General features: G+C 36.7%; 2 protein-coding genes and 1 non-coding gene across 3 annotated transcripts; 1 reads left to right on the top strand and 2 right to left on the bottom strand.

The window, feature by feature from the left end:
* Positions 1-18,959: 18,959 nt before the first annotated feature.
* Positions 18,960-19,715, bottom strand: LOC147792284 (uncharacterized). The gene has a single exon (XM_087124834.1). It carries the CDS (start codon positions 19,665-19,667, stop codon positions 18,960-18,962), a length of 708 nt encoding a protein of 235 aa, XP_086980960.1. The 5' UTR covers positions 19,668-19,715.
* A 1,060-nt stretch (positions 19,716-20,775) lies between these two features.
* Positions 20,776-20,881, top strand: LOC111799341 (small nucleolar RNA R71). The gene has a single exon (XR_002815810.2). It is a non-coding gene; the product is annotated as a small nucleolar RNA R71 (small nucleolar RNA).
* A 5,083-nt stretch (positions 20,882-25,964) lies between these two features.
* Positions 25,965-27,933, bottom strand: LOC147792283 (uncharacterized). Its single transcript, XM_087124599.1, has 3 exons — positions 27,844-27,933; positions 26,277-26,494; positions 25,965-26,181 (listed from the first exon to the last, which is right to left on the bottom strand). Exons 1-3 carry the CDS (start codon positions 27,931-27,933, stop codon positions 25,965-25,967), a joined length of 525 nt encoding a protein of 174 aa, XP_086980725.1.
* Positions 27,934-72,089: the final 44,156 nt, after the last annotated feature.

The following is a 72,089-nucleotide window of genomic DNA, read 5'->3' as shown; positions in this document are numbered from 1 at the left end:
AATTTCAACTCAAGATCATCCGAAACCTTACAAGCTCTTATGGCTCAATGATAGTGGAACAATGAAGGTAATTTCCCAAGCTTTAACATCTTTTACTTTGGGAAAATATAAAGATGAAGTTCTTTGTGATGTGTTGCCAATGCATGCTAGAGACATATTGCTTGGCCGACCATGGCAATTTGACAGGAGGGTTATGTATGATGGCTATTTGAATAGGTATTCTTTTGTAAAAGATGGTAGAAAAACCACTCTTGTACCTTTGAGTTCTGCAAATGTATTTGCTGATAAATTAAAGTTGGAGGAAAGAAAGAAAGAGTTTGAGGAAAAAGAGATAAAAGAAAAACAAGAATTGAATGAAAAAGTAGAGAAAAATCAAAGAGAAAAAAAGAAGAATGAAAAAAGAGATGAAATTGAAGAAAAAAGAAAGAGAGATATTATTTGGTTACAGTTGTAGAGGTGAGAAGATTTTCACAAAAATCAATCTTTGTACTTATGTACAATGGAGGATTTTTGGTCTTTAACTATAACAACTTGGCTTTGCCTAGTGTTTTTCAATCTCTTTTACAGAAATTTGAAGACATGTTTCAAGATAAAGAAATACCTCCAATGGTACTGAACATAAAATATACTTTATTCGAAGGACTGTCATTCCTTATAAGCCAACTTATCGAGTCAATCCAACTGAGACAAAAGGAATTCAAAGGCAAGTGGAGGAGCTCATGGAGAAAGGCTATGTATCAAATATCGATTTTATCAATCTCTTATATCCATAACACTTCGATACGTAACCTAACCTTAACGTTTCATGAACATACCTTACTTCTATTATTACATTATGTTCAGTGCATCCTTCTCGTATCCTATCTCAAACATATCATTGAATACATCGTATGTGAGCCCATGACATCAGTTTCAAGTTTGAATTTCTACACAATTATTTCTCTAATTTAAAAGTAATTCATATGTTTATTATCTTTTTATCTTATCAATAGACTTAAAATAGTAAATCTATCATATTTAATTTTGTTTCTATCCATAATTCTTTTCGTATTTAATTTAAAATGTCTATAATGATACAATATAAAAATTATATATTAGTTATATATGAATGTAAAATAAAAATTAGGTCCCAATACTTAAGAAATTGTAATTTATAGGCTCTGCAAATTAGTTGACCCATTAAATTTTTGTGGAATGACTCAAGTCTCACTAATTAACATGTATTACATCATTTGAAAATATTTAAAGTCGCATAAATTTTATAGAAACTTTCATATTTATGTCCATGATTGTTAAATTATATAATGTTAACCAATTATGTAGAAATAAAAATTATGTGTTCATGGGTAATAGAGCTTTTGAGTAAAAGGTAAAGAAATCTTATTATCAAAGTTTTAGATTAAAAAGATTCTAAGACTAAATTATTCTCTTTCACGCCGATTATTAGAGTCCGTTGTCAAAAAAGTGGATAATCTCATTGGATAGAAGATAGAAAATTAATGACCTCATTATAATACATCTTTAGAGATCCTATTTAAGCTTGCTACTATCACGAGGCCTCATAATAAATTTAATGGAGGACTTTCAGGAGATGTTATTGGATTAGGGCCAGTTTGTACACGCCTATTAATGCCTAAACCCAATGGAGGCGTTTCGGGAGATGTTGCTGGATTTGGGCCAGTTGGGACACGCCTCTTGGTCCCTAAACCAAATGGCGGTGTTTTGGGAGGTGTTGCTGGATTTGGTCCAGTTGGGACACTCCTCTTGGTGCCTAAACTTGAGAGAGGGCTTTCAGGAGATGTTGCTGGATTTGGGCTAGTTAGGACACACCTCTTGGTCCCTAAACCCAATGGAGGTGTTTCGGGAGGTGTTGCTGGATTTGGTCCAGTTGGGACACGACTCTTGGTGACTAAATTTAAGGGAGGGCTTCTAGGAGATGTTGCTAGATTTAGGCCAGTTGGGACACGTCTCTTAGCCCCTAGACCCAATGGAGGCGTTTCGGGAGATGTCGCTGGATTTGGTCCTGTTGGGACACTCCTCTTGGTCCCTAAACTTGACGGAGTGCTTTGAGGAGATGTTGCTGGATTTGGGCCAGTTGGGACACGCCTCTTAGTTCCCAAACCCAATTGAGGCGTTTCGAGAGATGTTGCTGGATTTGGTCCAGTTGGGACACGCCTCTTCGCGCCTAAATTTAAGGTACGGCTTTCTGGAGATGTTGCTGGAATTGGGCCAATTAGGACACGCCTCTTAGCCCCTAAACCCAACGGAGGTGTTTTGGGAGATGTTGCTGGATTTGGTTCTATTGGGACATGCCTCTTGGTGCCAAAATTTACGGGAGGGCTTTCAGGAGATGTTGGTGGATTTGGGCCAATTGGGACACGCCTCTTGGTCCCTAAACTCAATGGAGGCGTTTCGGGAGATGTTGCTGGATTTGGTCCAGTTGGGACAAGCCTTTTGAGACCCAAAGAAACCACATTGCCACTCTCATCCCATTTTGCCTCGAGAGCATTGAGATTGGACAAAATAGCAACAAAAGAGATCAACAAGAAGACATAAACCATATTGACATTTGTAAGCAAGCTCATTTTGTCTTCACACAAGTATTCTAACTATGAAATCACAACTTTATATAACGTGAACAACTAATTTAGAAATGTATTAATAAATGATATTTTTTTGGTTGAGTTTTCCTAATTTATTTGTAACAAATGACTTTTGGAAACTAATTATGCCCTATGAGAAATATATCTAACCATTTCAATCTAATTTATTTTAGAAAAACTTCATCCAACTTTAATTTTAATTCTGGAAGGAAAATATTCTAATTTAGAATTTAATTAAAAATATTTCCATCTAATTTTAATTCTAAACGTGCATGTTACCTTTTTGTTTTTGGTTTTATCGGTAAGTATTACATTTCTCACTCCATTAACCATATTTTTCTTTTTTGTAATATAGTTCTTAGAAACATATCTAAAAATTAAATCTCCCCAAAAGCATATGCTAAAAATATTTTCGATATGGTTATTTTCTTATTTCTAATATTATAAAAAGTTGATAGTTTCTTCCCCTAAAAATATATTGAAAAAGTATAAAATAGATCTAAAATATATTAAAAAATAATTATAGCATAAAACATATTCTTGGTATCCCATGAGTATAGTTTTAAAAATTTAATAGTACTCTTTGATTTGTAAGACAACATTTCAAAAATATAATCCTTTAAAATTTTAAATAAAAATTGGGATTTATCCTCGGTTTTTATCTAAAATTTGTGTATAAACTCGATTTTGATATAATTTAAATATACATACATATATACATATAAATAAATGTATGTATGTACCTATACTTTAAATATGTTGTTTTACTTTGCCAAAATTTTTAACTTGTTGTTTGGGTCACCTATTGTGCTTTAAGAATCCTCTCATATCAGGACAAATTTAGATAAAAATCCTCCCATTTAGATACGCAATTATGTAGGAGCCGGTTAATTAACACACTTTCCATACTTTTCAAATTGATTTAAAGGTGACTAATATTTAATAAGCTTTGAAGTTTGAATATGGTGGTTAAAATTCATGTATATCACATTGAAGGTGTAATAGTCCAAAAAAATAAACAAATAAACCAAGAAAAAAAAAGATTATAAAAACAAAGTCTCTTATATAGAGACTTGAACTTGAAATTGATGTCACGGGTCCACATAGGTTGACTTGGATACAAAGAACAAAAATTGAACTCTCGCTAAGGATAAATTGGTGACACTACTTAAGCTAATCACGTAACTGGCCTTACTATCGACATGGTTATATTTGATGTTGACACATTACTTTGGTTCTGCACATATCATATATATTGATACGTGTAAATTGTTTGTGGATCAATATGCTTATGATATGTTATGTATATGTTATAATATGTGAATTGTATGATAATACTTACGGTACGATGTTTTCAATGATATTGTTGAGATAGGATACGAGAAGGATGCACTGAATGTAAAGTAATGATAGGAGTAAGACAAGTTCATGAAACGTTAAGGTTAGGTTACGTATTGAAGTGCTATGTATATGAGAGATTGATAAAAACGATTTGGTCACGATCTATTGATAAAAGAATACGGTTAGGTTATGGGTAGAAAGGGATAGGATTATGATAGATTGTTAAAACAATAGCGTTAGAATACGTTCATATGACAATATGACTAAGGTACGTTCATGAAACGATATGACTATAAGATGTAAAGGAACGCTAAGGCTATGATAAGTTAGGGAACGATATGACCATGAAGTGTTTGCGATATGATATGATTATGATATGACATGTGAACGAGGGATATATACATACATATATATATATATATATATATATATATATATATATATATATATATATATATTGTGATTGGATATGAAAGTGATATGAAATATGTTATGGTAGGAGATGTGTGATAAATTAAAATGTTTATGATATGATATACTGTGATGCGATATGTTATGGTATGAGATGTATATGAGGAGATGTTATGTTAAAAGTTTGGAACTTTATGTTATGTCTTTTAAATTTTATGTATACAACATGATATGAATGACATGAAATCACGATAAATGGCATGAAATATAACCCTGTTAGAGTTATGTATGATACGAGAATTGAAAAGTGATATGATATTTACGGAACGCTAGCGGGGTTATATTAAATAATAATGACAATGGAAAAATATTGGTACCTCATGCATTATGTGTGCTCGTGCCTTGGGGGATACACCTATTCCATCACTAGGGTACGAACGCGGATACCACTATGCAGGTGAAGTAACATTATGTTTTACATAATGCTGCCGTGACGGTTACTAATTCTAATGGATGTCCGGCATGGGGAGCTACCAGAGCAAGCAGGCCGACAAGAAAAGGGGTCCAGCGGTGTGTGAAATGTCGGTGTGCCCATACTCACAAGTATGGGTTGTAGGTAGAGTATATGGTACACATCCAAGCTGCTCATTAGGATAGTGTCGTAGGAAAAGAGACGGATATGATAAGTCTCACCATTGCATTCGGATAGTCATGCATTTAACCTCGATAGTGGGGTCACTTACTGAGTATTTCTAAAAATACTCAAGTAACGTGCTACCTCTATTTCAGGTTAAGGCAAAACATTCCTGTACGGCTGACGACAACATCGCAACTCGAGACCATGACACATGCATAGGGTGGTCGTATTATTTTCTTAGACTTAGCTAGATTAGGATGCTTTTAATTTAAACATTTATTTATTTTATTTTGTCTTTTGTTGTGTCGTTTTTAAAAGTGTTTTCAAAACACGTACGTCCATGGCTGTGTTTTAAGCTGAAGGTTATGTTTTATGAAAGTTTAAATGAAGTATTTCCACATTCAATGTCTATGATATGTATACAGTAGCAACCTTAAATTAAGTAGAAAATTTCGGGTGGTTACAGAATGCTTAGAAAATGCATGATAAATAGATGTTGTCTATTAAAACTGTACCGACTGAAATTTTTCTAGTTAGTTTAAGGTCGCCACTATATACATATCATGACCATTAAATGCAACCATGGACTTACATGTTTTGGAATCACCTTTAAAAGACGACACAACAAAAGACTAAATAAACGTTTAAATTAAAAACATCATGTTCTAGCTAGCCAAAGTCTAAAAAAATAAATACGACTACCCAATGCATGTGTCATGGTCTCGAGTTGCGATGCCGTTGTCAGCCGTACCATAATGCCTTTCCTTAACCTGAAACAGAAGTTCCACGTGACTTGAGTATTTAAATAAATACTCAGTTATTGACCCCACTATGGGGGTTTAAATGCAAGAACATGCAAATGTAATGACAGGACCTATCCTTTCAGTCTATTTTCGTACGGTACTATCCTAATCGGTAACTTAGATATGTACCATATACTCTACACACAGTTGATACGTGCGAGTATGGACTAACCAGTCAGTTCGCACCCCACTGGGCCACTTTCCTTGTTGTGTGAGCATACTCTAGAGCTATTTAGGCCGGACACTCGTAAGAATTAGTAACTGTCACGACAGCATTAGGTTAAACATAATGTTCGTTTTCCTGCCTGACCGTCGCAACATTATGATAAACATAATGAACGTTTTTCTGCTTGGTCATCATAGCATTATGATAACCATAATGATTGTTTTCCTGCCTCGTAACGTACACGTCCGTATTATCATGAAGGGTAAAGGGTATCCCCCAATGCATGACCACCCAATAATGCATGAGGTCCCAATATTTTTCCATTTTCATTATCATTTAATACAACCCCGCTAGTGTTCTGTACAAATCATACCAATTTTCATATCATTTCACATACCGTTTATCATATCATTTATCATATCTTTCTGCATACGTCGAGGTTGTATTTCATGCTAGTTCGTCATTTTGCATGTCAATCTCATCTATCATTTAAATTACATAAATATATCATATCATAATGTTTTTTTTCAAAAGAAAGAGAAACGATGTCAAAAACGTCGAGGGAAGAAGAGAGAAAATCGTTGAAAATCGCATATGAAATCGGTCGAAAAAGAAAGGATTGTCGGACCAAAACTGGATACCCGCAAACCATTAAATTCGATGGCCCAACACGATATGTGTCACTCATTCAGACGACCCATATCCCTTCGGTCCATTAAATCTGACGGCCCAACATGACATGTGTCACTCATGCACATGGCCCATTAAATTCGATGACCCATGTGTCATTCATGCAGACACCACACGCATATAGATATACTCCTTCGGCCCATTAAATTCGACGACCCAACACACGTGTCCGTTTCGTAGTCCACGACGCATCGCCTCTCGAAGGCGAAACGTGTCGCGCAATAAATTGACGGCCCTTCGGCCCAGTAAACAGACAGCCCAACACGCGTTCCCTCGCGGCCCAGCCTCACGACCAGCACCCGAGGACACGACCTGGAGTCCGTGCCTTGACCTGGAACGCCAACCGACACGGGCATCCTCCCCTACAACGACACGCGTTGCGCATGCGGATGCGTCCTTCACCTTGGTATAGACATGTAATATATCGTTTCCTAGGTTTTCAACCATTTTGAACCCATTTTTGACCTTTTGGAAGGCAAATAAGGTAAGTATGTCACCCTATCTCTAAATTTATATTAATTTATGATAGATATGTTTGTTATTAACGTAAAGAAGATGAACGTTCTAATAGGAGTCAACTCTCAACAACCTTTGGAGCAACTCTCGAGGAACGGGAGCTTACGTTAATTAAATTAGGGTGTACTTCGGCTAAGGCCAACCAAGTAAGTGGTCTTACTATAGGATAGGCTAAAAATTGTTTGAGTTATAATGATGTAGGAGTTGTGTCGTACGATGTTGTATGTTAGTATATGATGATGTATGAGTTAAGATGATGTATGAGTTGTATCGTATGATGTCGTATACTAGTACATGATGATGTATGAGTGTATGATGATGTATGAGTTATGATGATGTGTGAGTTATGATATTTGATGATATGCGCAGTATATATATATTTCGATGAATGACGTACTTGATATGCTTGATGAACTTTATGGCAATATGATGAGTCTGACGATTGTGTTACGTTTACCTTAACATGATGATGTTTTCCATATTTTGCATGCTATATGATGATGAGTGTCATATTGCATCATGTGGTTAGATCTACATAGGACACAACCCTAACAGCATGAAAATGATATTAATATAAATATCTTTTGAATAAACTTAAATGAAAAAGGTAGTTCTAATTTTTTTTTTTTTTTTTTTTTTTTTTTGTTAATTTAGTGTGTTCTGAAATTGAGTCGTTTAAGGAAAAGGCCAAAAGGAAAATGAAAGGCCAATCACTTTGAGAAATAGTGGGTTAGAAAATGATAGCATAGCCAACCACGAGTTCGTGACACGTGCATAGGATAGTTTCGCATAATAATTTAATAGTATAGGTTAGTATATGTTGAGTAGTATTTTCATTTGACAATAGTATAGGTTCAATTGTATTTGCATTTGACAATAGTATAGATTAGTCTGGTCTGAGTTGTATTTGCAGCTAATAAACTGTAGGTTGATTTGTATTTGTATTTAATAAAGTTTAGGTTGAGTTGTATTTGCATTTAATAAAGCATAGGTTAGTATAGGTTCAGTTGTATTTATAATTATTAGGTCATTGGTTAGTGTAGGGCGTTTAATTCAATAATGTTTTTCATTTTTCTTTGTATTTGTTTATTCCCGAGGTAATAAATGAGGCACAAAGTTAATGTTGAATTTATAATAAGGGTTCATTAAAGTAATTCCGCATTAACTATCGGGTTAAATCTGAAGTAACGGTAATGGGTTAAATAGGAAAATTTAGGGTGGAAATCTCTCCTTAAAGATGCTTTTTAAACCCGTGAAGCAAACGATATTACATAACGTGCCAAAGTGGACAAAACGGACAATATTGACTAGCTTTGAATTTGGATGTTTAAACATTCGACCACACCTTTTAAATTTTGATTTTGTTGTGATTCTCTCCTTCTTATTAATCATATCTATTTTTCTTATGGTCCAAAGGGAATAAAAAATTGATAAACATCCTTAAAAAAACCCATTCATAACTTTGGCTTCAATCTATCCTTTACAAGGGTAATTAGGGAGAAAATATAGAAAATGCAACCGTCTAGTTTGTGTTTAAGCAACTTTGTTTTTTCATGTCCACCAAAAATAGCAAATGAAAAAGAATCGATATTTATAACTATGCAACAAATATGGATATCCAACCTCAAAACATTCATAGGAATTAATTTTTAGAGTGGATATCAACCTTAAATCAGCTTCTCAAACAGCTTTAACAGGATGTTCAAAACAGGTATTTATTTTTATTTTTATTTTTCTTTTTCTTTTGCTATATAATGAACCAAAATCCAAATGATTAAACATCAACAAAACAAATTTGAGCATTTTAATAAAATGAAGACTTTAACAAGCTTCGGTATTACCTTATTGTTTTCTTTGGAATCAAGCATTATTATCAACACATGTTTTGCAGGTTCCAACGGACAAGCTGTGGTGGAAGATTGGCATTTACCAGAAGGCAAATGGCAAGTGACTATTTACAATTATCAAACAAACTCAGTTTTAAATGCTCATTGCATGTCAAAAGACGACGACTTGAACGAACAGGTTTTGGACAAGCGAGCCCAATTCCACTGGAGATTTGAAATGAACTTTTGGCATACGACTTTGTATTGGTGCAATTTTAACAGTTCGAATGGACATGCTTCATTTCAGGTGTTTTGGCCAGAGAACTCGCATTGGCTTTCTGAACGATGTAATGTTAAAAACTGCATTTGGGCAGCATTTGATGATGGATTTTACTTAAAAAATCTTCATTTGGGGAAGTTTGAATTGATACACCCTTGGGAAAAATGAAGTAAAATCTCCCTCACTCGTTTTGGTCCAACAAAACCTACTTTTTTTTTCCTTTTATGTTTGCTTGCTCTCACATGTAATAATTCTAGAGAGAGTCGTGGGGTTTCTTTATAGGCTTAAATATGTTGCATATTTAAGTCTAATTAAATGGGAGGAATCTTTTGGGAATTTATAGTTATTTCGATGTTGATAATTTTGTTGGGTTTCAAGTTTCTACTTGTATCTACCCATGTGCAAGCTTTTAAACTCAGGATTTGGCCGTCAATGGCCCTAATATTCCCCTAACAATATTGTAAGGTTATTTACTTCTCGCTTCTAAGAGTGAAAACTATCTCCACAGAAAAACATGAGTCCTTCCCGCATGTCTTTTCCTCACTCACATGTTTGCTACAAAAATTCTCAAGAGGTCTTCCAACATAAAATTGCTCCAGCAAAGCACATTTAATCTCGAAGTTCTTATGATTAAGCCAACAAAAAGGAAAGTGCATCTCGTTGATATAGGTAGTAAGTTTCAATTCTTTGTAAGCATTTCTTAGTCATCTATACTCTGGGTCACTTTATCGGTTATAATCTTGGTCCATTCATGTACTCTCTTTTACTCGGGTATCACTCTACTCAAAACCCTTTCAGAATTAAGTAATATTTTAGGTTTTAACATTTTAAGGGTAACAAATTAGGACGAAAAGAAAATATGTATAATAATTGGAAATGCCAAGGTTAATATCATAAAATAAAACGGATAATGGAAAGAACTCAGGTCAATTATCCTAAAAAAAAAAAACAAAAAAAAAAAAAAGAAGGATGTCAATTGCAACTTGGTAATATGAAACCAACCAGCACAACATCTTTTAGTAAAAAAAATATCATAAAGATTATTTGTGACGCTCATAAAGAAAGAAAAAAATACACATGTAAAACCAAAATGATCTTTACAAGACTATGAAACGAAAGAAACTATGTGGAAACAGAGGGAAGAGATCAAGGAGAAGTACCCGAGTAATTTCAATATTAAGACACTTTCGAAGACGAAAGTTTCATCTTGACGTGTATGTTGTATGAACGAAAAATAAAAAAAATAAAAAAAAGAAGCGAAACTTTGTGCCACGTTGCTAAAGCTGAGAAGTGGCGGGTTGGCCTCCACTATAAAAAAGGGAGGTCCCCCACTTCATTTTATCATCCTAAAATGAATGGTTCGAGCAAGTCAGAGAGTACACTTTCTCACGGCTCAAGGCCAAAATTTTGGTTGATTTGCTCGGACTCTTTCCTCCTGGTTTCAATTTTTAGAAAGCGTTCAAAGTTAGTATGTATGACTACCTTCTGACTAGTTAAATTTTTTGAATCGAGTTTAAATTATTTATGCATGATGAGGTCTAGTTTGAATTATTAGGAGTCAGTTTCTTTGCCGTATTTGGCTTAGTTTAAATTACTGGGACTAAGTTTCTATGCCGTATTGGGCTTAGTTTAAATTAGTGGGAGTATGCTTTTATGCATAATTAGACTTAGTTTAAAGTATGAGGAGTAAGTTTTTATGCCTAATTAGACTTAAGTTAAATTATTGGAATCCAATTTAAATTATTTATGCGTAATTAGGCATAGATAGTTTAAATCATTAGGAGTAAATTTTTATGCATAATTAGATTTAGCTAGTTTGTGCGTTATGAAACGTTATGTTGAAAGCATGAAAATGTTACGTTATGTCTTGTGAATTGTATGTATAGAATGGTTTGAATTACATGTCGATCGCTTGTGGATGTATATAATAAAATGACGTAAAATTCACAAGAATAAGTGCAAGTATACACTATCACAAGTAGCAAGTAATAAGTACATTATTGATTCCACAGGGAACCTATCTTTTTGGTTAATTTTATCGCTGGAAATTTAAGTGAGTTTTTGGGTAACATTCAAATGGGCGTTGGAGATTTGAAGTATTTAAACAAAACTAAAACAGAGTGCCACGGCTGTCGAAAACAGAAAATGATGAGAAAATCAACTATAATGAGGAAGGTTCGGCTAAGAGAGATTAAATAGATAAGTTGTTGAGTTTGTGGTAGATTTTAGTTCCTTTTAATAGATTCTCAAGCCCACTTACAAGGGTCATGAATGGTGATTATTTCAATAATCGTTGTAATTTCTATTAACAAGGCTCTAGGAGAAGAATTATTCCTAACCCTTCTATTATCCTTCAAGTCTCCTTGCTATGGAACTAGAGTATTAAAGAGGATTTCATTGCTCCCTCTCTTCTCCCGAATAAGAGAACAACTATGTATGTAAAGTAGCTAATTAAACATACATGTAAATCATTAACAACAACTCTTTAATAAACTAAAATCATACCGTCAACATACTTAAACTATATAAAACTCTCTTGCCTCCCCTATTAAGTTTAGCTCTCCATACAAACTGAATTAAACAGAGGAATATGCATCTTCATCATATAAAATTGATGGAATAAGGAAAGAGAATAAGGAAATAGAGAGTTATCCCGGTTTATTGCCGTTCGTCAATGGAAGTTCCCTTCTCTTGAGCTCTCACGTCCACCTCTTTGCCCTAATCAATCCTTGTCGGTCTCCTTTTCCTTCTGCTGTCAACAGCTACTGGATTAGGGTTTTCTTCTTTTTCTCTGGTTTCACAGCAGTTCACTGCAGCAGAAACTGCTGTGGTGTAATTCGATTTTCTCCTAAAAAATGTGGCTCCTCCTCTTGGTCTTCCTTTTCCTTTTATATTGAGCATGAGTTCCTCTTTAGGGCTGAAAAGGAATAAGTTGTCCACATAAGATGTTACTCATTGGTAGTCAATTGTCCACTTGGACTGCTGACGTGGATTTAAAATTTCCATGTCCTCCCCCATTTGTTTCCAAATTTGCTACTCCCACATGGTTTAGCATAAATGTCTGAAATTTTACCACATAACTCAATTAAATATACAATTAAGATCTATTTATGCAAAATCATATTTTTTTTCATGTTGGACCGCAATAAACGATTTCATGCTCACTAAGTAGAATAAATGGGGAATAAATGAGAAAATGGTGAATAAGAGTGCAATATTAACTACAAAAAGACTTTGATATGACTCTACATTTAGACAGTTATCACACCCCCAAACTTAAAAGATTGCTCATCCTTGAGCAATCATTCTCTCCACTCTCCCGTTTTTTTCTCATTAACAAAATGTTCGTAGAGTATTCATCAAAGACATCATTCTCTCCACTCTCCCCTTTTTTTCTCATTAACAAAATGTTCGTAGAGTATTCATCAAAGACATGATTTAGATCACATTCTTTATATTCCTTCCTCAAATTAGTTATTTCCCACCTTTCACCCTACACTTATCACCACAACTAACTAGAAAAATAACACATTCCTCGCTTCCACCGTATTCCCCAAAACACTACTAAAATGATTACCATTCCTTCTACCTTTTCTTTTGTGACTTGGCTTCATAATTTATTTCATTAACTTTTTCTTATCATGACAAAATTCTTTTTTTTTTTTTTTTTTTCTTCAAGAATTCTTCAAGTCATCCCCCTATTCTCTGGGTGCCTCCACTTGTGGTGCAAATCACCTAAGTCTTCAAGGGATGACTATATAGGCTACCACTCGTTCTCCCTTAGCTCGACTCTTTTGCTAGCATCCTGTAGTTTTCAGTGTGGCCACATTTGTGATGCAACTCACCTGAACGATAAGGATAACTCCCAATTACCTTCGATTCAGACACCTCCATTGGCGATGCAGATTGCCTGACAACGAGCAATTAAGACTTATTGAGAGTTCAAGCTTTAGGTTGAAGAGGAGTGGTCTTGGTTTTTTTTTTTTTTTTTTTTTTTTTTTTTTTTTTTTTTAATGTTAATATATATATGGGCGATGGAATTTGATTTAATACCCCAAAACTTAAACTAGCCATTGTCCTCAATGAGCATTAGTGTGGGTGTGGAATCATTCTTGAAAGCAATTTGAGGTGTAGAAGCTCTTAGTTATTGTTGGTGTTGGGAAAATGGTTTAAAGGTTGGGTGAATTATGGGAATTCTTCCTAATTAAGGTGGATTATGATAGATTGGATCCTCACCTTAACTTTGATGAATACTCTTCAATGTGAGCTTCAATTTCCTTAACACCACTCACCTTTACTGTTTTATTTATCCATAAGGCATTTGACAATACATCCCTAGTTCTTGCACCAAACATCATGACTACATATGAAACAAAATATGCATGATCTATTACCCTTTCTAAAGCTTCATGCTTCTAGGTTGCATGCATGAGCATGATTCAAAATTATATGCAGTCAACACAACAAAGCAAACACAACAAAAACAAACACAACATAAGGATGCATGCTTCGAAATCAGGCAGCAAGGTAAATCAGACAGCAAGGTTATAAAAGGTGTGGTAAGAGAATTCCCTTGATTTTAGGCATCATTAGAGGAAGTGTTCTCTTCCTCCTCTACTGCATGCGATGATTCTTTGCCGCTCCACTCTTTAAAAATTTCGTCTGGAAAACTTGGGAATGCTTCATTTTTGGACTTGGTTCTTAAGCCTTTATGTATTTCCTCATCCCTCTTTTTGACATAAGACCAAAACGCCTTACAACTCCCTTCACTGTTTTCACACCAGCTAAGTAAAGCCTCTTGCAGTTTCAGCAGTTGATCCATATCGTCTGTTGCTCTGCTGTCCCTTCTTTTGCCACTGTTGGCGCCATCCCTATAGGTTTCTATGTAGTCCATCAAATTCCTTGCCTCAAGTCTTTCTTCTTCCTCATGAAAAGGGACTGCAGCCTCCAGGCACAGCATGATTATCAGCTGTGGAAAAAACAGCCTCCCCACTTTCTTACTTACACATTTGACAATCTCATCCGCTACAATCTTTCCCACATCGATGCTCAAATTCATTATGATTGCATACACAAGTAAAACTCTGTCAGCTAACAATGTAGTATCATGTGTAGTGGGTAGTAAGTTGGTTTTTATGAAGGCAGCCCAAACTTTCGCTTCGGGGTTGAGGTCTGCTGCTATTATCGTCCTTGCTCCTCCTCTCGAGAGTTGCCACCGTGTTTCTTCTATGGCTACCATCTTCAAGGCCATCTCAAGTTGATCATCCGATGGGGCTAGCACCATTTTGATGAAGGTGGCATACTCAAAAGATTGTAGGTGAAACAGTTGGTTGATGGCTTTAGGGCTCCACTCAACTATTTTACCTCTTACTAATGTTGTGTACCCTTCCACTTGATCAATATTTGCGTAAAACTTCTTCACTATCGGCACTATAGCTTGTTTCCTTTTGTGACAGAACATCTCCCACCCTAGATCGTTGATGGCGTTAAGAAAGGACTCCGGGAATGTAGGGTAAAATGCTGGGAACCTTCTTTCCACCAACACTACTCATGACTTGAAGAGTTCATACCTGTTTTCCGCCTCCTCGTTTGCGAATATTCCTTTTTGTGTTGGGAGGTTCTCCATTTTGTTTTTGCTCTTTTCTTTTCGTTTCGTACCGGTGCCCGTTAGGAAGAGATCTTGATTTATTTCTTGCACTTCATCTTGCTGCACTTCTTCCTTCCCTCGCACCATATTTTTTCCTCTTGTTCTCGGTGCCATGATTGTCGGTTGCAAGCTAAAAGTTTTTTCTTTTTTTTTTTTGTTCTTGGTTGCTTGTAAGTGTGAAGGTGAAGGTTATTTCTTGTGGAAGTAGTTTGTATAACACAAGGGATGACTTCTTGGGGAAGTATTTTTTCTTTTTTTTTTGTTTTTTTTTTTTAATAACATGGCAAACTGGTGTATTTATTGAATACAACAGATTGATGTCAATTTTTAAATAATTTTTTTTTTATTTTAAATAATCATGGCAGACTGCTGTATTCATTGCATATAGCAGATTGCTGTATACATTGAATACAGCAGATTTTTTTTTTTTTTTTTTTTTTTTTTTTTCTTTTTTACAAAAGAATATAGGCTGCTGTATGCAGCTACAACACAGTCTGCTGAGCAGGCTACTATAGTTTAGGTAGAACAATAGTTTGCTGTCAAGTTGACAGCAAGCTGCTAATTTTTTTTTCTTTTTTTTTTCTTCCAAAGTTTTCCTTTTTCTTGTTTGGTATCCCTTGATGTCATCTTTTTGTGTTAGTGCTTTGACTTGAGGTTTTGTGAGAAAGAGCACAAAAATTAGATCAAATTCATGCAAATGAGGAAGAACGCGGTACTTCATGGCAGCATACACCGAAAAAGAATAACTTTGACTTAGTATGTACCAAATATAATTAACCTCCTTACTACTTTGAAATTAGCTTTGTTAACCACATCAGAATCCACCTAATTAGCTACTTTCTTGGGGGCATGAGAGTCATTCGTGATAAAAATGTAAAATAACATTTAAAAAAAAACTATCATTGTGAGATAAGTGATGATAACTATCTAAAAATAATTAAAAGTGGATAAATAAAAGGAGAAGAAAAACTAACTTGGCTTCCCGGGAGTTTGTTACCTGTTACCGTTTCTTTTCAGCTCCCGTTTGCTCCAAAATGTTTTATTTTTCAGTTTTTTAAGCTTAAAGAGGCAATGCCTCTTTTTACTTCTCCGCCCAAATATGGCTTCAGTCTCTGTCCATTCACTGTGAAAGGTCTCCTTTCGTCTCCATGTTTTATCGTTATTGCCCCATAGGGAGTGACTTCTTCAACTATAAATGGACCAGACCATCTTGATTTTAATTTTCCAGGGAATAACTTCAGCCTTGAGTTTAATAGCAACACTCTTTGTCCTATGTAGAATTCTCTGGGCCAAATTTTGTTGTCATGCCACATTTTTGTTTTTTCTTTGTACATCTTAGCATTTTCGTAGGCTAGGTACCTGAATTCTTCCAGCTCATTCAGTTGCATACGCCTCAAGTCTCCATTTGTTGTATAGTCAAAATTTAACTTCTTTAATGCCCAAAATGCTTTATGTTCCAATTCCAGGGGGTAGATGACATGCCTTCCCAAAAACTAGCTTGTAAGGAGACATTCCTAAAGGGGTTTTGAAGGCTGTCCTGTATGCCCATAATGCATCATAAGGTTTCACCGACCAATCTTTCCTGTTGGGTTGTACCACCTTTTCCAAAATACTTTTAATTTCTCTATTGGAGACCTCTGCTTGCCCATTTGTTTGTGGGTGATAAGGTGTTGTCACTCTATGTTTTACATTGTATCTCTCTAAAAGACTATTCATCAATCTGTTCACAAAGTGCGTTCCCTCATCGCTGATTAATGCTCTTGGTACACCAAACCTAGTGAATATGTTTCTTTTTAAAAACTTGAGTACCGTCTTCCCATCGTTGGATGGACAAGCTATTGCTTCCACCCACTTGGACACATAGTCGACAGCCACTAGAATATACAAGTTCCCATAAGATGTCGGAAATGGTCCCATAAAGTCAATGCCCCATACATCAAAAAGTTTCACTTCTAAAATTGAATTCAGGGGTAGCTCGTTTTTTTTACTGATATTTCCCGTTCTTTGACATTCATCACAACCCTTGCAAAATTCTTTTGCATCTTTGAAAATTGTTGGCCAATAGAAACCCGATTGAAATACCTTGGCTGCTGTCCTTTGCCCTCCAAAATGACCTCCATATGGAGATGCATGACATTGTTCAAGAATTGTTGGTATTTCACTGTCTGGAATGCATCTTCTCATTATGCCGTCTCCACATTGTTTAAAGAGAAAAGATTCATCCCAAATGTAACTTTTGGATGCATGGAGAAACCTCTTCCTTTGTTGATAAATTTTCTCTTCGGGTATGATGGCACAAGCCAAAAAATTTGCTATGTCTGCATACCATGGAGTTGCTGTCATTCTGCTACTGCTGTTTATCTCAAGCAGCTGTTCATTCGGAAATGCATCATCAATTTCTTTGCTATTGACCTTTTCTTCCATGTTCTCCATTCTAGATAAGTGATCCGCTACATGGTTATTAGCTCCTTTCGTGTCCACGATTTCTATCTCGAACTCTTGTAACAGTAGAATCCATCTAATTAATCTTGGCTTGGCATTCGGTTTCATCATTAGGTGCTTGATTGCTGCATGGTCAGTGTACACTTTCACCTTCGCTCCAAATAAATAAGCTCTGAACTTTTCAACAGCGAATACTACGACCAACAATTCTTTTTCAGTGGTTGTATAATTCACTTGAGCCTCATTCAACGTTTTGCTGGCATAATAGATAGGATGAAGTACCTTCCCCTTTTTCTGTCCTAACATTGCCCCCACAGCATGGCCACTAGCTTCACACATCAACTCAAATGGTGAATTCCAATCGGGTGTTGACATTATAGGAGTTGTGGTCAGCGCTGTCTTTAATGCTTGGAAGGCAGTCATGCATTGTTTGTCAAAAACGAATTTTCTATTTGACTCCAACAAACTACACAATGGTTTTGCAATCTTGGAGAAATCTTTAATAAACCTCCTATAAAACCCTGCATGGCCCAAAAAGCTTCTTATACCTTTAACTGACGTAGGTGGATTCAATCTTTCAATAACTTCTATCTTGGCTCTATCAACTTCTATTCCTCTCCTTGAGATCTTGTGGCCTAACACTATTCCCTCATTGACCATAAAATGACATTTTTCCCAATTCAGTACAAGATTCTTCTCTTCACATCTTTGTAGAACCTTCCCTAAATTGCACAAACAAGTCCCAAAAGATTCTCCATAAACCGAAAAATCATCCATGAATATCTCCATAATTGTTTCCACCATATCTGTAAAAATGGCCATCATGCAACGTTGAAATGTCGCTGGAGCATTACATAGTCCGAAGGGCATTCGTCTAAAGGCAAAAATTCCATATGGGCATGTGAATGTAGTTTTCTCTTGATCTTCTGGACTGATTGTAATTTGATTGTATCCCGAATAACCATCCAAGAAGCAATAATGTGACTTTCCAGCAAGCTTATCAAGCATTTGATCAATGAATGGTAAGGGAAAATGATCCTTACGTGTCGCTTTGTTTAGCCTTCTATAATCCATGCAAATTCTCCATCCATTCACTATTCTAGTGGGGATCAACTCATTGTTCTCATTTGCCATTACTGTTATCCCTCCTTTCTTCGGAACACATTGAATAGGACTGACCCAGCTGCTGTTTGCAATTGGATAAATTATTCCAGCATCTAGCCATTTGAGAATCTCCTTTCTAACAACCTTCTTCATCATGGGATTTAATCGTCTTTGTTGCTCAATGAACTTAACTTTTCCTTCCTCCAATTGTATTTTGTGCATGCATAGTGAAGGACTAATTCCTTTTATATCTGCCAATGTCCAACCTATCGCCCCCTTGTGCTTCTTCAATGTTTCTAGGAGCATATCCTCTTGAGTCGAGGATAGTTTCGCTGAGATGATGATGGGTAGTGTCTTCTTATCACCTAAATAAGCATACTTAAGGTTAGGTGGTAGTGGTTTTAAGTCCAGCTGTGGCGCTTCCTCAATAGATGGTCTCATCGGTGAACTCTTTCTTCCCTCACATTCTAGTGACTCAAAAGTTCTGCTGAATTCACCTAAAACTACTATTCAAGCTCCTGTCTTCTTCCTGCTCGCTTTCCCCATCATCCCATTCCTCGGTCGCTAGTTGTTCTGTTAATTCATACACTACTGAGCATTCTTCTGTCACTGCTGGATATTTCATGCTGTCATTGATGTTAAATTCAACTTTTTGGTCACCCATTCTTAACGTGATGGTTCCTTTGTAGACATCTACTAATGTTCTTCCAGTCTTAAAAAATGGTCTCCCCAAAATAATTGGAACATCATGATCGACTTCATAATCTAAAATGATAAAATCTGCAGGAAATATGAATTTGTCAACTTGAATTAAGATGTCCTCAATCTTTCCTTCGGGATAAGTGATGGACCTATCGGCTAGTTGTAAGGTGACTGTAGTCGATTTAGCCTCTCCAATTCCCAACTTCTTGTAAATAGATAGAGGCATTAAGTTGATGCTTGCTCCCAAGTCGCATAATGCTCGTCCTAGTTCCTTTCCTCCAATTGATACAGGAATAGTGAACGATTCAGGATCTTTCTCCTTTAGTGGGATCTTGTTCTTCAATATTGCACTGCACTCTTCATTTAATGACACCACCTTAAATTCTTCAAACTTCCTTCTATTAGTAAGTACATCCTTCAAGAACTTCACATAATTTGACATTTGCTTCAAAGCTTCCACCAGTGGTATGTTTATATGAATTTCCTTCAGAATATCCATAAACTTCTCAAAATAGGCTTCCTCTTTCTTTCTCTTTATTCTTTGTGGAAAAGGAGGTGATGGTGTGTATGTTCTGCTCTCTTGTCCACTGCTGGCTGTTGTTTGCATTTTAGGCTGCTCCTTAATTTCTGCATAATCCTTGCTGTGTTCTTTTTGTACAGCAGCTTCCTCATTTTGCTGCTGTGTATCAGCAGTTTCTTGGGAATGGCTGTCACCTTGTTCTGCATTTTTTTCTCCCCCGCTGGGTATTTTTTTTCCACTTCTCAACTCTATTGCTTGACATTGCTCTTTGCCTTCTCTTTTTGGTGTTTCGGTGTCTGCTGGTAGCTTTCCAAGAGGCCTATTTCGTAACTCAGTTGCTAATTGCCCTACTTGAACTTCCAAATTTCGCAATAAGGCTTGTTGACTTTGTATCACGGCATCATTTTTAGCCATATATTCCTTTATTAGGCTCTCAATAGATGTTCCCGATGTGTATTGAGCTTGGGTAATTCCTTTCCCTTGGGTGTTGACTTGTTGAGAACTATAACCCAATTGATTTTGTAATCCAAAACCCGGAGGGTAATTTGCTTTAGGTGGCATTTGTTGGTTGTATGAGCCTTGTCCCTTCCATGAGAAATTTGGATGATTTCTCCACCCCGGATTATAAGTATTTGAGAAGGGGTTATTTTTCGGGTTGCCTTGACTAGCTTGATTCCCGACATAAAAAACTGAGGCCGGATTGCTTGGACATTGATCAAAGGTGTGTTCCTCTCCACAATATACACAAGATTCGGCTGCTGTCTGGTTAATTACAGCAGTTGTATGGACTGGTGCTTTGATCATGGAGTCTTGCCACAATGCTAGATTTTGTAAAATATTAGTCACCGAAGCTAGTTGAGCATTGATAGAAGACAAAGCATCAACTTCAAGTACTCCTCGAGTCTTCCTCCCTGGGTTGCTTCTCACATCGGCCCATTGACAATTGTTAGATGTTATTCTCTCTAAAATTTCATATGCTTCATTGTATGTCTTTGACAAAATGGCTCCATTGGCAGAAGCATCAACTACTTGTTTAGTAGCAATATTTAATCCATTGTAGAAAGTCTCCATTTGTATACAATGAGGTAGTCCATAGTGAGGACACTTTCTAAGCATCTCCTTAAATCTCTCTCAAGCTTCACTTAGTGTCTCATCTTCAAACTGTTGAAAAGCAACAATCTCATTTCTGAACCATGCATTTCTAGTGGGTGGGAAATATTTGATAAAAAATTTCTCTACTAGACTATTCCACGAATCAATTGTTCCCGGTGCTAAGGTATTCAACCATGATTTAGCACCATCCCTCAATGAATATGGGAATAAGCTAAGTCTAATCACGTCTTTATCAACTCCCTGAAATCGAAATGAGTCACTAACTCCCAAAAATGACTTTAGATGTAGGTGGGGATCTTCCGACGGTAGTCCATGAAATTGCCCAATGGCTTGCAACATTTGAAACATCACGGGCTTTAGCTCAAATGTGGTTGCTTGCATTTCGGGTCTAATAATGCACGGATTTAGCTCTTCCACAGCTGGGTGTGCATATGCTTGGATCACTCTTTCTCTGTCATCTGCTAAATGAATGGCATTGGCAGTAATTCTCTCTTGATTAGCCATCATCGCTGGATTTTCAAACTCCCGATTAAACTGGGCTCCAAGTTCTATTTGCTGTATATTCTGTTCTGTCATTTTCTTTTTCTCCTTCAACCTTCGTCTAAATGTTCTCTCTGTTCAGGATCCAAAATAAATTCCAAACCCGTAGGTGAGTTCATACACAGAATTCTGCATCAGTAAACTTAGTTCTTCAGCAGTAAATACAGCAGTAGAAAATTCAGCTTCCTATGACTTCTTTTTGGCTCCAACTCACGAAAATCTACAACAAGTAAAATAACCAAATTAGGTCCCCCAGCAACGGCGTCAAAAACTTGATCGCTTGTGGATGTATATAATAAAATGACGTAAAATTCACAAGAATAAGTGCAAGTATACACTATCACAAGTAGCAAGTAATAAGTACATTATCGATTCCACAGGGAACCTATCTTTTTGGTTAATTTTATCGCTGAAAATTTAAGTGAGTTTTTGGGTAACATTCAAATGGGCGTTGGAGATTTTAACTATTTAAACAAAACTAAAACAGAGTGCCACGGCTGTCGAAAACAGAAAATGATGAGAAAATCAACTATAATGAGAAAGGTTTGGCTCAGAGAGATTAAATAGATAAGTTGTTGAGTTTGTGGTAGTTTTTAGTTCCTTTTAATAGATTCTCAAGCCCACTTCCAAGGGTCATGAATGGTGATTATTTCCATAATCGTTGTAATTTCTATTAACAAGGTTCTAGGAGAAGAATTATTCCTAACCCTTCTATTACCCTTCAAGTCTCCTTGCTATGGAACTAGAGTATTAAAAAGGATTTCATTGCTCCCTCTCTTCTCCCGAATAAGAGAACAACTATGTATGTAAAGTAGCTAATTAAACATACATGTAAATCATTAACAACAACTCTTTAATAAACTAAAATCATACCGTCAACATACTTAAACTATATAAAACTCTCTTGCCTCCCCTATTAAGTTTAGCTCTCCATACAAACTGAATTAAACAGAGGAATATGCATCTTCATCATATAAAATTGATGGAATAAGGAAAGATAATAAGGAAATAAAGAGTTATCCCGGTTTGTTGCCATTCGTCAATGGAAGTTTCCTTCTCTTGAGCTCTCACGTCCACCTCTTTGCCCTAATCAATCCTTGTCGGTCTCCTTTTCCTTCTGCTATCAACAGCTGCTGGATTAGGGTTTTCTTCTTTTTCTCTGGTTTCACAGCAGTTCACTGCAGTAGAAACTGCTGCTGTGTAATTCGATTTTCTCCCCCAAAAATGTGGCTCCTCCTCTTGGTCTTCCTTTTCCTTTTATATTGAGCATGAGTTTCTCTTTAGGGCTGAAAAGGAATAAGTTGTCCACATAAGATGTTCCTCATTTGTAGTCAATGGCCCACTTGGACTGCTGACGTGGATTTAAAATTTCCATGTCCTCCCCCATTTGTTTCCAAATTTGCTACTCCCACGTGGTTTAGCATAAATGTCTTAAATTTTACCACATAACTCAATTAAATATACAATTAAGATCGATTTATGCAAAATCATATTTTTTTCATGTTGGACCGCAATAAACGATTTCATGCTCACTAAGTAGAATAAATGGGGAATAACTGAGAAAATGGTGAATAAGAGTGCAATATTAACTACAAAAAGACTTGATATGACTCTACATTTAGACAGTTATCACATGTATAACGATAAATAACATGAAATATAATCCCGATATAAGCATGAACGATGTGTTAACTGATATGAGAAATGGTATGATATCAATGAAATGATAGCGGGGGTTATATTTAATAATGTTGAAAATGAAAAAATATTGGGACCTCATGCATTAATGTGCGCTCATGCATTCGGGGATACCTGTATTCCTCCACGATGGTATGGGCGCGTACACCACAAGGTAGGATAACTTTCACTATTTTTTACGTAATGCTACCGTGACGGCTACCGTTTCTAACGGGTATCTGGCATAGAGAGCTACCAGAACATGCTCGCCCGACAAGGAAAGGGGCCAAGGGTGTGCAAACCGACTCGTGGGTCCATACTCGCACGTAAAACATAACTCTTTTTCTTTTATCTTTTGCAATTATTTAGATTTTAGATATCTTGCCTAAAATCAGAATCCATTGAAAATGGGAGTTAAATAGGAATCTAGGGTCGTTACTCATTGTAAACACATCAAAAAATGAATGATATGAATTGTCTTTATTTGATTTGTTGTTTACTTTTGCATCAACTTTTAAGGTCATCATTGGTTCATCTCTCGAATTTCCAGAGTCACCTTAGAAAGTGACCATTCTTAATTAAAGGGAAGGAGAACTTCTAACAATCTAGTGCAAGTCCAAGGCCAATGATTTAGGTAATAAGGTTGTTGCATGATGCAAAATTTTCAACGTCACCACCTTTATTTATATATATATATATATACATATTTATATAATTGATAGCTTTTAAAATATAATATACAACCGAAAAAAGTCATTATCGATATTCAACTTCTATGGCGATTTATAAAAATATAATTATAGTTTGAATGTTAAATTAGAAGTTTAAGACGTTTAAAAGCCCATAATTATTTAATGCTTAATGGTTTATACAACCTCATATAGTCTGGGTTATTATTCCATGATTTTGTACCTTAATTTGTACTCATCTGACATAAATTTCTAATACAAGGAGCATATCCTTCCGTTCAAACAAGAATACGGTAAGGACCCTAGATTTCTTCTTAACTAGAGTCACTATCATAAAATATAGATTTCATCTTAAAACACTGCAATAGAGTTACGTGTTCGAAAACATCTTTAAAACGACACAACAAAATATTAAATGAAATAACTTAACACTATAATTAAAAACACTCTATTATAATCTAACTCTAAGAAAATAAATACAACTACCCTTTGCATGTTTCATGGTCTCGAATGGCTATGTAGTCGTTAGTCGTACAGAGGTGCGTTGCCTTTACCTGAAATAGCAGTAGCACATGACTTGAGTACTAAAAGAAATACTCGATATGTGGCCCCCACTATTGCGGTTAGATGCAAACACATACAATCATGTGTAGGACCTATCGTATAATTCTATATTCCTTAGGTGTTCATACTAAACGAGTTACTGGGATGTGTATTTACTGTTGTACAAACGGTCTACACGTGCGAGTATGAACCCACCAGTCGGTTCGCACACCTGCGGGCCCCTTTCATGGTCAGGCGAGCATTCTCTAGAGCGGTTATGTCGAACACCAGCTAGGCATAGCGACCGTCGTAGCATTATGATAAACATGATGATCATTTTAATGCCTCGTAGTATATGTGTCTGTATCATCGTAAAATAGGGGTATTCCTGGATGCATGAGTGCACAATGATGCATGAGATCCCAACATTTTTATTCATTATCATGTGACAACCCCTTCCATTTTTCCTTCATGTCATAATCTTTATCATAGTTTCCTTACATAGATTGCGGTTGTGCATTATGTCCACACATTTTTGTCGTAAATCATTCATATCATGCATCGTGTCATATCATGTCATATCATACATACATCATATCGTCAGCATATCATGTACTATATCGCCAAACGTGTTATACAATAACATTTATCATATCATGAGTACGTCATCATATCACGTGTCATAACATTCACGTATCATCTCATAGTCACGTTGTATCACAAACATATCATGGACTTATCATCTCGTAAGCATATCATAGTCATATCGTTTTGTAAACACAGCACAGTCATATCGTTACATAAACATAACCTAGTCATATTCTTTCATAAACATATCATGGTCATATCATTTCATAAACGTATCATAGTCATGTCATTTCATAGACATAGTCTTATCATATCATTTCATAAATATATCATCGTCATCTCATTTCATAAACACATCTTAGTCATACCATTTCATACACATATCCTAGTCATATCGTTTCATAAACATATCATAGTCATGTCATTTTCTAAATGTATCCTAGTCTTATCGTTTCATAAACATATTCTAGCCATATTGTTTCATAAACATGTCCTAGTCGTGTCGTTTTCTAAACGTATCCTAGTCATATCGTTTCATAAACATATCCCAGTCATATCATTTCATAAAGATATCTTAGTCATATCTTTTCATGCAGACACCATAGTCACATTGTTCCGTCAACATTCACACGTATCAAGCATATATCACGTATAGAACCACGAGGCACATGTCATGGTACGAACACCAACTTTTAAACAAACCGTTAGTAAGGTCACTTACTTGGTTTGCATTAGCAGGTGTTCTCCTTACACTCGAGTACAATTGACTATGTGAATTTTATTTCCCGACCTTAAGGAAAGTGCTACATATTAATTTATGCCATATTACTCGGTTCAAAACTACCAAATAATCTCTTTTTTTACAACTATTGTAGGTTACCACTACTCTAAAAGAGTTGAGTTTGAGTTATGTCGAGGTTGAAAATGAAAAATGTTGTCATTTGTTAATCAAAAGTGAAAATAAAAACTCGTACAATTATGCTATAATTTTACTTATGAACATTCCTTGGAATACCATATTCACAATTGAGTCCTTACTTAATAGTGAATTATTATTATTCTCCCCGAAGAAAGAAATTCATGCGTTGTTCTTAAGAGCCTCAGCACTGTCTCCGTTTTCCTCTATTTAATCAAAGTAGTCCTCTCGAGCATTTCCAGCCAACATTAGGGCAACTAACAAGAAGAGGGATGAATCAAGGGATAGAAATGCACCCCCACCCCGAAGACCAGTCATAGCGATCGGGCAGGCTGTCTCAAGATTGGGATGGACGTTGCGAGTCAAGTGAATTTGCTCGGTGACCGTAGGCCATACGAGCAAAGTTATAGCCAATCCAATAGTGAACCTGCAAACACAGAGGTAGCTTGATTGATAACGTTTCCAAATCACTTTTTAGGTAACAGTTAAGAGTAAAGGATGTGATTTGTAAAGAGAAGTTACAGGGCAATGTTGAAGAAACTAGAGAAAATTGTGCTCTTAAAAAAGGCACCTCGAGGAACGAATTTTTTTCGTTGGTAAGGATAGAACAAAGAGAAGTATCCTGCAATTGAAGAAGCAAGAAAAAACACAATGGAAAGATATCTGAAGGCCACAGTTGGGTCCTCTGAATACTGACAGATAACAGTGCCTTTGCCTAGGATGAGAGTTCCAGATGCAGTCTGCCCATAAGCAATCACAACAAGAAAGGATAGTGACCATCAATGAGGGTGCTTGGAAAATTATATGATATTGCATTGGTTGGGAGGTTCTCATCTTGTTGTAATTGTTTCAAATGCACAAATATCTACACAATAAGAATCAAACAATTTGGGTTAGTGAAAAAAGTGAGTAATTGAAAGGTTGATAAGAAGATTGTATTATGAAGAGCAAGAATTCTCAATATACAGAGAGAATACAAAAAGATATTTAGAAAATCTACTTAAAAATCTGCTAAAAATCGGGTAACAAACATGTAAACAAATCAAAAACTAAATCAACTCCTAGCTACAAGGAGATTTAATAAGACACTAATTGATAGCAATCTAAACAAACCACGTGATCTTTAACCCTCCTTGTTTAGATGTTGTGAACTCCAAGCTTTTTCCTGAACACCACCTATCTTACTCCGATGATCGTTCTGTTTAGAGGTCGATCAACCAACTCCCTGGTTCTATTTTTCTCGATCATCGAAAGCTCCTCCTCTAATAGGTGCATCATCAACCAAAGCATCTTGTCGTTCATCTTCATACTATTATAGTCGTTCATCTTCAGACTCTTCCCGTTACACTAATGATGGTACGGACGCGTACATTCGATATTATTTTCGCTATGATATCATGCAGGCCCTCCTTATTTTCGTGGTGTCCGATATTGTATGTCATACGTATCCGACCAAGCTAGGCCAAGGGAGTTCGCTTGCGAGCTCGCCTGGTGGGCCCACAGTCACGCACGTTGGCCATGCGTGGGAAAGTACCATGCATCCACCCTGCCCCGGCAAAGCAAGGGCCTAAGGCCATGGGAAGGAATGGAAGACAGGCCCCTCTCTCGTTTTCTTTCTTTTGACACTTGTGCTTATGTATGTGTATTGTATGTGATCCCATGTATCCTAATGTGTGATTATATGCTTAACCCCAACAGTGGGGTGACTTATTGGGCATTTTATATAATACTCAAGCCACAGCTGACGGTGAACGCTGCGAAGGCCATGGAAGTCTTAAGGAGGGTTTGTAGTGTCGTAGGCATCTTGTTTGGACTCTCTCGGATGATAGTTATTGCAATTATTTCTTCTAGTTATCTGTTGATTATTTCTAGGTTAGGCTGTCGTTGTTGTTTTCCCCCAAGTATGAACTACTTATAATAATGAACGTATTATCATTATTGAGACTGTCTTACATAAACTCTCGTTCTTTCGTTATACAAGGACAAGGTAACGTTGCTAATTCGGTTAGAGAAAATTAGGGGCGTTACATTAACTGACATCAATATAAACAAACACGTGATCTTTAACAATTTATGAACATAAGCATACCTTCTTGTTCTCAGCTACGACTCCTAATATAAAGGATATCACATCTAAAGTTGCGACAGTAAGAGACCGGATCTTGACAGACACGTCCATTGATCCCAAGATAAATGTTACAAAAGAGTTTTCAGAAAAATGGGCAAGAGAACGGAAAGACTATGGAATGAGATTACTGAATGCTTGATATGTATAATGCTCACTATGGTCCTATGCATATCTTAGAATCATGACTTAGGAATTAAAATATGGAATTAAATAGTTTTTCTTTTGCTGGGTTGTTTATTATTTTTTTTTTTTTTTTTACTTTAATTAGGAATTATGTCTATTTCCTCTAAAATTAATTTCCATATTATACTCTTACATTTTTAATTCAAAATGGATGAGTTTCAATCATATATTTTTTAATTTAAAAAATAACACCCTTCTATTTTTATTATAAACAATGTAACACTAGTGAAAAAAATAATAAAAAAGAATTAATTAATAATAACTAATTCCTTCCCTTACCAACTCTCACACAACTCTGGCCCTAGAATACTCAAGGAACTACTTATCACAAAACCATATACAAAAAGAAAAGAAAGAATTAGAAATAGAAACAAATAGGTTCGTTTATTTATATATTTTTGGGTTATTACCAATCAACTCTTTTCTTCCATTACACTCTTTTTCAACTATAAAAAGTGAAACAAATCAAACACAGACGTGTTCATACCCATCTCTTTTCCTCTCCCATTTTAAGAATATGAGTTTATTTTCAACACTTGCACTTTCTCTCTTAATTTCTTTATTCTTTGCTAACCAATTCACTACCATCGAAGGATCATTCATCGAAACCCAAAAAATTATGGTCAAGATAACAAATGCTCTAAAATCTAAAAATCAGCTCACTGTTCACTGCAAATCTTGCAATGATGACTTGGGAGTTCACAAGCTGACACCATGGGCTAGCTACGTCTTCAGTTTTCGTCCAAACTTATGGGGCACGACATTGTTTTACTGTTCCTTCCAATGGCTTGGCTCGTTTCATTACTTCATTGTCTACATAGATAAGAGAGATAGAGATAATTGTGAAAGTAGTCTATGTTCGTGGCATATGAGTGAGAAAAATGTCTGTATGTTCAACTATAAAACCGATAATTATGATATTTGCTACAATTGGCCAGGTAAAAAATTCATCTATCCATAAATTTCAAAGTTTGATTTTAATATTGAAATAAATAAATGTTTTTGATACGTTGTTAAAGATCATATTTAGATCTTGAAAGAAAAAAAAAATCCTTATCATATTATTCTTAATAAATTCTTATCATTAGATCATTTGCACGTTTCTTTGAAGATCAAATAAATTTCAATTCTCATTTTTCCCTAAAGCATATAAATCTAGAATTGTTGTGTTCGATTTTCACAACCATTCTTTGTCCCTTATTTATTTGTTCATTCCTTGTTTTATTTCATAATTAACTTATCTTGATTGCCTTGAATAGCTTGCTACCATCAGAATTGCTTTACCCATATATTAATACCTTGATCATAATTTAGTCACTTTCTCAAACAACCTAACTTTGTGTGTATAAACACGAGTGTCCTTGAGTGTAAAATTAGTGAGTTGAGTGTCTGAGGTCCTAAACATATTTCACTACTGTTTGTACAATCATGAACCAAGACGAGGAAAATGAAGGGGAGATCAATGATCTAGATGAAGAAGTTCAGAAGAATGAGGAGAAACTGGAAGATGGTATTCATTTGGCACTTATTACAAGAAGACTTCTTAAAACTCAAGTTATGGAGAATGATGTTGATGATCAAAGACACAACCTATTTCACACGCAGTGTTTAGTCAAGGGGACTGCTTGTAGTCTTATCATTGATAGTGGAAGTTGCACCAATGTAGTAAGTACTATGTTGATCAAAAGGTTGCAAATTTCAACTCAAGATCATCCGAAACCTTACAAGCTCCAATGGCTCAATGATAGTGGAACAATGAAGGTAATTTCCCAAGCTTTAATATCTTTTACTTTGGGAAAATATAAATATGAAGTTCTTTGTGATGTGTTGCCAATGCATGCTGGAGACATATTGCTTGGCCGACCATGGCAATTTGACAGGAAGGTTATGTATGATGGCTATTTGAATAGGTATTCTTTTGTAAAAGATGGTAGAAAAACCACTCTTGTACCTTTGAGTTCTGCAAATGTATTTGCTGATAAATTAAAGTTGGAGGAAAGAAAGAAAGAGTTTGAGGAAAAAGAGTTAAAAGAAAAACAAGAATTGAGTGGAAAAGTAGAGAAAAATCAAAGAGAAAAAAAGAAAATGATAAAAGAGATGAAATTGAAGAAAAAAGAAAGAGAGATAGTTATTTGGTTACAGTTCGACAGGTGAGAAGGTTTTCACAAAAATCAATCTTTGTACTTATGTACAATGGAGGATTTTTGGTCTTTAACTATAACAACTAGGCTTTGCCTAATGTTTTTCAATCTCTTTTACAGGAATTTGAAGACATGTTTCAAGATAAAGAAATACCTCCCATTAAAGGTACCGAACATAAAATATACTTTATTCCAAGGACTGTCATTCCTTATAAGCCAGCTTATCGAGTCAATCCAACCGAGACAAAAGAATTCAAAGGCAAGTGGAGGAGCTCATGGAGAAAGGCTATGTATCAAATATCGATTTTATCAATCTCTTATATTCATAACACTTCGATACGTACTCTAACCTTAACGTTTCATGAACATACCTTACTTCTATCATTACAAACATCCTTCTCGTATCCTATCTCAAACATATCATTGAATACATCGTACCATAAGTATTATCATACAATTCACATATTATAACATATACATATCAAATCATAAGCATATCGATCCATAAACAATTTGCACATATCAAAATATATGACGCGTGCAAAACCACATGACACGTATCAACATCAAATATAATCATGCTGATAGTAAAGCCACTTAACTTATTAGCTTAGGCTGATGTAACGAATTTATCCTTAATGAAAATTCGAATCTTTCCATTGAAATCCAAGTCAATCTATGTGAGCCCATGACATCAGTTTCAAGTTCGAATTTGTACACAATTATTTATCTAATTTAAAAGTAATTGATATGTTTATCATCTTTTTATCTTATCAATAGACTTAAAATAGTAAATCTATCGTATTTAATGTTGTTTGTATCCATAATTCTTTTCGTATTTAATTTAAAATGTCTATAATGATACAATATAAAAATTATATATTAGTTATATATGAATGTAAAATAAAAATTAGGTCCCAATATCTCAGAAATTGTAATTTATAGGCTGTCATATTTAAAATTATTCAAATTAGTTGACCATTAAATTTTTGCTGAATGACTAAAGTCTCACTAATTAACATGTATTACATCATTTGAAAATATTCAAAGTCGCATAAATTTTATAGAAACTTTCGTATTTATGTCCATGATTGTTAAATTATAAAATGTTAACCAGTGATGTAGAAATAAAAATTATGTGTTCATGGGTAACAAGAGCTTTTGAGTAAAAGGTAAAGAAATCTTATTATCAAAGTTTTAGATTAAAAAGATTCTAAAACTAAATTATTCTCTTTCACGCCGATTATTAGAGTCCGTTGTCATAAAGGTGGATAATCTCATTCGATCGAAGACAGAAAATTAATGACCTCATTATAATACATCTTTAGAGACCCTAATTAAGCTTGCAACTATCACGAGGCCTCATAATAAATTTAATGGAGGACTTTCACGAGATGTTGCTGGATTAGGGCCAGTTGGTACACGCCTATGAATGCCTAGACCCAATGGAGGCGTTTCGGGAGATGTTACTGGATTTGGTTTAGTTGGGACACTCTTCTTGGTGCCTAAACTTGAGAGAGGGCTTTCAGGAGATGTTGCTGGATTTGCGCCAGTTGGGACATGCCTCTTGGTCCCTAAATCGAATGGCGGTGTTTCGGGAGGTGTTGCTGGATTTGGTCCAGTTGGGACACTCCTCTTTGTGCCTAAACTTGAGAGAGGGCTTTCAGGAGATGTTGCTGGATTTGGGTCAGTTGGGACACGCCTCTTGGTCCCTAAACCCAATGGAGGTGTTTCGGGAGGTGTTGCTGGATTTGGTTCAGTTGGGACACGCCTCTTGGTGACTAAATTTAAGGGAGGGCTTTCAGGAGATGTGGCTGGATTTGGGCCAGTTGGGACACGTCTTTTAGCCCCTAGACCCAATGGAGGTGTTTCGGAAGATGTCGCTGGATTTGGTCCTATTGGGACACGCCTCTTGGTCCCTAAACTTGACGGAGGGCTTTAAGGAGATGTTGCTAGATTTGGGCTAGTTGGGACATGCCTCTTAGCCCCTAAACCCAACGAAGGCGTTTCGGGAGATGTTGCTGGATTTGGTCTTATTGGGACATGCCTCTTGGTGCCAAAATTTACGGGAGGGCTTTCAGGAGATGTTGGTAGATTTGGGCCAAATGGGACACGCCTCTTGGTCCCTAAACTCAATGGAGGCGTTTCGGGATATGTTGCTGGATTTTGTCCAGTTGGGACACGCCTTTTGAGACCCAAAGAAAGCACATTGCCACTCTCATCCCATTTTGCCTCGAGACCATTGAGATTTGACAAAATAGCAACAAAAGAGATCAACAAGAAGACATAAACCATATTGACATTTTTAAGCAATCTCATTTTGTCTTCACACAAGTATTCTAACTATGAAATCACAACTTTATATAAACTCTGGTGAACAACTAATTTAGAAATGTATTAATAAATAATATTTTTTTTGGTTGAGTTTTCCTAATTTATTTGTAACAAATGACTTTTGAAAACCAAATATGCCCTATGAGAAATATATCTAGACATTTCAATCTAATTTATTTTAGAAAAACTTCATCCAACTTTAATTTTAATTCTCGAAGGAAAATATTCTAATTTAGAATTTAATTAAAAATATTTCCATCTAATTTTAATTCTAAACGTGCATGTTACCTTTTTGTTTTTGGTTCTATCCGTAAGTATTACATTTCTCACTCCATTAACCATATTTTTCTTTTTTGTAATATAGTTCTTAGAAACATATCTAAAAATTAAATCTCCCTAAAAGCATATGCTAAAAATATTTTCGATATAGTTATTTTCTTATTTCTAATATTATAAAAAATTGATAGTTTCTTCCCTTAAAAATATATTGAAAAAGTATAAAATAGATCTAAAATATATTAAAAAATAATTATAGCATAAAACATATTCTTGGTATCCCATGAGTATAGTTTTTAAAATTTAATAGTACTCTTTGATTTGTAAGACAACATTTCAAAAATATAATCCTTTAAAATTTTAAATAAAAATTGGGAATTATCCTCGGTTTTTATCTAAAATTTGTGTATAAACTCGATTTTGGTATAATTTAAATATACATACATATATACATATAAATAAATGTATGTATGTACCTATGCTTTAAATATGTTTTTTTACTTTGCCAAAATTTTTAACTTGTTGTTTGGGTCACCGTTTGTGCTTTAAGAATCCTCTCATATCAGGACAAATTTATTTAAAAATCCTCCCATTTAGATACCCAATTATGTAGGAGCCCGTTAATTAACACACTTTCCATACTTTTGAAATTGATTTAAAGGTGACTAATATTTAATAAGCTTTGATGTTGAATATGGTGGTTAAAATTCTTGTATATCACATTGAAGGTGTAATAGTCCAAAAAAAATAAACAAATAAACCAAGAAAAAAAAAATTATAAAAACAAAGTGATATGAACCAAGAGACATCAATCATACAATATACTTCAATGAAGATGTGAAGAAAAGGTTGTCAAAATTATCAAAAGATGTTTCAATTTATGCTGCATTAAATAAAGAAGAATGAAGTTTGATTGTTGTAAATTTTGGGTGGGTTACAATTTAGAGTAACTTAGAGTTATTGTATTTCATTAATGTATTTTAAGACTTTTAATTTACTTTAGGTTACACTTACATAATGGTTAATTATGGCCATTAAGTATGAATGTTAAACTCTTGTAATGCCTTTAGTAGTTTCATTTTGAGGCTATATAAAGCCATGTATGTTGTATTTGTAAGAAGACTTGGAAAATGTAGTAAAAGAAGCATTTGTGCTTTTCTTTAGCCAATGGCTAAGTTTCTTTGCAATTCTATGTAGTTTAGGTTGCATGTAGAATCATTCAAGCTTGACATGATCAATCTTGCTTGTGGAGTGATTTGAATCTCAAACAATATTCTTGCGTTGAGATGTTTGATCAACAAGAATCATTCAAGCTAAACATGATCGATCTTGCTTGTGGAGTGATTCGAATCTCAAACAATACTCTTGCCTTGAGATATTCGATCAACAAGGTAATCCGAATCTTATTCCCCTTGTAGTTGATTCCTTATCTTATCACAAAGTCTCTTATATAGAGAATTGAACTTGAAATTGATGTCACGGGTCCACATAGGTTGACTTGGATACAAAGAACAAAAATCGAATTCTCGCTAAGGATAAATTGGTGACACTACTTAAGCTAATCACGTAACTGGCCTTACTATCGACATGGTTATATTTGATGTTGACACATTATTTTGGTTCTGCACGTATCATATATATTGATACGTGTAAATTGTTTGTGGATCAATATGCTTATGATATGTTATGTATATGTTATAATATGTGAATTGTATGATAATACTTATGGTACGATGTTTTCAATGATATTGTTGAGATAGGATACGAGAAGGATGCACTGAATGTAAAGTAATGATAGGAGTAAGACAAGTTCATGAAACGTTAATGTTAGGTTATGTATCGAAGTGCTATGTATATGAGAGATTGATAAAAACGATATGGTCACGATCGATTGATAAAAGAATACAGTTAGGTTATGGGTAGAAAGGGATAGGATTATGATAGATTGTTAAAACAATAGCGTTATAATACGTTCATATGACAATATGACTAAGGTACGTTCATGTAACGATATGACTATAAGATGTAAAGGAATGCTAAGGCTATGATAAGTTAGGGAACGATATGACCATGAAGTGTTTGCGATATGATATGATTATGATATGACATGTGAACGAGGGATATATACATATATATATATATATATGTTGTGATTGGATATGAAAGTGATATGAAATATGTTATGGTAGGAGATGTGTGATAAATTAACATGTTTATGATATGATATACTGTGATGCGATATGTTATGGTATGAGATGTATATGAGGAGATGTTATGTTAAAAGTTTGGAACGTTACGTTATGTCTTTTAAATTTTATGTATACAACATGATATGAATGACATGAAATCACGATAAATGGCATGAAATCACGATAAATGCCATGAAATATAACCCTGTTAAAGTTATGTATGAAACGAGAATTGAAAAGTGATATGATATTTACGAAACGCTAGCGATGTTATATTAAATAATAATGACAATGGAAAAATATTGGTACCTCATGCATTATGTGTGCTCGTGCCTTGGGGGATACACCTATTCCACCACCAGGGTACGAACGCGTACACCACTATGCAGGTGAAGTAACATTATGTTTTACATAATGCTGCCGTGACGGTTACTAATTCTAATGGATGTCCGGCATGGGGAGCTACCAGAGCAAGCAGGCCGACAAGAAAAGGGGTCCAGCGGTGTGTGAAATGTCGGTGTGCCCATACTCACAAGTATGGGTTGTAGGTAGAGTATATGGTACACATCCAAGTTGCCTATTAGGATAGTGTCGTAGGAAAAGAGACTGATATGATAAGTCTCACCATTGCATTCAGATAGTCATGCATTGAACCCCGATAGTGGGGTCACTTACTGAGTATTTCTAAAAATACTCAAGTAACGTGCTACCTCTATTTCAGGTTAAGGCAAGACATTCCTGTACGGCTGACGACAACATCGCAACTCGAGACCATGACACATGCATAGGGTGGTCGTATTATTTTCTTAGACTTAGCTAGATTAGGATGCTTTTAATTTAAACGTTTATTTATTTTATTTTGTCTTTTGTTGTGCCGTTTTTAAAAGTGTTTTCAAAACACGTACATCCATGGCTGTGTTTTAAGCTGAAGGTTATGTTTTATGAAAGTTTAAATGAAGTATTTCCACATTCAATGTGTATGATATGTATACAGTAGCAACCTTAAATTAAGTAGAAAATTTCGGGTCGTTACAGAATGCTTAGAAAATGCATGATAAATAGATGTTGTCTATTAAAACTGTACCGACCGAAATTTTTCTAGTTAATTTAAGGTCGCCACTATATACATATCATGAACATTGAATGCAACCATGGACTTACGTGTTTTGAAATCACCTTTAAAAGACGACACAACAAAAGACTAAATAAACGTTTAAATTAAAAACATCATGTTCTAGCTAGCGAAAGTCTAAGAAAATAAATACGACTACCCAATGCATGTGTCATGGTCCCGAGTTGTGACGCCGTTGTCAGCCCTACCATAATGCCTTTCCTTAACCTGAAACAGAAGTTCCACGTGACTTAGTATTTAAATAAATACTCAGTTATTGACCCCACTATGGGGGTTTAAATGCAAGAACATGCAAATGTAATGACAGGACCTATCCATTCAGTCTATTTTCGTACAGTACTATCCTAATCGGTAACTTAGATATGTATCATATACTCTACACACAGTTGATACGTGCGAGTATGGACTAACCAGTCAGTTCGCACACCACTGGGCCACTTTCCTTGTTGTGTGAGCATACTCTAGAGCTATTTAGGCCGGACACTCGTAAGAATTAGTAACTGTCACGACAGCATTAGGTTAAACATAATGTTCGTTTTCCTGCCTGACCGTCGCAACATTATGATAAACATAATGAACGTTTTTCTGCTTGGTCATCATAGCATTATGATAACCATAATGATTGTTTTCCTGCCTCGTAACGTACACGTTCGTATTATCGTGAAGGGTAAAGGGTATCCCCTAATGCATGAGCACACAATAATGCATGAGGTCCCAATATTTTTCCATTTTCATTATCATTTAATACAACCCCGCTAGTGTTCTGTACAAATCATATCGTTTTTCATATCATTTCACATACCGTTTATCATATCATTTATCATATCTTTCTGCATACGTCGAGGTTGTATTTCATGCTAGTTCGTCGTTTTGCATGTCAATCACATCTATCATTCAAATTACATAAATATATCATATCATAATGTTTTTTTTCAAAAGAAAGAGAAACGATGTCGGAAACATCGCGGGAAGAAGAGAGAAAATCGTTGAAAATCGCATCTGAAATCGGTTGAAGAAGAAAGGATCTGTCGGACCAAAACTGGATACCCGCAAAACATTAAATTCGACGGCCCAACACGATATGTGTCACTCATGCAGACGACCCATATCCCTTCGGTCCATTAAATCTGACGGCCCAACATGACATGTGTCACTCACGCACATGGCCCATTAAATTAAATTCGATGACCCACGTGTCATTCATGCATACACCACACACATATAGATATACCCCTTCGGCCCATTAAATTCGACGACCCAACACGTGTGTCCGTTTCGTAGTCCATGACGCATCGCCTCTCGAAGGCGAAACGTGTCGCGCAATAAATTAACGGCCCTTCGGCCTAGTAAACAGACAGCCCAACACGCGTTACCTCGCGGCCCAGCCTCACGACCTGCACCCGAGGACACGACCTGGAGTCCGTGCCTCGACCCGGAACGCCAACTGACACGGGCATCCTCCCCTACAACGACACGCGTTGCGCATGCAAATTTGTCCTTTAGCTTGGTATAGACATGTAATATATCGTTTCCTAGGTTTTCGACCATTTTGAACCAATTTTTGACATTTTGGAAGGTAAATAAGGTAAGTATATCACCCTATCTCTAAATTTATATTAATTTATGATAGATATGTTTGTTATTAACGTAAAGAAGATGAACGTTCTAATAGGAGTCAACTCTCAACAACCTTTGGAGCAGCTCTCGAGGAACGGGAGCTTACGTTAATTAAATTAGGAAGTACTTCGGCTAAGGCCAACCAAGTAAGTGGTCTTACTATAAGATAGGCTAAAACTTGTTCGAGTTATGATGATGTAGGAGTTGTGTCGTACGATGCCGTATGTTAGTATATGATGATGTATGAGTTAAGATGATGTATGATTTGTATCGTATGATGTCGAATACTAGTACATAATGATGTATGAGTGTATGATGATGTATGAGTTATGATAATGTAAGAGTTATGAGGATGTGTGAGTTATGATGTTTGATGATATGCGCAGTATATATATATTTCGATGAATGACATACTTGATATGCTTGATGAACTTTATGGCAATATGATGAGTCTGACGATTGTGTTACGTTTACCTCAACATGATGATGTTTTCCATATTGAGCATGCTATATGATGATAAGTGTCATATTGCATCATGTGGTTAGATCTACATAAGACACAACCCTAACAGCATGAAAATGATATTAATATAAATATGTTTTGAATAAACTTAAATAAAAAGGTAGTTCTTTTTCTTTTTTTTTTTTTTTTTTTTTTTGTTTTTTTTTTTGTTTGTTTGTTTGTTTAGTAAATTTAGTAAGTTCTCCAATTGAGTCGTTTAAGGAAAAGGCCAAAAGGAAAATGCAGAGCAAGAAGAGCAAGTAGAGAAAGCAGAGTTGTCTCATTTAAGTACAGTGTAATAGAAAAACAGTTTTTTCAGAATTCCTTATCTCCTTGTCTCTCCCCTCTCGACATCTCCCTCACAGTTTCGTGAGTGTTATTTTCAACAAATTGGTATCAGAGCGAGTCTTACTTTCAAAAAATTGGTATCACAGAGAGTGTTTATTTTCTTTATATTGGTATCAGAGCCAATGGTGAATATGATGGGACAAATGTCGCTACCACGATTAACGAAGATGAACTACGAGAATTGGAGCATCCAAATGAAACCTATTCTCGGTTCTCAAGACGCATGGGAGGTGATCGACGAAGGTTTCGAAGAACTAAAGGATACCATGGGTTATACGACAAAGCAAAACAAGGCGTTAAAAGAATTACGATCAAAGGATAAGGCAGCATTATACATACTGTTCCGGGCTGTTGACGAGTCAGGCTTTGAGAAGATTGTCAGGGCAACTACTTCAAAAGAAGCGTGGGACACTTTAGAAAAAGTGTTCAAAGGAACCGACTGAGTTAAGCAAGTGCGTCTCCAAACTCTGCATGGCATGTTGGAGAGAATGAAGATGAAGGAGTTAGAAAATGTATCTGACTACATTACGCGCGTAAAGACCGTGGCAAATCAACTAAATCGAAATGGAGAAATGTTACCCGAGATGCGAGTTGTGGAGAAGATCTTGAGGTCGTTAACCAACAACTTTGAGAATGTTGTATGTGCCATAGAAGAGTCAAAGGACTTAGCGAAGTTCTCAGTCGATGAGCTCGTCGATTCTCTCAGTCAATGCACCATGTACGTACAGAATCGATGTCCACGTGCAAAGTTAGATGATCAAACACCACAAGAGGCTTGGAGCGGACAAAAGCCTACAATCTCTCATCTCAAAGTATTCGGTAGTGTGGCTTATGCTAATGTACGGATCAACAAAGAATGAAGCTCGAAGACAAAAGCAAAAGGTATATCTTTATTGGATATGATGAGAAGACAAAAAGATACAAACTACTTGACTCGATTAGCAGGATGGTGATAGTGATTCGAGATGTGCGAGTAAATGAAGCAAGCGAATGGGACTGGAACAATTCGACGGAAGTCAATATCGAAGTTGGAGAATCATCAGTCGCTGCACCAACAAGTGCACCAACAGACTCAAAATTTCCAATGATGAAGATGAACCACGACAACCCAAAATGCGAAGTTTGCGAGATTTGTATGACTCAACAAATGAGGTACACCTTGTATGTCTTCTGGCAAGTGCTAAAAATATCAGCTTCGAAGAGGCGGTAAGAGACACGAAGTGGCAAACTGCTATGGATGAGGAGATTAAAGCGACTCATCGCAACAACACATGAGAAATGACAGAATTACCGCAAGGAAGTTAGCCCATAGGTGTGAAGTGGGTATTCGAGAAAAAAATGAATGCTCAGGGGGAGATTGAGCGGTACAAGGCGCGACTTGTTGCGAAGAGATACAAGCAAAAGGCGGGAATCGACTATGCCGAAGTGTTTGCTCCCGTCGCTAGAATGGAGACAATCCGATTGCTAATTTTCAAAGCAGCTCAATTCAAATGGCTGTATTTTCAAATGGATGTCAAGTCACCATTCTTGAATGGTGTGCTTGAAGAAGAAGTATACCTCGAACAACCTCCCCGAAACATGAAAATTGGAGAAGAGAAGAAGGTACTAAAATTGAAGAAGGCGCTTTACGGGTTGAAACAAGCACCGTGAGCATGGAATATCGGTATCGATACATACTTCAAGGAGAATGGGTACAAGCAATGCCCCCACGAACATTCACTTTATACAAAGAAGAGTGGAGGTAATGTGATACTTGTCGATCTTTATGTCGATGACCTCATCTTCTCAGGCAACAATGATGAAATGATAGAAGAGTTCAAAAGCTGACACGAGAATTTGAGATGACAGACTTGGGCTTGTTGAAGTTTTTCCTCAGTTTGGAGGTTAAACAAGGAGAAACATGTAGTTTTATATCATAGGAGAAATATGCAAAGGAGATTTTGAAGAAGTACAAGATGGAAAATTGCAACCCGGTATCAACATCAATGGAACCAGATGTCAGAAATGTCGTGGGAAGAAGAGAGAAAATTGTTGAAAATCGCATATGAAATCGGTCGAAGAAGAAAGGATCCGTCGGCCCTTCGGTCCATTAAATCTAACGACCCAACATGACATGTGTCACTCATGCACATGGCCCATTAAATTAAATTTGATGACCCATGTTGATAAGAATCACGGTGTTCCAAATGGACCTACTATTGCCAAGAAGATTCAAAAAATCGAACCTCCGCGCAAAAAGCTCAATTGATTTCAAACCTATCGCATTAGCCACTCAAACACATCAACATTTGTTAAAAAAAAACTATGTTTAATTTCATAAATTATGTAAAAGTCAAATGATTAATTTGACTTATTCTTCGTGGAGATTAAAGGGGATCGGGAATAAATCCCGTCCACAAACATCTCGAATAAATCCTGTCAATAAACGTCTTTTGTCAGGAGACTATAAATACCCACAATATGTTATGTAAAATTCACATTGGTGGTTGAATGTAATTCAGATCTCAAATTGAGACATTTCCCTTAGAAATCCGAGCATCAGATTTGCCATTTCTGAGTTTCAAGCAATTATTGTGGTAGAATTGCACCCGAGCCATTCAATCAAGTCTTGATCAAGTTAGATTGTGGAGTGACTCAATTTAGAACAAGGTTTCCAAATCTTGCTTATAGATCTTCGATCCTAAGAGGTAATCTAATTCTAGCCTTATCTCTTGGTTGATCCAAATTTCCTATATGGAGGTGTTAATTACTTTGATTCAAAGGTTCTTGCTTCAACAAAAGCTTCGATCGTTGGGCTGAGGATTAGGGTTGCCTTATCAGTCTGGTATCAGAGCGTAGGTTGCATCTTTGTGGCCGACTCTAGAATTGATTTTATCTTTAATTTCTGCTATTGTTTACCGTTTCTTTAAATCTGTCATTTATTTTCTTACTGTCATTTCCAACGTTCTTCATTATCTTTCTACTTTGTTCCTAGTGTTCTGTGAAAGATCATATATAGATCTTGAAAGGAAAAAAAAAAAATTCCTTATCATATTGTTCTTAATAAATCCTTATCATTAGACCATTCTCACGTTTATTTGAAGATCAAATAAATTTCAATTCTCATTTTTCCCTAAAGCATATAAATCTGGAATTGTTGTGTTTGATCTTCACGACCATTCTCAGATTTAACCATCTACTATATATAGCTATTTACCATATATAGCTTTACCGGATATAGCTTTACCGGATATAATCGTTGACCAAGCTATAAATAAGCAGCAGGCTCCATAACCTAACAATTCTCCCACTTGGAGATTAATCTAGTCAACCAGGAATTTCATTCTCAAACGACCATGAGCATCTTCATGGCACCATATCAATTGAGGCTTTGCACAACCTCAATATTCCAACATCAACACATTTTGTCAACATGTTTGCTAGATTCTTTGCACCCTCTATCTTCTCCAAACACGTCACCATCTTTCACTAACCTGCAAGTGAAATGGTATCGTCTTCTGTGTTTTCTCTTTAAATGATAGACTGGGTTATTTCGCCAACTGTATGACACTCTGACTATCTCTATAAAGAATATCTTCATGCTACTTCTTGCCCATTCTTCCAGATAGTCAGTCATCCATATCGTCTTCTTTCCATCTTCAGCTATTGCCACGTACTCAGCCTCAGTACAACGCATTTTTGAAGCCTAGACGTCTCATCATCCATGGCTTGCTCCTACTTGGTTGTATCCTCCAACTGTAGGGCCTCATCAAAGGGCTCTGGTTCCCTTTCATCAAAAACAGATAGTGTAATGAAGATACATACATATTTGGTACTCTGATAGTACAAGATGATCTTTTCAACACCGATTCAGGTGTCACTTGCTTTACTACTGGTTCCTCTGCAACAACCTCAGGAGTTTGTTGAGTATCTGCTACAAGATCACTAGGTGATTTTCTCCGCAACTCAACCTCAACTCCCACTTGCTTTGTTGTCTTGGAACCTTGCTTCACATTTGGTTCCTCAGCAGTAGTCTCAGGAGTTTCATGAGTATTTGTTACAGATCACTAAGTGAGTTTTCCTGCAACTCAAGCTCAACTCCCACTTGCTTCGTCGAACCTTGCTCCACATATGGTTCCCATTTCCAACCACACTTTCTTCAATTCTCTGGCGGTTCTTGTGAAGCTAACTTGTTTTTGTTTGCTCATAACGTAGTTCTCACAACGACCCACATCAACAGATTTCAGACCTTCTAAAACTTCTTTCGCAACCAGCCTCTTCATTCCTTTCGCGCTCACATGTTCAAGTCTGTTGTGCCGTAGACTTGAATTGGAAGCACTCTCAGCAACAGCAACTATGTTCATACACCCTGCAGTGGTGTATAAGGTTTCAGATTTTGAGCCACGTGCTACCACCGTAGCACCCTTCATAATCTTCCACGAACTCTTCCCTAACTTTTTTGCATAACCTGTGCTGTCCAACTGACCAATAGAGATCAGGTTCTTTTTAAGACCAGGAATATATCTGACATCCCTTAATGTCCACTGATTTCCTGCCGGAGTTTTTATGCAGACATCTCCTTTTCCTTTAATCTCCAAATCTTTGTTGTCGGCAAGATACACCTTCTCGAAATTTTCAAACTTGAAATTTCGGAACAACACTTTATTTGGAGACGTATGAAAAGACACACCTGAATCCAAAATCCAAGATTCAATCGAACTGTCCACGTTTGGGATTAGAGCATCCTCAATGTCTTCTGCTGAATTTATAGAATCATCATCATCTCCAGATTTGTGATTCTGCTTCCTCTTTGGTCTTGTACAACCTGTCCGAAAGTGACCTTTTTCTCCACAATTCCAACACGTTACGTTTGGTCTCTTTGGAGATTTTTCTCGGTTCTTTGATTTTGATCGCCCATGTTTGTTTGAGCTCTTTGATTTTCTTTTTCCGCTTCGATCAACACTGAGAACATTGCCTGATGAATCTCCAGTTTCCCGTTTGCGAATACTTTTCCTGGGAACTACATCTCGAATTTCACCAAACTTCAGTTTATCAGATCCTCAGGAACTACTGATTGCGACAGCAACAGTATCCCATGACTTGGGTAAGAATGATATCAAAATCAATGCTTTAATTTCATCTTCGAAATTAATTTTCACCGAACTCAGTTGACTTATGATCATATTGAATTCATTTATATGATCAGCAACAGGTCCACCTTCAGACATCTGTAGATTGAACAATCTTCGCATCAAATTGATAAGGCAACCCTAATCCTCAGCCCAATGATCCAAGCTTATGTTGAATCAAGAATCCTTGAATCAAAGTAATTAACACCTCCTTATACGAAATTTGGATAAACCAAGAGATAAGGCTAGAATTAGATTACCTCTTACGATCGAAGATCTAGAAGCAAGATTTGGAAACCTTGTTCTAAATTGATTCACTCCTCAATCTAACTTGATCAAGGCTTGATTGAATGGCTCGGGTGCAATTCGACCACAAGAATTGCTTGAAACTTAGAAATGGAAAATATGATGCTCGGATTTCTAAGAAAAACGTATCAATTTGAGATTTGAATTACATTCATCCACCAATCTGAATTTTACATAACATATTGTGGGTATTTATAGTCTCCTGACAAAAGACGTTTGTGGACGGGATTTATTCGAGATGTTTGTGGACGGGATTTATTCCTGATCCCCTTTAATCTCCACAAAGAATAAGTCAAATTGACCATTTGAATTTTACATTATTTATGAAATGAAACATAATTTTTTCTAACAAATGTTGATGTGTTTGAGTGGCTAATGCAATAGGTTTAAAATCAATTTAGCTTTCCTTGCGTAGGTTTGAATTTTGTTGTTGACATATTTTTTTGAATCTTCATGACATTTTTTGAATCTTCTTGGCAATAGGTCCATTTGGAACATCGTGATTCTTATCATCTTCCCGGTCCATTTGGAACACCGTGATTCTTATCATCATCACCTTCTTTCCGTCACCTTCTTTCCATCACCTCCTTCTGAAATGTTTTTGAATCTTCATGACATTTTTTTGAATCTTCTTGGCAATAGGTCCATTTGGAATACCGTGATTCTTATCATCTTCCCCCTCTTCAGAAGAATTCGTCCTTGAATCAGAAAAAATCATCACCTTCTTTCCGTCACCTCTTTTTGAAATGTTTTGATCAAATCTGCATGCTTCACTCACAAAAATATTAGAAGGAAATTATTAGGAATAGGAAGCACATTAAGTGTATTAAATCCATAAACTACTTCCCTACAAAATAAGTCAGCAACATGTTTTGCATCGTCCGTCTTGTTACATGCAATAAAATGAGCCATCTTACTAAATCTGTCTACCACAACAAAAATACTATCTTTACCCTTTTTAGTGTGCCGTAAACCAAGAACAAAATTCATAGATATATTAGTCCAAATTTCATTAGGTACATTCAAAGGAGTGTACAATCCATTTGGTTGTGATCTAGATTTAGCTTCTTTGCATTTAAAGCATTGACTACAAAATTTATGAACATCATGCTTCATTTTTGGCCAAAAGAAGTGTTCATGCAACATGTTATAAGTTTTATTAATCCCAAAATGTCCCATTAAGCCACCACCATGTGCTTCTTTTACAAGCAAATATCTGATAGAGCATTTAGGAATACAAAGCTTACTTTTCTTAAATAAGAATGCATGAAACACATAATAATCATCTACAGCTATATTTGTAAGAGAAGATGCATAAATAATTCCAAAGTCGTGGTCATCTCGATATAATTCTTTAATATGCTCAAATCCAAGAATTTTTGCACTGAGAGAAGTAAAAAGATTGTACCTTCTAGATAATGCATCAACTACCACATTATCCTTACCTTGCTTATATTTGATGACATACGGAAATGTTTCAATAAACTCCACCCACTTTGCATGCCTACGGTTCAGTTTGCGTTGACCCTTAAGATACATCAATCTTTCATGATCAGAGTGGATCACAAATTCTCTAGGGCATAAGTAGTGTTGCCACACCTGCAATGTGCGAACTAAAGCAAACAATTCTTTATCATAGGTAGGATAGTTCAATGCTGCCCCATTTAGTTTTTCACTAAAATACATTACGGGTTTGCCATCTTGCATCAAAACAGCACCTATGCCCAAACCACTTGCATCACACTCAATTTCAAAAGTTTTATCGAAGTTAGGCAAGACAAGTAATGGTGCATTGGTTAATTTATTCTTAAGCTCATTAAATGCATTCTCTTGCCTATCTCCCCATTTAAAAACAACATTCTTTTTCACTAAGTCAGTCAATGGTGCAGCTATGGTGCTAAAATCTTTTTTAAATCTCCTGTAGAAACTCGCTAACCCATGAAAACTACGAACGCCACTTGCATTTTGTGGTGTTGGCCAATCCCTGATTGCTTTAACTTTCTCTTCATCTACTTCTACTCCATTTTTACCAACTATGAAGCCAAGAAAGTTAACTTTTTCCATGCAAAAACTACACTTATTAAAATTAGCATAAAGTTTCTCTTTTCTAAGTGTAATCAAAACTAACTTAACATGCTCCACATGCTCATGAAAGGTCTTTGAATAAATTAAAATATCATCAAAATACACAACAACATGCTTTCCTAAATATTCTCTCAAAACCTGATTCAGTAAGCGCATAAATGTACTAGGAGCATTAGTTAACCCAAAAGGCATAAGAAGCCATTCATACAATCCAAACTTAGTTTTGAACGCGGTTTTCCATTCGTCTCCTACATGCATTCTAATTTGATGATATCCAGTTTTCAAGTCAATCTTTGTAAATAAACATGAACCATGCAATTCATCAAGCATATCGTCTAGCCTAGGAATAGAATATCGATACTTTACCGTGATTTTGTTGATGGCTCTACAATCCACGCACATGCACCACGTTCCATCTTTCTTCGGCATCAATAAGACTGGTACAGAACATGGACTCCAACTCTCTCCTATATAGCCCTTCTCCATAATCTCCTCTACTTGCCTTCGAATTTCTTTAGTCTCAATTGGGTTGGCTCTATAAGCTAGCCTATTAGGAATTACTGCCCCTGGAATGAAGTCTATTTTATGTTCAATACCTCTAATGGGAGGTAGTTCTTTAGGGACTTCATCTTGGAATACGTCATCAAATTCCTGTAAAAGAGATTGAAACATACTAGGCAAAGACAAATTATTATCGTTAGAGACCAAACATCCTTCCTTGTACACAAGTACAAAATGGTTGTTTGTGAGATCATTGCCCTTCTAACCTCTCCAACTGTAGCCAAACAACTCACATTCTTTCCTTTTTTTCCAATTTCATTCTTTTTTTCACTATGGTTTTCTCGTTGACTTTTCTCTATTTTTTCGCTCAACTCTTTTTCCTCAAACTCTTTCATTTTTTCTTCCAACTTTAATTGATCAGCAAATACATTTGCAGAACTCAAAGGTACAAGAGTGTTTTTTCTACCATCATTTACAAAAGAATACCGATTCAAATAGCCATCATACATAACCCTCCTGTCAAATTGCCATGGTCGGCCAAGCAATATGTCTCCAGCATGCATTGGTAAAACATCACAAAGAACTTCATCTTTATATTTTCCTAAAGTAAAAGATATTAAAGCTTGAGAAGTTACCTTCATTGTTCCACTGTCATTGAGCCATTGAAGCTTGTAAGGTTTAGGAGTGTATTGGGTTGGAATTAGCAACCTTTTGATCAGCATTGTACTTACGACATTGGTGCAGCTTCCACTATCAATTACAAGACTACATGGAGTCCCCTTGACCAAACACCTTGTGTGAAATAGGTTGTCTCTTTGATCATCAACATCATTCTCTGTAACTTGAGTTTTAAGAAGTCTTCTGGTTACAAGTACCAAATGACTCCCATCTTCTAGTTCCTCCTCATTCTCCTGGATTTCCTCTTCAACTAGCTCATCATGGTCACTTTCCTCATTGTCTGTGACAACTTGTCCATTCTTGATGATCATGACTCTCTTGTTAGGACAATCACGACTAAGATGACCAATTCCTTGACATTTCCAACATTTCATGTCTCTATTTCTTTCTCGAATCTCTTTATATTCCTCCGCTTTCTCTTTACCCTTTGGAGGTCTCAGCTTTGTTCTTTTTGTCAAGATCATACTTGCCTCCAACTTTGAAATCAATCTTTTCAATATTTTCATTCTTTTTCCAAGTGTTGAAAGTAGTAGACTTTGAAATACCATACCTCTTGGAGTTCTCCTTCTCCCAAGCTAGTTGCCCTTCGATTTTGACAGCAAGGTGTAACAATTCTTGCATATCAAAGTACGCTTGCCTATCCACTTGATGAGCAAGTTGTCGGTTTAACCCACCAAGAAATCTAGCCATTGTATCTTCCTCATCTTCATCAATACATGCTCTATTCATAAGGGTCTCCATTTCTTTGTAATATTCTTCAACACTTTTGGATCCCTGTTGTAAAGTATAGAGTTTTTGCTTGAGTACTCGAGAATAATGCTTAGGAATGTACCTTTTTCTCATTAATGTATTCAATTCCTCCCACGTTTCAATTGGTTCTTCATAATTTCTCCGCCACTCTGATTTCAAAGATGTCCACCATATAATGGCGTAATCACAAAATTCAGCCACAGCAAGCTTCAAATTTCTTTCTTCACTGAAATTGTTGCAATCGAAGACATGCTCAATTTTGCTCTCATATTGCAAATACTCCTCTGGATCAAATCTCCCATAGAAAGTTGGAATTTTTAGCTTTACTCCCCGACTCCTTTTTCTTTTTCTCTCTCATACTGGTACCCCTCTCAATTCTTTTTTGTGCTAAAATTTCTCTACCCCTTCTTCTGAGTCTTCCTCTCCCTCGACCGACATCTCTCCCTCCCCTAGGACTATGTCCCGCTAAAAGGGTGACATTGTCATCTTCTTCATTTTCAACTCTTTCATTCAAGAGTACTTCCCTCCCTTGAAGATTACCTAAGGCTATTTCAATTCGCTCCATGCGGTCTGTCAATGTACTAATAACTTGATTCCAACGAGTAACTGTTCCGACCTGTGCTTCTCTCAACCTAGCTTCATTGATCTCCCCTCCATTTCCTCCATCTGGGTTCATGATTGTACAAACAGTAGTGGAATATGTTTAGGACGTCACACGCTCAACTCACTGATTTTACACTTAGGGACACTCGTGTTTATACACACAAAGGTAGGCTGATATGAACCAAGAGACATCAATCATACAATATGCTTCAATGAAGATGTGAAGAAAAGGTTGTCAAAGTTATCAAAAGTTGTTTCAATTCATGCTACATTGAAGAAGAATGAAGTTTGATTGTTGTAAATTTTGGGTGGGTTACAATTTGGAGTAATTTAGAGTTATTGTATTTTAAGACAATTTTAGGTTACATTTACATAATGGCTAATTATATCCATAAAGTATGAATGTTACCGCTCTTGGAATGTCTTTAATAGTTTCATTTTGAGGCTATATAAAGCCATGTATGTTGTATTGGTAAGAAGACTTGGAAAATATAGTAAAAGAAGCATTTGTGCTTTTCTTTAGCCAATGGCTAAGTTTCTTTGCAATTCTATGTAGTTTAGGTTGCATGTAGAATCATTCAAGCTCGACATGATCAATCTTGCTTGTGGAGTGATTCGAATCTCAAACAAGTGTTCTTGCGTTGAGATATTTGATCAACAAGAATCATTCAAGCTAGACATGATCGATCTTGCTTGTGGAGTGATTCGAATCTCAAACAATGTTCTTGCCTTGAGATATTCGATCAACAAGGTAATCCGAATCTTATTTCCCTTGTAGTTGATTCCTTATCATATCAATGGTATTCATTTGGCACTTATTACAAGAAGACTTCTTAAAACTCAAGTTACGGAGAATGATGTTGATGATCAAAGAGACAACCTGATATGAACCAAGAGACATCAATCATACAATATTCTTCAATGAAGATGTGAAGAAAATATTGTTGAAATTATCAAAAGATATTTCAATTCATGCTACATTGAAAAAGAATGAAGTTTCATGTTATAAATTTTGGGTGGATTACAATTTAGAGTTATTGTATTTCATTAATGTATTTAAGAGGTTTTTATTTTCATTAGGTTACAATTACATAATGGTTAATTATGGCCATTAAGTATGAATGTTACAACTCTTGGAATGCCTTTAATAGTTCCAGTTTCATTTTGAGGCTATATAAAGCCATGTTTGTTGTATTTGTAAGTAGACTTGGAAAATATAGTAAAAGAAGCATTTGTACTTTTCTTTAGCCAATGACTAAGTTTCTTTGCAATTCTATGTAGTTTAGGTTGCATGTAGAATCATTCAAGCTCGACACGATCAATCTTGCTTGTGGAGTGATTCGAATCTCAAACAAGTGTTTAAGATATTTGATCAACAAGAATCATTCAAGCTAGACATGATCGATCTTGCTTGTGGAGTGATTCGAATCTCAAACAAGTGTTCTTGCCTTGAGATATTCGATCAAAAAGACTATAGTCGATTGTACCTTTGACATATCTCAAGATCCATCGAGTTGCATCTAAATGAGGCTTCTTTGGACTTTGCATGTACCGACTCATAACCCCAACTGCATAAGAAATATAAGGCCGAGTTAAAGTTAGGTAGAGCGCATTTTAAGCACTCTACATAGTACACCATTTTAACTACTGTTTATCTTATAAATAGAACACCATCACCATTGTTATCTAACAAGACACCCTTTGAAGCACTCTACAAACGACCACCTAAATTTCACCATCTTAAAGTTTTTGGTTGTAAGTGTTATGCAACTGTTATACACCCTAAGCAAAAATTTGAACCTCGGGCAATTCCTTGTGTTTTCGTAGGATATCCTTGTGGTCACAAACGTTACAAGTTGTGTGACATGCAATCTAAAAAAATATTTATCAGTCGTGATATTAAATTTTGTGACAATGATTTTTCTTTTTCACAAGCTTCACAAACTGATATGAACCACGACCAAGGAATTTCCATACCTCAAGGTCCAATTACAAGGACGAGAGCCAAGAAGCTACAACAAACCTTATACAGTTATATTCAAGCTATGGTGAGCTCATCAATGGAAATTCTAGAAGACGTTGGAGACCTCCCTTATATGTTATGCAAAGTTGAGCTTCAGACAGAGATGAATTAAATGCACTTTAAGTTGCATTTAATGAACTCCGCTGAATTTATCAAATAGTCCAAGGATGACTAATAAGCACATTTTATTATTTGCATTATTTAATTATAGTTTAACTATTTGTTGTCATATTTAAGCTAGTTTTAAATATAGGAGTTAAGGTTATATTGTAACCCACATAGGTTACTATATTCCACCATTAACCAGCCATTTTAATATGGAGGTTATGGGTATTTCTCATTTACTAGCCCATTTAATTTTGGAGTTATGTATCACATAGGTTAAGGTTTGTAAAGGATGGCTATATAAAGCCTTCTTTTCTTTGATTAGACATCAGATTTTGAAATTAAGAATAGAATTTCTATTTTAGCTTTGTTGAGAGCTAAACTTTCTTTGCAAATTCTTTTGTTTAGAACTTGCATGTAGAGTCATTCAAGTGGTATTGATCAAACCTCTTGTGAAGTGATTCGAATCACGAGTTTAGAAACGAGTTTTCTTTACTCTTGATCTTGATCATCAAGGTAATCCGTTCCATACTTTCCCTTGGGTTGATTTCCATATCATTTTGGTATAAGAGCTTTAGGCTCAAGATCGGATATATGTTTCATTGCGCTTATTTCTTTTAATTCTCTTATTATTTTTTTTTCTCAGTTTGTGTAGAATGTTTATATTCTATCACAAAAATATATAACAAAAAAAAAATATATATATATATAAATATACAATTTTTTATGTTCTTTAAAGTGTTAGATCTCGATCTTATCAACACTTTATTCTTCTTTAAGATCTTCTAAATCAATTTTCTTGTTGGTAAATTGATTAGATTTTGACAATAAGAAAAAAAAAAAAAAACCATTGAAAGAAAGAAAGCATATTGATGTTAAATGTCTTTCTTTTTTCCTCTTGATTATTATATGTAACTCTCATATGTTACTACGTCTAAATTAGTCCTTAATCATTTTCTTTCTTTAATTTGTTTCTTTGTCGTTATTCGGATTGCTCTTTTAATACCCTTGTTTATGTGTTGAGTGTGTTGTCTATTCACTTTGAATTACACTTAGCTCTATAACATAGCTTGTCTCACATCCCAATTTGTTTTTTTTTTTAGTGTGATTTGTGTGTGCTCAATTGTGAGGGTGAGTTTGTAAGGGAGTGACACATTGATTCGAGTGTTGAGTGCTAAACACGAGTGAACTACATTTACGAGTGAATACACGTGAGGGAGCGCTTGTGAGGTCCTTTTTTTTTTTTTCTTTTACCTTTCTTTTGTAGCATGGAAAATCCAGACGACAATACTAACATTATTGATGCACGATTGAGAGAAGCACAAAAACGAACCATGGAAAGACTAATTTGAGGAATAGAAGAGTTGACTGATCAAATATTAAGATTGGAGATTCAAAATCAAGCACGATAGAGGATTCCACAACTTACGCCCTCAACCGATACATATGAGGGCAACAATTCTGATCACCACGAGGATAATCCACATGCGGTTGGTCATGGCTTGATGCGAGGGAGAGACCATGGAAGAAGGTATCATAATTTACAACAACGAGTTCCTTATAATGATAGAATTGATCGTAACGTGGGGAGCATTAAATTAAAACTTCCCAAGTTTTATGGCAAAACCGATCCAGAGGAGTACCTTCAGTGGGAGAAAACGGTGGAGTCGGTGTTCAACTGTCATAATTTTAGTGATAAAAAGAAGGTACTGTTATGCATTGCTCAATTCAAACAATATGCTCAAATTTGGTGGGATAAATTGATGTCAAGTAGGAGAAGAAACCTTGAAGCACCAATTGATTCATGGTACGAGTTCAAAGAGTCCATGAGGAAGCGTTTTATTCCACAATATTTTCAACGGGACATGGCGCAAAAGCTTCAAGCATTGAAACAAGGACGCAAGTCTGTGGAAAATTATTACAAGGAGATGGATACATTGATGGATCGACTTGATCTCGATGAGGACATGGAGGCTCTCATGGCGCGGTTTCTTAATGGGTTAAACACATAGATTGCAGACAAGACTAATTTACAGCCTTATTCTAATATTGAGGAGTTGTTGCACATTGCAATTAAGATCGAGAGGCAAATCCAAAGAAGGTCTCAACGGTATTCTTCTAAAATTTTTCCCAATTCGACTTCTACATGGAAAAAAGATAGTAAGAACATTGATTATAAGCATAGAAATCCAGAGATTAATGAGAAGCATCAATCTAAATTTGAGAATAGGGGAGAGTTCTAGAATAGGGAAAGAAAAAGTAGAAAAGTCTAATGTTCGAAATAGGGATTTAAAGCGTTGGAGATGTCAAGGGGTAGGACACTATAGTAGAGATTGCCCAAATGCAAGAATTATGACCATCAAGGAGGGAGAAATTGTTACGGATGACGAGGCACATGACGACATAAATGAGGAAACTGATGAGAGTGAGGAGTTTAGCGAAGAGGACCCTACACATATATCTTTGGTTACTCGATGAGCTCTAAACACCCACATTAAGGAGGACGGCCTAGACCAAAGAGAGAACTTGTTTCAAACTCATTGTCTTGTTCAATCTGTACCTTGTAGTGTTGTCATTGATAGCGGTAGTTGCACCAATGTTGTGAGTTCCATTCTGGTCAAAAGACTTAATTTAAAGACACAACCACATCCAAGACCCTACAAGCTTCAATGGTTGAATGATTGTGGGGAAGTACGGGTAACTCAACAAACTATTGTTTCATTTACTATTGGAAAATATGTTCATGATGTTTTATGTGATGTTGTATCCATGCATGTTGGAGATTTACTACTGGGGAGGCCATGGCAATTTGATCGTTGGGTAATGTATGATGGGTATGCAAATCGATACTCTTTTACTCACAATGGTAGAAAAACTATTCTTGTTCCATTGTCTCCAAAAGATGTATTTATTGATCATTGCAAAGTTGAAAAGAAAAGGCAAGAGGCTGATGCAAAAGCAGAGATTGAAAAAGAATCAAGTGAAAAATTGAGCTTGAGTGAAAAGAAAGAGAGTAACACTTAGCCTAGAGAAAAAAAAAAAGAGAGAAAAGCCAAATCAGTAAGCTTTGTATGTTAGATCAAGTGAGGCTAGGAATGTTTTGCTCTCTAACCAGACTATTCTTGTACTTATGTGCAAGGGGTCTTGTTACTTTACTAACATGCTTAACCCTTCTTTGCCTAGTGATTTTGTTGTGCTTTTGCAAGAGTTTGAAGATTTATTTTCTGAGGAGATGCCTAGTAGTTTGCCACCACTTAGAGGGATTGAACACAAGATTGACTTCATTCCTGGCGCGCCCATTCCAAACCGACCAGCATATAGGACTAATCCAAAGGAGGCTGAAGAGATACAAAGGCAAGTAAATGAACTCCTTGCTAAAGGGTATGTACGTGAAAGTTTGAGTCCATGTTCTGTTCCAGTTATTCTTGTACCTAAGAAAGATGGTTCTTGGTGTATGTGTGTTGATTGTAGGGCTATAAACAAGATAACTATAAAGTATAGGCATCCAATTCCTAGATTAGATGATATGCTTGATGAATTGCATGGATGTAGTCTTTTTAATAAGATTGATTTAAAATCGGGTTATCATCAAATTCGCATGCATATTAGGAATGAGTGGAAAACAACTTTTAAAACCAAGTATGGTCTTTATGAATGGTTGGTTATTCCTTTTGTATTAACTAATGCACCTAGTACATTCATGAGACTAATGAACCATGTCTTACGAGAATACTTAGGTAAGTTTGTGGTTGTTTATTTCGATGACATCCTTGTTTACTCTAAATCTTTAGATGATCATATTACCCATGTACGTAATGTTTTGGCTACTTTAAGAAATGAATGTTTGTATGTAAATTTAAAGAAATGTAGCTTTTGCATGGAAAAAGTTAACTTTCATGGGTTTGTAGTTTCATCTAATGGTGTTGAGGTTGATGAGGAGAAAGTGAAGGCTATAAAAGAGTGGTCTACACCTAAAAATGTAAGTGAGGTAAGAAGTTTTCATGGTCTTGCAAGTTTCTACCGTAGGTTCATTAAGAATTTTAGTACAATTGCTTCACCCTTGAATGAACTTGTTAAGAAAAATGTATCCTTTATATGGGAAAAAGACCAAGAACTTGCTTTTAATACTTTGAAAGAAAAATTGAGTTCTGCTCCTTTACTTGCATTACCTAATTTTGAGTCTACTTTTGAAATTGAATGTGATGCTAGTGGAGTAGGGATAGGTGCTGTATTAATGCAAAATCAAAGACCTTTAATGTTCTTTAGTGAGAAGTTGACTGGTGCATCTTTGAGGTATCCAACTTATGACAAAGAGCTTTATGCTTTGGTTCGTGCATTGCAAACCTGGCAACATTATCTTTGGCCTAAGGAGTTCATTATTCATATGGATCATGAAAGTTTAAAGCATTTGAGAGTACAAAATAAACTCAACAGACGACATGCTAAGTGGTTAGAATTTATTGAAACATTCCCTTATGTCACAAGATATAAACAAGGTAAGGAGAACATTGTTGCAGATGCTTTATCACGAAGGTATGTCCTCCTCAATACTTTGAATGCTAGGTTGTTGGGTTTTGAACACATAAAGGATTTGTATCAACATGACATGTTCTTTGCTCCTTTTGTTGAATCTTGTGAAAAAGGACTCATTGTGGATAATTACTTGTTGTTATATGGATTTTTGTTCCGAAATGGCAAACTTTGCATACCATCTTGTTCCATATGTGAGCTACTTGTGAGGGAAGCTCATGGATGTGGTTTAATAGCACACCATGGAGTTTCTAAAACTTATGATATGCTCTCTGAACATTTTTTTTGGCCTAAAATGAGACATGATGTTCATAAAGTTTGTGCTCGTTGCATAGCATGTAAACAAGCTAAGTCTAGGCTTCAACCACATGGTTTATACTCCCCATTACCAGTTCTTAATGGTCCTTGGATTGATATATCAATGGATTTTGTTTTAGGTTTACCTAGGACTAGGAAAGGTTATGATAGCATCTTTGTTGTGGTTGATCGATTTAGTAAAATGGCTCATTTTATTTCTTGTCACAAAACTGATGATGCAAAACATATTGCAGACCTGTTCTTTAGGGAAGTTGTACGATTGCATGGCATTCCTAAAAGCATCGTTAGTGATCGTGATGTCAAATTTTTAAGCCACTTTTGGCGTGTTTTATGGGGTAAGTTAGGAACTAAGCTCGTATATTCAACTACTTGTCATCCTCAAATGGATGGACAAACTGAAGTTGTTAACAGAACCATGACTACTATGCTTAGGGCTATTATTGATAAGAATCTTAAGACTTGGGAGGATTGTTTGCCATTTATAGAATTTGCATATAATAGGGTTGTTCATAGCACTATTAAATGCATACCTTTTGAAATTGTTTATGGCTTTAATCCTTTAACCCCCATTGACTTGTTACCTATACCGTCAAAAGAATTTGTGAATTTTGATGCAAATGCCAAGGTTGAGTTTGTTCATAAACTGCACAAGCAAGTAAAAGAACAAATTGAGAAACAAAATTCCAAGGTTGCCACCCGAATTAATAAAGGACGTAAGATTGTCATCTTCAAGCCAGGAGATTGGGTTTGGGTGCATTTCCGAAAAGAAAGATTTCCAAATCAAAGAAAATCTAAACTTTTACCACGAGGAGATGGACCTTTTCAAGTTCTTGAGTGCATCAACGACAATGCTTATAAAATTGATTTACAAGGTAAGTACGGTGTTAGTGCAACTTTTAATGTTGTTGATTTGAGTCCTTTTGATGTAGGTGATGGCTTGGATTCGAGGACGAATCCTTCTCAAGAGGGGGAGAATGATATGAACCACGACCAAGGAATTTCCATACCTCAAGGTCCAATTACAAGGACGAGAGCCAAGAAGCTACAACAAACCTTATACAGTTATATTCAAGCTATGGTGAGCTCATCAATGGAAATTCTAGAAGACGTTGGAGACCTCCCTTATATGTTATGCAAAGTTGAGCTTCAAGACAGAGATGAATTAAATGCACTTTAAGTTGCATTTAATGAACTCCGCTGAATTTATCAAATAGTCCAAGGATGACTAATAAGCACATTTTATTATTTGCATTATTTAATTATAGTTTAACTATTTGTTGTCATATTTAAGCTAGTTTTAAATATAGGAGTTAAGGTTATATTGTAACCCACATAGGTTACTATATTCCACCATTAACCAGCCATTTTAATATGGAGGTTATGGGTATTTCTCATTTACTAGCCCATTTAATTTTGGAGTTATGTATCACATAGGTTAAGGTTTGTAAAGGCTATATAAAGCCTTCTTTTCTTTGATTAGACATCAGATTTTGAAATTAAGAATAGAATTTCTATTTTAGCTTTGGTGAGAGCTAAACTTTCTTTGCAAATTCTTGTGTTTAGTACTTGCATGTAGAGTCATTCAAGTGGTATTGATCAAACCTCTTGTGAAGTGATTCAAATCACGAGTTTAGAAACGAGTTTTCTTTACTCTTGATCTTGATCATCAAGGTAATCCGTTCCATACTTTCCCTTGGGTTGATTTCCATATCACTCCATTATTTTCTTAATTTAATTCTTGAATCTTCTTTGTATTGCTTCTTGTAATTGCTCGTTCGGGTACATGGAAGTGATCAGTTGTTGGATTCATATCAGATGATGTGTTTGTTATGATGTTTGATGATGTGTATTTCGATGAATGACGTACTTGATATGCTTGATGCACTTTATGGCAATATGATGAGTATGACGATTGTGTGACGTTTACCTTAACATGATGATGTTTTTCATATTGAGCATGCTATATGATGAGGAGTGCCATATTGCATCATGTTGTTAGATCCACATAGGACACAACCCTAAGAGCATGAAAATGATATTAATATAAATATGTTTTGAATAAACTTAAATGAAAAAGGTAGTTTTAATTAATTTATTTATTATTTTTTTTTTTTTTTTTTGTTAATTTTAGTAAGTTTTGAAATTGAGTCGTTGAAGAAAAAGGCCAAAAGGAAAATCAGAGGCCAATAACTTTGGAGTTAGAAAATGATATCATATGGGACGACTAATTTTAGCCTTTAAAAAAGCTATAAATTAGGTTGTTTTCCATGGTAAAATGCAGAGCAAGAGGAGCAAGTAGAGCAAGCAAAGTTGTCTCATTTAAGTACATACAGTGTAATAGAAAAACAGTTTTTCTAGAATTCCTTGTCTCCTTGTCTCTCCCCTCTCGACAACTCCCTCACAGTTTTGTGAGTGTTATTTTCAACAATTTGGTATCAGAGCGAGTCTTGTTTTTCAACAAATTGGTATCAGAGCGAGCGTTTATTTTCTACTAATTGGTATCAGAGCAGATGGCGAATATGATGGGACAAATGCCGCTTCCACGATTAACGAAGACGAACTACGAGAATTGGAGCATCCAAATGAAAGCTCTTCTAGGTTCTCAAGACGCATGGGAGGTGGTCGAAGAAGGTTTCGAAGAACCAAAAAATACCATGGGTTATACGGCAGTGCAAAAAAAAAAACGTTAAAAGAATTATGATCAAAGGATGAGGCAGCATTATACATGCTATTTCGGGCTGTTGACGAGTCGGGCTTTGAGAAGATTGCCAGGGCAACTACTTCAAAAGAAGCGTGAGATACTTTAGAAAAAGTTTTCAAAGGAACCGACCGAGTCAAGCAAGTGCGTCTCCAAACTCTGCGTGACGAGTTTGAGAGAATGAAGATGAATGTGTCAGAAAATGTATCTAACTACATTACGCGCGTACAGATCGTTGCAAATCAACTAAATCGAAATGGAGAAATGTTACCCGAGCGGGTTGTGGAGAAGATCTTGAGGTCATTAACCGACAATTTCGAGAATGTTGTATGTGCCATAGAAGAGTCAAAGGACTTAGTGAAGTTCACAGTCGATGAGCTCGTCGGTTCTCTCGAGGCACACGAGTAACTTAAGAAAAAGAAGGAGGAGACACTCAATCAAGCACTTCAGAATAAGGTATGAACAAAGGATGAAAAGGTACTCTACTCTCAAAATATTCAAGTTCGAGGTCGAGGAAGTCGCGGGAATGGTCGAGGTAGTCAGGACAGCAAAAATGAAGAAATTTATAAGGAGAAGAGACAGTCGAGCCAAGCAAATTGGCGTGGAAGAGGACGCAGTCGAGGGTGAGGCAGCCGATCAATCATCCAGTGTTACAAATGTAAAAAATATGGTCATTATGCGAATGATTGTAACTCTGATAAATGTTACAATTGTGGCAGAATGGGGCACGTTGCAAAAGCCTATCGAGCCGAAAAAAGGGTTGAAGGAGAAACCAACCTAGCCTTGGAAGACGTAATAGATGAAGTGTTATGATAGTGATAAGTGCCTACAATGCTGGAATTTGCAAAGCTAGAGGTCCTTCTAGAATCCTTGCAAAACGCTCACAGAGAAAGCTAACTTAACGAATTGATTCCAACCAAGAGCTAGTTAGAAGATGAATGACTCTTAGATCGAACTTGGAATCTATGATGGTCACTCTTAGATACCAAGACAATTCACTCCAGAATTAGCTTGATCAAAACTAATTCAATGAGGCAATTCATACAAACTATTAATAAATGCTATTAAATATAAATTGAAGAAAATAAGGAATTCATAAATTGTCTTAATTGGTAGTTCAACTACCAAAGGCAAGTCTTCTAATCACTTTTCAATGTCAGCCACTCCATTATTTTCTTGATTTGATACTTGAATCTTCTTTGTATTGCTTCTTGTAATTGCTCGTTCGGGTACATGGAAGTTATCAGTTGTTGGATTCATATCAGTTAAGTCTTTGTTTACAGTTCAGGGAAGGGAAGAGAGCTGATTGATTGAATTTCCTCTCGTTGTGTTCAGGTTCAGCATTGAATGTGAATTTACTCTTCTATAATAGAATATCTTCTTCTTCTTCTTATTTCACTGTAATAGGTTCTATCTCATTCATCAAGATTCTCCCTGAATGGCCTCTCCTGTAAAGCAGCTAATGAGAATGTATTCTACTGTTCGTCTTTGTTTACCTCCTTCATTAAATAAGGCAAGGAGAATTAATTAGGGGATTTCTCTCTCATTTTCTTCTCTATTCACCCACCTGGCGGTTTCACCCATTGCCTTTATTCTATCACTGTAAAGGAGAATGCATCGATAGTGCTTACAGTTTAGGGAGAGGAAAGAAAAGAGATAGTTCAACCCTCGATCAGGTAAGGTCATATATATCGGAAAAGGTTACGGAAGAAGACGAGTTGGACAGGTTTTGGATTTCATTCATAAGGTCAAGTAATATCAGTTTAGGAAGAAAGAAACCTAGAAGGGAAATACGGTCAGGGAATAATAGAGATAGAGGTTCCGCCATTCATTTCCTCTCATGTAAAGGAATAATATCTGATTCTTCTTCTTTCACTGTGCAGTCTCTTGTCTTGCTTTTGGCTTTCATTCAATTCTCTTTGATTTGATTGACAACTCACTCTCCTGTAAAGGAATAGAATATCCAATTCTTCTTCTTTCATTCTCTAAATAGGGGCTGGATGAGAATCAGGTCAAGCAGCTAATTCAGTTATTCTTTAAACTCGGTTATTATTAAAAGAAAAGGTTACGTAGCTCATGAATTGACTTTCCCAATCAGTCAAGGGGAATAGCGTCTTTCTATGGTTCTTCAATCAAATAGCTTTACCTCGTTCTCGAATAGTGAAGTGAAACCCGAGTTCAATCAGGTGAGGGTTCTGGAGTTCTTTCTGTCTCATTCTTCTTCTTCTTTTACAGTTAAAGAATACTTCCCTCCTCATTCCGTCTTGTTCAGCCGTACCATAATGCATTTCCATAACCTTAAACAGAAGTTCCACGTGACTTGAGTATTTAAATAAATACTCAGTTATTGACCCCACTATGGGGGTTTAAATGCAAGAACATGCAAATGTAATGACAGGACGTATCATTTCAGTCTATTTTCGTACGGTACTATCCTAATCGGTAACTTAGATATGTACGATATACTCTACACACAGTTGATACGTGCGAGTATGGACTAACCAGTCAGTTCGCACACCACTGGGCCATTTTCCTTGTTGTGTGAGCATACTCTAGAGATATTTAGGCCGGACAGTCGTAAGAATTAGTAACTGTCACGATAGCATTAGGTTAAACATAATGTTCGTTTTCCTGCCTGACCATCGCAACATTATGATAAACATAATGAACGTTTTTTTGCTTGGTCGTCATAGCATTATGATAACCATAATGATTGTTTTCCTGCCTCGTAACGTACACGTCCGTATTATCATGAAGGGTAAAGGGTATCCCCCAATGCATGAGCACACAATAATGCATGAGGTCCCAATATTTTTCCATTTTCATTATCATTTAATACAACCCCGCTAGTGTTCCGTACAAATCATATCGTTTTTCAAATCATTTCACATACCGTTTATCATATCATTTATCATATCTTTCTGCATACGTCGAGGTTGTATTTCATGCTAGTTTGTCGTTTTGCATGTCAATCACATCTATCATTCAAATTACATAAATATATCATATCATAATGTTTTTTTTCAAAAGAAAGAGAAACGATGAGAAACGTCGCGGGAAGAAGAGAGAAAATCGTTGAAAATTACATCTGAAATTCGTCGAAGAAGAAAGGATCTGTCGGACCAAAACTGGATACCCGTAAACCATTAAATTTGATGGCCCAACACGATATGTGTCACTCATGCAGATGACCCATATCCCTTCGGTCCATTAAATCTCACGGCCCAACATGACATGTGTCACTCATGCACATGACCCATTAAATTCGATGACCCATGTGTCATTCATGTAGAAACCACACACATACAGATATACCCCTTCGGCCCATTAAATTCGACGAGCCAACATGCGTGTCCGTTTCATAGTCCACGACGCATCCCCTCTCGAAGGCGAAACGTGTCGCGCAATAAATTGACAGCCCTTCGGCCCGGTAAATAGACAGCCCAACATGCGTTCCCTCACGACCCAGCCTCACGACCCACACCTGAGGACATGACCTGGAGTCCGTGCCTAGACCCGGAACGCCAACCGACACGGGCATCCTCCCCTACAACGACACACGTTGCGCATGCAGATGCGTCCTTCAGCTTGGTATAGACATGTAATATATCGTTTCCTAGATTTTCGACCATTTTGAACTTATTTTTGACCTTTTGGAAGGCAAATAAGGTAAGTATATCACCCTATCTCTAAATTTATATTGATTTATGATAGATATGTTTGTTATTAACGTAAAGAAGATGAACGTTCTAATAGGAGTCAACTCTCAACAACCTTTGGAGCAGCTCTCGAGGAACGGGAGCTTATGTTAATTAAATTAGGGAGTACTTCGGCTAAGGCCAACCAAGTAAGTGGTCTTACTATAGGATAGGCTACAAATTGTTTGAGTTATGATGATGTAGGAGTTGTGTCGTACGATGCCGTATGTTAGTATATGATGATGTGTGAGTTATGATGTTTGATGATATGCGCAGTATATATATATTTCGATGAATGACGTACTTGATATGCTTGATAAACTTTATGGCAATATGATGAGTCTGACGATTGTGTTACGTTTACCTTAACATGATGATGTTTTCCATATTGAGCATGTTATATGATGATAAGTGTCATATTGAATCATGTGGTTAGATCTACATAGGACACAACCCTAACAGCATGAAAATGATATTAATATAAATATGTTTTGAATAAACTTAAATGAAAAAGGTAGTTCTATTTTTTTTTTTTTTTTTTTTTTTTTTTTTTTTTTTTTTTTTTTGTTAATTTAGTAAGTTCTGAAATTGAGTCGTTTAAGGAAAAGGCCAAAACGAAAATGAAAGGCCAATCTCTTTCAGAAATAGTGGGTTAGAAAATGATAGCATCTGGGATGGCCAATTTTAGCCTTTAGAAAACCTATAAATTATGTTGTTTTCCCATTGTAAAATGCAGAGCAAGAAGAACAAGTAGAGAAAGCAGAGTTGTCTCATTTAAGTACAGTGTAATAGAAAAACAGTTTTTTCAGAGTTCCTTGTCTCCTTGTCTCTCCCCTCTCGACATCTCCCTCACAGTTTCGTGAGTGTTATTTTCAACAAATTGGTATTAGAGAGAGTGTTTATTTTCTACAAATTGGTATCAGAGCCAATGGTTGTTAGGCTATGGAGCCTGATACTTATTTATAGCTTGGTCAACGGCTATATCCGGTAAAGCTATATTTGGAAAAGCTATATATAGTAAAGCTATATATGGTAAAGCTATATCCGGTAAAGCTATATATGGTAAATAGTTATATATAGTAGATGCCTAAATCTGGTAAAGCTATATATAGTAAACTAAACCATATATATATCTGGTCCGGTAGAGCTTTGAAAATGTACTTTTCTATTCTCTGTACTCTCTCTTGTTGTACATTCCTGAATATTAGGATCGCACAACAACGCACACGCTCGATCTAGATGAACACAAAGAAAAGAATAGAGAAAATTGCAAGGAGAACTCTGGCAAAAAAGATTTTTTATTGATGACTTCAGGTATGTACAACAAGAGAGAGTACAGAGAATAGAAAGTACATTTTCAAAGCTTTACTGGACGGGATATATATATGGTTCAGTCTACTAAATATAGCTTTACCAGATTTAACCATCTACTATATATAGCTATTTACCATATATAGCTTTACCGGATATAGCTTTACCATATATGGCTTTACCAAATATAGCTTTACCGGATATAGCCGTTGACCAAGCTATAAATACAGGGAGCAGACTCCATAACTCAACAATTCTCCCACTTGGAGACTGATCCTACATCATACCAATTAGGGCTTTGCATAAACTTAATTTTTCAACATCAACACATTTTGTCAACATGTCTTCTGGATTCTTTGCACCCTCTATCTTCTCCAAACACATTCGCCTTCTTCCACTAACCTACGAGTGAAATGGTACCGTCTTCTAATATGTTTTGTCCTTGAATGATAGACTCGGTTTTTTCATCAACTGTATGGCACTCTGACTATCTTTATAAAGGATCTTCTTGCACTGCTTCCGGTCTAATTCTTCTAGATAGTCTGTCATCCATATCATCTTCTTTCCAGCTTCAGCTATGGCCACATACTCAGCTTCAGTAGATGAAAGAGCAACGCATTTCTGAAGCTTGAACATCCAACTCACTGCTGTTCCATCTATAGTGTAGATATACCCAGATGTGCTCTTGCTGGAGTCTACATCTCCACTCAGATCAGCATCCACAAAACCTTGCAGAACTACTTTGCCATTGCCATAACAAAGTGTAGTATTGGATGTACCTCTCAGATATCTCAGAAGCCACTTCACAACTTCCCAATGTTCCTTCCTTGGATTTGCCATGTACTTGCTAACAACTCCCACTGCATGTGTTATGTCAGGCCTAGTGCAGACCATAGCATACATCAAACTCCCAACTACAGAAGCGTACGGAACTGATGCCATGTGCTCACGTTCCTCAACTTTCTTGGGAGATTGCCCCTTTGACAATTTAATATGATTTGCCAAGGGGGTAGTCCTGGGTTTAGTGTTATTCATCTCGAATTTGGACAACACCTTCTCAATGTACTGCTCTTGGGATAGATTTAATGTGCCAGCAGATCTATCTCGAGAAATCCTCATCCCAAGGTTCTGCTTCGCTGCACCTAAATCTTTCATCTCAAATACTGAAGACAAGCTTGCCTTCAGGTGGTTTATCTCCCTCATACTTGATCCAGCAATTAGTATATCATCCACATACAGGAGTAGAAACACATAAGAATCAGTGTATTTCTTGAGGTAGCAACACTGATCCTTTTCACTTCTGTGGAAACCACTCTTGCTCATGAAGAAGTCAAACTTCTTGTACCATTGTCTCGGTGCTTGTTTCAGTCCATACAAGCTCTTATTGAGCTTACACACCATGTGCTCCTTGCCTGGAGCTGCAAACCCTTCGGGTTGTTGCATATAGATCTCCTCATCTAGATCTCCATGTAAAAATGCCGTTTTTACATCCATTTGCTCAAGGTGCAAATTCTCCGATGCAACAATACTCAGCAGAATTCGGATAGTAGTTAATTTCACAACTGGAGAAAAGATCTCAGCATAATCAATGCCTTTTCTTTGTGAATATCCTTTAACTACTAACCGGGCCTTAAACCTCCTTCTGCCATCTGGCTCAACCTTGATTTTGAACACCCATTTGTTCAACTGAGCTCTCTTTCCTGCAGGCAACTCAGTCAGCACCCACGTATTATTCCTTTCAAGTGAGCTCATCTCATCATCCATGGCTTGCTCCCAATCGGTTGAATCTTCCACTTGTAGGGCCTCATCAAAGAACTCTGGTTCTCCTTCGTCAGTCAGCAACAGATAATGTAATGAGGTTGAATATCTATCTGGTGCTCTAGTAGTTCTAGATGATCTTCTCAACACCTGCTCAGGTGCAACTTGCTCCACGTCTGGTTCTTCAGCAATAGGATCAGGAGTTTCTTGAGCTTCTGTTGTACCATCACTGCGTGAATTTTCTTGCCACTCAAGTTCAACTCCCAGTTGCTTCGTAGTCTCAGAGTTTATCTTCTCTTTGTCCTTGTACATGACATTTTCATCAAAGGTCACATCACAGTGTATTAGGATCTTCATATTTTTCTCATCCCAAAACCTGTACCCGAACATGTCAAAGCCATAGCCTATGAAGTAGCATTTCACATCCTTAGCATCAAGCTTATCTCTCTTCTCTGGATCAACATGAACATACGCAGTACAACCAAAGGTTCTCAAGTGAGAGTACTTGAGTTCTTTTCCTGTCCATACTTCATCAGGCAATTTGAACTTCAAGGGTACTGACGGCCCTCTATTAATCAATTATGCTGCTGTGTTCAGAGCATCAGCCCAGAATGTCTTTGGCAGTCCAGAATGAATCCTCATGCTTCTTGCTCGCTCATTCAATGTTCTGTTCATCTTTTCTGCAATACCATTTTGTCTTGCCTTACCGGGAATTGTTCTTATTAATCTAATTCCCTTAGCTGCACCTAATGTTATAAACTCTGATTTGTTGTTCTCTCCTCCATTGTCAGACCTCAGGCATTTGATCTTCAAGTCGGTCTGATTTTCAACTTCAGCTTTCCACTTCTTGAAGGTGGTAAACATATCTGACTTGTGTTTCAGAAAGTAAACCCATACCTTGCTGCTGAAGTCATCGATGAAGGTGACGTAGTACCTTGATCCACCAAGTGATGAAACTGGAGATGGTCCCCAGACGTCTGTATGGACCATTTCCAACCGCACTTTCTTCGGTTCTCTGGCAGCCTTTGTGAAACTAACTCGTTTCTGTTTGCCCATAACGCAGCTCTCACAAAGACCCATATCAACAGATTTTAAGCCTTCTAAAGCTCCTTTCGCAGTCAGCATCTTCATTCCTTTGATGCTCATATGTCCAAGTCTATTGTGCCATAGACTTGAATTGGAAGCACTCTCAGCAGCAGCAGTGATGTTTATACACTCTGCAATAGTGTATAAGGTTCTGGATTTTGTGCCACGTGCAACAACCATGGCGCCCATCACAATCTTCCAGAAACTCTTTCCAAACTCTGCTGCATAGCCCGTGCTATCCAACTGACCAATAGAGATCAGGTTCTTCTTGAGACCCGAAATGTATCTGACATCTTGTAATGTCCATTGATTTCCTGCTAGAGATTGTATGGAGACATCTCCCTTTCCTTCAATCTCCAAGGTTTTGTTGTCGGCAAGATACACCTTCCCGAAATTTCCTGATTTGAAATTTCGAAACAATTCCTTACTTGGAGACGAATGGAACGATGCACCTGAATCCAAAATCCAGGATTCAGGTGGGCTATCCACACTAAGGATTAAAACGTCCTCAGCATCTTCTGTTGTATATATAGAATCATCATCATCTTCAGATTTATGATTTTGCTTCTTCTTTAGTTTTGTACAATCTGTCCAAAAGTGTCCTTTTCCCCCACAGTTCCAACACGTTACGTTGGGTTTGTTTGGAGATTTTCCCCGATTCTTTGATTTTGAACGCCCATGTTTGTTTGAGCTCTTTGATTTGCTTCTTCCCCTTCGGTCAACACTGAGAGCATTGCCTGATGAATCTCCAGTTTCTCGTTTGCGAATACTTTCGGTGAGAACTACATCTCGAATTTCATCAAACTTCAGTTTATCAGATCCTCGGGAACTGTTGATTGCGGCAACAGTATCCCATGACTCGGGTAAGGATGACATCAAAATCAACGCTTTAATTTCATCTTCGAAATTAATTTCCATAGAACCGAGTTGACTTATGATCATATTGAATTCATTTATATGATCCGCAACACGTCCACCTTCAGACATCTGTAGATTGAACAATGTACGCATCAAATACACCTTGTTCATAGCCGACGGTTTTTCATACATATTTGACAGCGTCTTCATCAGATTTGACGTTGTCTTCTCCTTAATGATGTTAAACGTCACGTTTCTGGATAGTGTCAACCGGATCATCCCTAAGGCTTGTCGATCCTTGAGCTTCCACTGTTCCGTGGTCATGGTATCCGGCTTCACCCCCAACAGAGGTTCGTGAAGATCTTTCTGGTACAGATAATCTTCAATCTGCATCTTCTAGAAACCGAAATCGGATCCATCGAACTTCTCAATTCCAATCTTTCAACTTTCCATCTTCACAGATCGTGGTGACTTTTGCCTTGCTCTGATACCAGTTGTTAGGATCGCACAACAACGCACACGCTCGATCTAGATGAACATAAAGAAAAGGATAGAGAAAATTGCAAGGAGAACTCTGGCTAAAAGAATTTTTTATTGATGACTTCAGGTATGTACAACAAGAGAGAGTACAGAGAATAGAAAGTACATTTTCAAAGCTTTACTGGACGGGATATATATATGGTTCAGTCTACTAAATATAGCTTTATCAGATTTAACCATCTACTATATATAGCTATTTAACATATATAGTTTTACCAGATATAGCTTTACCATATATGGCTTTACCAAATATAGCTTTACTGGATATAGCCGTTGACCAAGCTATAAATACAGGGAGCAGACTCCATAACTCAACACTGAAGTCATCAATAAAAAAAAGAAAATCCTTTTAGCCAGAGTTCTCCTTGCAATTTTCACTATCCCATTCTTTGTGTTCATCTAGATCGAGCGTGTGCGTTATTGTGCGATCCTAACAATTGATATCAGAGCTAAAAACTGGTATCGATCCTAACAACTAGTATCAGAGCCAGGCGGTGTAAGAGTCAGGCGGTATCAGAGCAAGGCGGAAGTTAGAGCCAGGCGGAAGTCAGAGCCAGGCGATGTCAAAGCCAGGTGAAAGTCAGAGCTAGGCGAAATTCACCACGATCTGTGAAGATGGAAAGTTCAAAGATTGGAATTGAGAAGTTCGATGGATCCGATTTTGGTTTCTGGAATATGCAGATTGAAGATTATCTGTACCGAAAGATCTTCACGAACCTCTGTTGGGGGTGAAGCTGGATACCATGACCACGGAACAATGGAAGCTCAAGGATCAATAAGCCTTGGGGCTGATCCGGCTGACGCTATCCAGAAACGTGGCGTTCAACATTATCAAGGAGAAGAAAACGTCAGGTCTGTTGAAGACGCTGTCGAATATGTATAAAAAAAATCGTCGGCTATGAACAAGGTGTATTTTATGCGGAGATTGTTATGAGTCCTTGTGAGAACTGCGTTATGAGCAAACATAAACGAGTTAGCTTCACAAAGTCTGTTAGAGAATTGAAGAAAAGTACCGGAAGCGTCGCTAAAACTCCAGAGGGGGTTGTGTCGACTGGAAGCGTCGCTAAAACTCTAGAGGAGGTTGGGTTGGCCGGAAGCGTCGCTGAAACTCCAGAGGGGGTTGTATCGACTGGAAGCGTCGCTGAAACTCTAGAGGGGGTTGTGTCGGCCGGAAGCATCGTTTAAACTCTAGAGGGGGTTGTGTTGGCCGGAAGCGTCGCTGAAACTCCAGAGGGGGTTGTGTCGACTGGAAGCGTCGCTTAAACTCTAGAGGGGGTTGTGTCGACCAGAAGTGTCGCTGAAACTCCAGAGGGAGTTGTGTCGGTCGAAAGCGTCGCAGAAACTCTAGAGGGGGTTGTGTCGGTCGGAAGCGTCGCTGAAACTCCAGAGGGGGTTGTGTCGGCCGGAAGCGTCGCTGAAACTCCAGAGGGAGTTGCGTCGGTCGGAAGCGTCGCTGAAACTTCAGAGGGGGTTGTGTCGACCAGAAGCGTCGCTAAAAACTCCAGAGGGGGTTGGGTCGGCTGGAAGCGTAGCTGAAACTCCAGAGGGGGTTGTGTCAAGTGGGAGTTGATGTTGAGTTGCTCAAAGATTCACAGAGTGATGTTGTAGCGGATACTCAAGAAACTCCTGAGACTCTTGCTGAGAAACCAGAGGTGAAGCAAGTGGGAGTTGAGGTTGAGTTGCTCAAAGATTCACAGAGTGATGTTGTAGCAGATACTCAAGAAACTCCTGAGACTCTTGCTAGCAAGTGGGAGTGGAGGTTGAGTTGCTAAAAGATTCACATAGTGATGTTGTAGCAGATACTCAAGAAACTCCTGAGACTCATGCAGTTGGCGAGGAACCCGGTCTATCATTCAAAACACAGAAGGCGATGCCATTTCACTCGGAGGTTAGTTGAAGATGGTGATGTGTTTTGAGAAGATAGAGGGTGCAAAGAATCCAGCAAACATGTTGACAAAATGTGTTGATGTTGGAATATTGAGGTTGTCCAAAACCTCAATTGGTATGGTGCAGTGAAGATGCTCATGGTCGTTTGAGAGTGAAATTCTTGGTTGACTAGATCAGTCTCCAAGTGGGAGAATTGTTAGGCTATGGAGCCTGATACTTATTTATAGCTTGGTCAACGGCTATATCCGGTAAAGCTATATTTGGTAAAGCTATATTTGGTAAAGCTATATATAGTAAAGCTATATATGGTAAAGCTATATCCGGTAAAGCTATATATGGTAAATAGCTGTATATAGTAGATGACTAAATCTGGTAAAGCTACATATAGTAAACTAAACCATATATATATCTGGTCTGGTAGAGCTTTGAAAATGTACTTTTCTATTCTCTGTACTCTCTCTTGTTGTACATACCTGAAGTCATCAATAAAAAAAAGAAAATTCTTTTAGCGAGAGTTCTCCTCGCAATTTTCACTATCCCATTCTTTGTGTTCATCTAGATCGAGTGTGTGCATTGTTGTGCGATCCTAGCAATTTGTATCAGAGCTAACAACTGGTATCGATCCTAACAATGGTGAATATGATGGGACAAATGTCGCTACCATGATTAACGAAGATGAACTACGAGAATTGGAGCATCCAAATGAAAGCTATTCTCGGTTCTCAAGACGCATGGGAGGTGGTTGACGAAGGTTTCGAAGAACCAAAGGATACCACGGGTTATACGGCAAAGCAAAACAAGGCGTTAAAAGAATTACGATCAAAGGATAAGGCAGCATTATACATACTATTCCGGGCTGCTGACGAGTCAGGCTTTGAGAAAATTGTCAGGGCAACTACTTCAAAAGAAGCGTGGGACACTTTAGAAAAAGTGTTCAAAGGAACGGACTGAGTTAAGCAAGTGCGTCTCCAAACTCTGCATGGCATGTTGGAGAGAATGAAGATGAAGGAGTTAGAAAATGTATCTAACTACATTACGTGCGTAAAGACCGTGGCAAATCAACTAAATCGAAATGGAGAAATGTTACCCGAGATGCAAGTTATGTTGAAGATCTTGAGGTCATTAACCAACAACTTCGAGAATGTTGTATGTGCCATAGAAGAATTCAAGGACTTAACGAAGTTCTCAGTCGATGAGCTCGTCGGTTCTCTCAGTCAATGCACCATCTACGTACAGAATCGATGTCCACGTGCAAAGTTAGATGATCAAACACCACAAGAGGCTTGGAGCGGACAAAAGCCTACAATCTCTCATCTCAAAGTATTCGGTAGTGTGGCTTATGCTCACGTACCGGATCAACGAAGAACGAAGCTCGAAGACAAAAGCAAAAGGTATATCTTTATTGTATATGATGAGAAGACAAAAGGATACAAACTACTTGACCTGATTAGCAGGATGGTGATAGTGATTCGAGATGTGCGAGTAAATGAAGCAAGCGAATGGGACTGGAACAATTCGACGGAAGTCAATATCGAAGTTGGAGAATCATCAGTCGCTGCACCAACAAGTGCACCAACAGACTCAGAATTTCCAATGATGAAGATGAACCACGACAACCCAAAATGCGAAGTTTGCCATATTTGTATGACTCAACAAACGAGGTACACCTTGTATGTCTTCTGGCAAGTGCTAAAAATATCAGCTTCGAAGAGGCGGTGCGAGACACGAAGTGGCAAACTGCCATGGATGAGGAGATTAAAGCGACTCATCGCAACAACACATGAGAAATGAAAGAATTACCGGAAGGAAGTCGGCCCATAGGTGTGAAGTGGGTATTCAAGAAAAAGATGAATGCTCAGGGGAAAATTGAGCGGTACAAGGCGTGACTTGTTGTGAAGAGATACAAGCAAAAGGTGGGAATCGACTATGACGAAGTGTTTGCTCCCGTCGCTAGAATGGAGACAATCCGATTGCTAATTTTCTAAGCAGCTCAATTCAAATGGCTGATTTTTCAAATGGATGTCAAGTCAGCATTCTTGAATGGTGTGCTTGAAGAAAAAGTATACCTCGAACAACCTCCCCGAAACAAGAAAATTGGAGATGAGAAGAAGGTACGAAAATTGAAGAAGGCGCTTTACGGGTTGAAACAAGCACCGTGAGCATGGAATACCGGTATCGATACATACTTCAAGGAGAATGGGAACAAGCAATGCCCCCACGAACATTCACTTTATACAAAGAAGAGTGGAGGTAATGTGATACTTGTCGATCTTTATGTCGATGATCTCATCTTCTCAGGTAACAATGATGAAATGATAGAAGAGTTCAAAAGCTGACACGAGAATTTGAGATGACAGACTTGAGCTTGTTGAAGTTTTTCCTCGGTTTGGAGGTTAAACAAGGAGAAACATGTATTTTTATATCACAGGAGAAATATGCAAAGGAGATTTTGAAGAAGTACTAGATGGAAAATTGCAACCCGGTATCAACACCAATGGAACCAGGTGCAAAGCTCTCAAAGTACGATAAAGGAGAACGAGTAGATGCAAATAGGTACAGGAGCCTAGTGGGAAGCCTTCGGTCTCTTACATGCATAAGGCCAGATCTTTCATTAAGTGTTGGCATAATATGCCGGTTCATGG

The sequence above is a fragment of the Cucurbita pepo genome, chromosome 6 (genome assembly GCF_057944985.1).
Source record: "Cucurbita pepo subsp. pepo isolate OVF chromosome 6, ASM5794498v1, whole genome shotgun sequence".
Lineage (NCBI taxonomy): Eukaryota > Viridiplantae > Streptophyta > Magnoliopsida > Cucurbitales > Cucurbitaceae > Cucurbita > Cucurbita pepo.
The sequence above is the reverse complement of the archived record's forward strand: the minus strand, read 5'-3'. Positions and strand labels throughout refer to the sequence as shown.

Excerpts from the sequence above, each read along its gene's own strand:
- LOC147792284 (XM_087124834.1), bottom strand. The coding sequence starts at position 19,667 with ATGGATATTCTGAAGGAAATTCATATAAACATACCACTGGTGGAAGCT.
- LOC147792283 (XM_087124599.1), bottom strand. The coding sequence starts at position 27,933 with ATGGACGTGTCTGTCAAGATCCGGTCTCTTACTGTCGCAACTTTAGAT. Across the intron at positions 26,495-27,843 it reads TCGTAGCTGAGAACAAGAAG|ACTGCATCTGGAACTCTCAT; the intron begins GTATGCTTATGT and ends GCTTATGGGCAG. Across the intron at positions 26,182-26,276 it reads AGTTTCTTCAACATTGCCCT|GTTCACTATTGGATTGGCTA; the intron begins GTAACTTCTCTT and ends CTGTGTTTGCAG.